This window comes from Phalangium opilio, unplaced genomic scaffold, assembly GCF_054372755.1.
Source record: "Phalangium opilio isolate 3A_F unplaced genomic scaffold, DU_Popi_V2 ptg000246l_1, whole genome shotgun sequence".
In the NCBI taxonomy this organism is placed as follows: Eukaryota; Metazoa; Arthropoda; class Arachnida; order Opiliones; family Phalangiidae; genus Phalangium; species Phalangium opilio.
The window spans coordinates 4,602,981-4,666,875 of record NW_028324225.1 but is presented as its reverse complement, the minus strand read 5'-3'; the positions used below and the strand labels follow the sequence as shown (position 1 = coordinate 4,666,875).

The 63,895-nt window shown below is 38.2% G+C and overlaps 5 protein-coding genes across 6 annotated transcripts; 4 read left to right on the top strand and 1 right to left on the bottom strand.

Moving 5' to 3' along the window:
• Window positions 1-14,704: 14,704 nt before the first annotated feature.
• LOC149611576 (uncharacterized) lies at window positions 14,705-16,663 on the bottom strand. Of its 2 annotated transcripts, none has more exons than XM_089858480.1 (2): window positions 15,249-16,663; window positions 14,705-15,155 (listed from the first exon to the last, which is right to left on the bottom strand). In XM_089858480.1, the coding sequence occupies exons 1-2, from the start codon at window positions 16,644-16,646 to the stop codon at window positions 14,874-14,876; spliced, it is 1,680 nt and encodes a 559-aa protein (XP_089714606.1). In that variant the 5' UTR covers window positions 16,647-16,663; the 3' UTR covers window positions 14,705-14,873. The 2 variants fall into 2 exon arrangements, with proteins under 2 accessions (XP_089714606.1, XP_089714605.1); XM_089858479.1 differs by having other exon boundaries at window positions 14,705-15,919; window positions 15,983-16,663.
• Window positions 16,664-34,121: 17,458 nt separating this feature from the next.
• Window positions 34,122-34,793, top strand: LOC149611575 (uncharacterized). Its single transcript, XM_089858544.1, has 2 exons — window positions 34,122-34,445; window positions 34,545-34,793. Exons 1-2 carry the CDS (start codon window positions 34,122-34,124, stop codon window positions 34,791-34,793), a joined length of 573 nt encoding a protein of 190 aa, XP_089714670.1.
• A 933-nt stretch (window positions 34,794-35,726) lies between these two features.
• Window positions 35,727-37,394, top strand: LOC149611574 (zinc finger MYM-type protein 1-like). The gene has a single exon (XM_089858541.1). The coding sequence runs from the start codon at window positions 35,727-35,729 to the stop codon at window positions 37,392-37,394; it is 1,668 nt and encodes a 555-aa protein (XP_089714667.1).
• A 119-nt stretch (window positions 37,395-37,513) lies between these two features.
• LOC149611573 (zinc finger MYM-type protein 1-like) lies at window positions 37,514-38,269 on the top strand. Its single transcript, XM_089858540.1, has one exon. The coding sequence runs from the start codon at window positions 37,514-37,516 to the stop codon at window positions 38,267-38,269; it is 756 nt and encodes a 251-aa protein (XP_089714666.1).
• A 24,292-nt stretch (window positions 38,270-62,561) lies between these two features.
• On the top strand, window positions 62,562-63,536 carry LOC149611572 (uncharacterized). Its single transcript, XM_089858539.1, has one exon. It carries the CDS (start codon window positions 62,562-62,564, stop codon window positions 63,534-63,536), a length of 975 nt encoding a protein of 324 aa, XP_089714665.1.
• The last annotated feature ends 359 nt before the right edge of the window (window positions 63,537-63,895 follow it).

Below are 63,895 nucleotides of genomic sequence, written 5' to 3'. Positions count from 1 at the left end.
TTTTATTTATACAAAATTATAGAAAAATTTACAACATGTTGTTTCAAGTTAAGGGTTACCCCGAGGAACCCAGAAAAATCTTTTGCAGGGGTTTCAAGTATTATCACAAAATTTTAAAAAAATTTTTCTTTGGCTCTTCCGTTTGATGACGGCATTTTAGTTCTACTTCGGCCACCGAACATTACACGATTTAGTAATTCTTTTAGGGGCTTGGGTGATAAACTCCCACGGGAACACTGAGATTGGTTCTCGAGCAAACGAGAAATGTTCCCTGTTTAGGTTCGGGATCTTATTATTTTCGAGGTAAACTTGGACCTCATAAGGTGACCTTAATCGTTTATTGTCTGGAGGTCGGTAATAGATATCGACCTCATTTCCTCCCGGCCTAACCGTTGCCCGCTTACACACTTCTCTACGCCATCCCAATCGAAAAGGCTCTATATAGGCATCGGGTAAGGTAGCCCTGTTTAATCGTGGGGTCCTCATCGACTCAGATAATGTGGCCGATGAACTTTCGGACTCACGTAGCGATTGGGAATGCGACTGAGAAATCTGTTCAGGTGTCAAAATCTCCTCCGAAAAGCCGGAAGAAGGTGATTGGTGTGGCTCCGGTTCCGCGACTGAGTTTTCAGGAGTTTGCTCAGGCGTTGGAATCTCTTCTGTAAAACTAGAAGTTGAGTTGGGTAGCTCAGGTTCTTCGACTGATTTTTCATGCTCAGGTATTAAAATTTCTTCCATGAAACTAGAAGTTGATGTATATAGCTTCGTTTCCACGATTGATTTTTCATGATCAGACGGGGAAGCCTCCCCTGCCGCAGAAGGCGGACTCTCATTAGTGGGGTGAATGAGCTGGAAAGCTCTCATATCGTGGTTAGTACGGAGTAGGAGAGGAGGGTCTTCAAATAGGGCCATGCCCGGTTCACTGTCAGATTCAGTTGGGCGATGAGAATCATCTGGTATTGCAGGAGGGATCTGTTGATCTGAGTCCTGATCGTCCTGAGGAGGTGACTTTGAAGTAGAAGAGGATGATGATGAGGAAGTCTCCGTGGGTTGGGGTGCATGACCATCTTCCGTAGGAGAGCTTGGCTCAGGATCATCGGCGACTTCTGACTGTGAAGCGGGTGCATCGTCGAAGACAGCTACATTTGTCCAATAGAGTTTCAAATGTTCAACGTTAACTTTCCATACGTTTTGTCCTGAGATAGCATTCAACAACTCATAGACAACGGGGGAATGTTTAGCAACTATTTTGAAGGGACCTGCCCATTTAGGACTAAGTTTTCTCATAACTTGGCCTGTCGTACTTGACAAAGGATGGGTTTCCATCCATACTAAAGTTCCTACCTCAAATTCTAGAGGGTCATGGCGGAGGTCATAGTATTTCTTTTGATGCGCCTTAGCTAGTTTAGATAATTCGTTACTGAATTCTATTTGTTCCCTAATAACTTTTAAAGCTTTAGTACGACCGGGGTCTTCAGGGTCCTGAATGGGTTCTTAAATTTCTAAATCCCAAGGGAGTCGTGGCTCCCGCCCTAAATTTAAAAAGAAAGGGGATCTACCCGTGGTTTCGTGGGGTGCAGAATTGATAGCAAATTGAAGAAGGTCAAGGGATTCATCCCATCTATCATGGTGATTCCCTACATAAAATGATATAAGTTTGCCTATTACACGATTAACTCGTTCGGTGGGATTTTCCTTAGGTGTATAGGGGGTAGTAAACTTGGGATTTATTCTTAAAGATCTGTAAGTTTGCAGCCAAAGTTTCGAAGTAAATTGTACCCCTCTATCACTAAGAATAGCTTTAGGAGCTCCACACCTAGTAATAATAGACATAAAGGCTTGAACACAAGTTTTAGCTGTAATAGTCTTAAGTGGAATCATCTCCACGAACTTTGTCATATAATCGACGAAGACTATTAAATACTTGTAATGGTGTCTACTTTGAGGGAAAGGCCCCATTATGTCGACGCTTATTTGGTCCCAAGGACTTCTCAATTCGGAGGGTTGCATTAGCCCTGGCTTCTTTCTATTCCTAGCCTTAAACTGTTGGCATAATGTACAACCTCTAACGTAATCCTGGACATTTTTTACTATAGTAGGCCACCAATATCTATAAATTACTTTGCTCAGGGTTTTATCTTTGCCCCTATGAGCAGATAAAGGGTGATCATGCAATAATCGCATGGCTTCTAACCTTAACCGAGGTGGTAAATATATTTTCTCAGGTTGATTTCTATAAGGTCTTCGATAAAGAAGATTATTTTTCAGTTCAAATAATTCATGTCTAATCGGGTTTGGTTCTTGTAAGGAATTTAGTATAGGGGAAGCAAAAGGGTCTTCCCTTTCGGATTTTCGCACATCTTCCAATGTAAACACTGAATATATAACGATCTAGGTCCTGGGGGACGTATCTGACCTTCAACAGAGTCGCTAGAAGAGGTTGAAGAACTATTACTGGTAGAATTTGAACTTGTATTACTACTAGTTGGATTCTGTAGACTAGTAGATGAGGAAGGGGAAGAGCTAAAATTAATGCTTAAGACGTTTATCAGTGCTCTCGATAAAGCGTCAGCTACCACATTCTCTACTCCTTTCTTGTGTTTAATGTTAAAGTCAAACGTTTGAAGGTACATGGCCCATTTAACTAGACGAGAATTTGGTTCCCTAATATTGAACAGCCATTGCAAAGCTTGATGGTCAGTGAGAACTGTGAACTTACGACCTTCTAAAAAGGGTCTAAATTTTTTAACTGCCCAACAAATAGCTAAACATTCTTTTCTCGCTAGTCGAGTATCTAGTTTCAGCATCCTTAAGTCCAGTACTAGCATAAGCTATAGGGACTTCAATATCATCCTGAATTTGGGATAGAAGGGCACCTAACCCTGCGTCACTAGCATCTGTAGTCAGGAAGCACGGGGAATCTTTTCTAAAGGGAGCCAAAGGCGGCGCCTTGCATATTTCTTCCTTTACTTTATCGAATGCCGCTTGCTGTTCGGCACCCCTAATAAATTTCTGATCTTTTCTTTTTAGTTTATTAATATGAGCTACTATTTGGGAGTAATGATCAATAAATCGGTTATGCCAACCTGCCATTCCTAAAAATCTTTGTACTTCCTTAATATTTCTAGGAGGAGGGAACTTCTTAATGGCTTCTATCCTTTTTCATTAACTATATGACCGAAAATAACTGCTTCTTTTTGAGCAAACCGACATTTCCTCAACTGAAGGGTGAGACCCGCTTCCTTTAATCTATTTAGGACGTACTCGAAACATGTTAAATGCTGATTCCAATCCTCACTAAAAGAGATTAAATCGTCTAAATAGTCAATTAACTGAAAGTAATCGGCGTCTCTAAAAATCTCGTCTATTAAACGTTGGAAAGAGCAAGGGGCGTTACAAAGCACAAAGTACGTTAAACTCGAATTTTCCCATATGAGTCACGAAAGCAGTTTTAGGTCTACTCTTAGGGTGCATTTCTACTTGCCAATACCCGGATTTTAAGTCAAGGGTAGTGAAAAGTTTAGGTCTTCCCACTCTAGCTAGCCTATCCTCTAAATTATGCAGGGGTCTTTTATTGTAACACTATTTAGTTTTCTATAATCAATAAAAAACCGATAGGGTTTTCCCCGTTTTGTTTCATAAACTAAAACAACGGGCTAAGCCCAAGGATATTATGAGGGTCTGATGATCCCGTCACCTAACATTTCGATAAGTTTTTTCTTCTGATCATTTACACGATAAGGTTGGGATTTTACGGGCGGACTATTTCCCGTATGAATCTCATGGAAGACTAGTCCCGTTCTTCCTACTTTACCCGAAAACAATTCAGGGAATTTTAACAAAAGGGATTCTAGTTGTAGACGTTGGTCATTAGAAATAGGAGCTGCGGAAACCACTTCCCTGATGTTATCTAATATCTCCTGGTTTACTGGATCCTTTTCTGATGGAATTGAAAAAGGGATCGTCAAATTACCAACAAAACAATGTGAATATTCAAAATCTAATTTGACCCTATATTCTTCAAGGAAATCTTGTCCCAATATAAAGTCACTCGTAAGGAAAGGAAAATATAGAATTGAAATTTAAAATTTTTTTCATTCCCATTATCTTTAAGAGAGAAGTCAAGTTCGTGGGAACCTTTTGTAAACGTATAACGGCCGTCGCCCCAAACTACACAGTCTAAATGTTCATCTTCAGGTAGCTCTGAAGAATTTCTAAATTTACAAATTCTTTGCCATTGATCTAAGCTAATAAAAGAGGTATCTGCCCCGCTATCTAATTTTGCCTGTACTGTCTCGTGTTCAAATATAACGGGAATAGTAACCCTTTTATGAATGGAACCTTTCTTCACGGATTCAATCCTCAAAGGGAACGCGACACGCTTCTTGATAGGGGTTTTTATTGGGCATCGGGAGGGGACCCTGAGGGATCTCTCCCGCTTTGGCTTCCCCCGACTTGCTGGGTTGTTTATCAGGGCAGTCGGTAGCGTAATGTCCAGTGTTCTGACACATGTAACAAGTAGGCAGATTAAATTGTCTAGCTGGGGATTTGGCTCTATACCTAGACCTTGAGTTAGGTCGAGAGTTATTTCCTTGTACATTTGGGATCATTGACCCATTTTGGTTTCCCATATTTTGATTAGGATATTCCCAAGGTAGGGTATTCTGATTATAATACATAGGTTGAGCGATCCAATTCAAGGCATAAGGCTGTGGAGCAAAGGCCCCATTATTTCGGGAATCCCTAGCCCTATTAGACTGCTTAGGAGGAGATTTTTTTCTTCTCAGTAGGCTTATCTTCTTTGTGCAGGTTTCTTTCTACTGTTTTTAAAGCAGTTCTTAACTGCTCAAGAGTTGCAAATAGCATAAAAGGAGAGGAGCTTCCAACTCTTTTTTAAGGTTACTTTTTATAATGTTAACTAATTCTTTTTCCGTTAACGGGATATTCATTCCCAGATTTAATTTTGTTACTTCCCCAATAAATTCTTCAACAGATTCTTTATCTTTCTGCCTCCTTTGGGAAATTTCTAATCTGAGTTTTGAATCTGCTTCAGAGTCCCTAAATTGAGCTTTAAAATGTTTCTTGAAACTTTTCCATGTTAGCTTAGGATGGTTCGGGTTAGTTTGGCGTACCGAATCATATCTCAGGGTTAGATTTCTAAACCAGTAAAGGGCATGCCCTCTAAGCAAGAGAGGCAAAGCAGATAGACTCTCTTTATCTGTAAGTTTATGGAACTTTAAAAATTCCTCATAGGAAATGAGAAACTCTGCGGCACTTTCATTTGGTGAACCCGAAAATGCTAACCTTTCTGGAGGGATAACAGGAGTTCTAACAGCTGAAGGAGCTGGAGAAATGGCCTTAACTAAATTTGCATTAGCTTGTACTAGTTGAGGTAGGGCATTTGCTATTACCATGAAACTATTCACCATGGCATGAAATAGGGGGAGTAAATGATTTCTTACATCCTCAGCGGATGTATTTGGACCAAATTGGAAATTACTAGGAGGAATTGGAGGGATATACCCTGTAGTTCCCGTTGCAGAAGGTTGGTGAGGATCAGTCCCTGTAGGCCTAAGAGGGAAAGTATTCTCCTCCACATTAGGATTACGTAGTGATTCAGTCTTAGACTGTAAAGTACTGAAAAACGCGAACTTTTGGCCTAACACTAGGTACTTCTGTATCGGAACCTGATGGATTATTCTCAGCAGAGGAAGGGATAGTTAAAGGGGTAGAAGACCCCGCAGGAGGAGGAATGCCTCTCATCGGAAAGAGTTGATAGGGAGTTTCTCCCGAGGCTAAAGGGTTTAAGAAGGAAACAATATTCTTCTCTTCCTTTTTCTTTCTTGTTAAGTCCTCCATGTAAAGCAAGTTGTTGAAAGAAGCTGTAAGATCTTCCTCTCGTTCTACCGGTAGTAAGGAATCAAACTCCTCCTCTTCCGAATCTTCTTCATTATTGTAAGACGGTTGATCGCCGTCGTCTTCTTCCTTCTGGGTCGATCTCCATTTTTGGTTATCCATAGGGTTTTGAGCGTGGGCCATTATTATAGGGTTTATTAATTAATACAACAATAGATCTTATGTTAAACAATCAATAACAATACTAGTTTTAATTAATTACAGTCAATGATTAAGTTGGATTAAGTGAATGATAATTAAATTGGGTAAAACTGCGTTATTAATCAACGAGAGAGCCGAGGCTTAATATCCCGCGTGGTGGGCGTTGAATTCTCACCGGTAACAACAATAATGTTTAGGGAGAAAACCGAGGCTTAAGGCCTAACATGTTTCGAGTCTTTCGACCCCCATGTTGGGCGCCATCTATGTAACCCTCAATAGAATATCTTCCCGAGGGCCATAAAATAAAATAAGGACAACTTACAGTTTAATCCAAATTCAACAACAATTTTATTTCAGTTAACTGATATAGGGATAAACCCGTAACCGAACTGGTATACAAGAGTCGATCCGTCTTAGGAGAAATCATAAACAGAACTGATTAGCAAAACTAAAATTATCCTAGATCACATGTGAGGAAGGGGGAGTGGCTTGTGACATGTTGGCTAGATATGCCCTGCCAGAACCAAGGAGTGGATGCTCCAAGAATTCTGGCAGCCTTGTTACATCATGAAAAAAATATCCTCCAGGTATCTTTTACCAGTAACAACTGCCTGACCCTTAAAAGACGTACAGAATATTTTGACTGAAAAGCCTCTCGATGCGCGATTTTTAATTTTTTTAAATGATTACCCACGATCTTTACTTCAATTAATTAATTACTGTTATAATTATAATAGTGCGACACAGAAACAGAAAAGATGAGAGAGTAGCCCCTCGAATCGAAGCCTTTAACAAAACTATAATGATTACTCATAATCCTTACTAAATTAATTGTAATAGTATGACGCAAACAGGAAACTTGAGTGATTAGCCCCACGATGCTTAGCCTTTAATTGTGGTAAAACGGTTAACCGTAACGCATGCCCTATAGTTAGAGTGCTAAAATTATTTTTCATTAAAAAAATCTGGGTAGATAGCCCCCTTGATGTCCCACCCTCAAAATGATTACCCGTACTAACCATAATAAATTTACGTAAGAAAATATTATATAACTCGCTATAGGGAGCTATATATTATTTTCTTATGGATATAATTGTAATATCGCGGGGCCAAAAGCTAGTATATAGAACACGACAGACCGTGGATCGAACACTGGAAGGGAAAGTAAGGGAAAAATATGCACCTCTATGAAATAAAGACCCAAGTATTTCAAACCTTTTGACTAAATATTTTTAAATTTGGGCTATTATTTTTCTAGGGATAATGTTAAAGTTTCGAGCTAGGTTAAGGTTAGGTAATATTATGAGTATATTACTTTAGGTTAGATAGGTAGCTCGTCGAGGGCTATGCACTAATGAAAATTTTACCTCATTGAAATTTTTCATTGGTGTTTTTAAAAGGAATCTAGACTAAAGGGCACTTTGGTGAGGTAACGCGTCGAGGAACTACTCAATTAAAATTTTAGACAGGATTGGAAATAAGGGCTATTCAGAGGTTCCGGATAATAATTTTAGCACTGTTTTTAAAGGCATCATGTTGAGGGGCTGTTCACACAAATTTTCGTCACTCCTGTTAAGTAAGGTATGATGTGGCCACTATCACGAGCCTAATAGTTTCGAGGGTACTTGTTTGATTAAATATAGTGAATTCCTTATATAACCCGAAGATTAAACAAATTAGTTGTTTAAAATTATGATCAGTACTTAAAACATTTGAGTGGTATATTCCGATTGCGCAGAATTCCATTATACCGAGTCCTGCGATTGTTTTAAATGGATTTAGCCCAGCCCTGGGTTTGGTCTATACAATTCAAACAACGCTATTTGTCGAATTAAGCGACCCCAAAAATAATGAGTAGTTTAGTTTCTATTAATTTCGTTTTTTAATGAAAGCGTTTTAAATGCATTTTATTGCCTTGGAAACGCCACTTTTGATGACTATGCAACAAGATGATAATAAAAAACGACCTCGGGAAGTTTTCATTACCGTATGTTCTAAATATATAATATAATAGTACACAGAAAAAGTGAAAATTGGACTTGATTATTTGCGCATGGTTTGTTGTTCTAAAGCAGGTTCATCAACATTATCTTTAGCTTCAACTGAATTTTTACGCTTTTTTGAAGTCGTTTTCGATGTACTGGCTCTTGTCACTGGCGATGCTTCTCTTATTACCGGTGAACTGGTTCTTGCCACCGGTGAACTGGCTCTTTCCACTAGAACAAGATCTTGTCGGTGAGGGCTGGGGATCTTGCTCGGTCAGGGCTGGGGAAGTATCCTCATTTTGGGTTTCTGGAGAGGCAATCTCCTGAGGACAGTGCCCATTTGCCATAGAAGATAATATCTACCAATTAGAATCCGGTTTATGATGGTATTTATTTAAGGTTACGTAGTATTTCATATTTATATGTTTACTTGTTCTGCAGCCTTGCCATCCTCTTCGTTGAAGTCAAGATTGCAAAAGGTCCTGATACCAGAAAATAATATGTGAACCTTTTGTAATTTTAAAAACAATGCTCACTCCCGGCGACTGACAACGTCTTTCAAAAACATTAGCAACAAAGCATTTGTAATTTTTTAAAAACAATAAATATTTCTATTAGTTTTGAATAATAATTCAGGGGTGTGGGCCACAGTAAATACCTATGATGTCTTATGCGTTTTGGCCCCAAGCACATTTTCAATAAATACTATTTCCCAACAAGATATTGTAAACGAATCTTCTGATATAGGCCTAGAATTAATGGCAATTTTATTTTATAAGATCGACTTTACATGTAGATGAGAGTGACCTAAGTGTCTATGATGATCCTTCTCCTTGTAAGTAACAATAAAATATGTAACGACTCTACCGCGGGCGCTTCAGTTACGAAATAAAGGACTATTGCTTAAAAGCACAAATTAAACCTAATATACCGCGATTGAACAAAAACATTTTCGACGTACAAATTATATTGATTCTGACTAATTTGAGGGTGCTGAAAGTGAATATCGACTTTATTTTCAATTTAAATAAGGGCTTGTTAAAGTAAAATTATATCTAAAAGGATTGCTACAGTTGCATCCATTTATTTATGAGAAAATCTTTCATGTATTGATTTTCTTTTATATAGACGAAAACGAATTTAATGATGTAAATTTTAGCGAATTGGAGGATGAAGATTTGTTATGTGATGAGGAACTGGACAGAGCTATTATGAACTTAAGTGATAATGTCCTTTCTGGGCGTATTGAGACCGTGTCCAAACCGCAAAGCTCAAAAGCACAGTACTATTGACAAAATATATTTTCAGAAAGAACGAATTTAAGTTTTGCCAAAATTCGCGTTATTATTTCAGCGTTGAAAAACTTGAAAAACACGATAAACCTAAGTGGAAGCAAAAGTTTTTACGGCCTCATATGATTCCAAGTTCTGTTACTTATATAAATTTAAATATATATAAACTATTTAATTCAGAAAACATTTCTTTTTTAGTACAAGACTTTAATACGGCCTTTAATGGGATCCTAAAAGAAGTTAAAGATGAAATAACAAATTTCGAACTTCGAGTTATGAACCATACAGATGTTGCCAAAAAATGTTTGCGTGAATAGCGAGAATTCATGAAAGAGATTTACATGAACTTAAAAAACTGATTCGGCCCATTTTGACTCAGACGAAAGAAGATAAAGTTGCCAAGGAGATGATGAATTTAATTCATTGCTAACAAAAAACCACCAGAGTTTTAAAATCGTAAAAACACACAACTGTGAGCTGTTCTTAACCAATTTATTATTTCTTCCGCGTCTTTGCAAACTTTAAACTGTTTCTACCTATTTTGATTAACATCCATATAGGCTTAATTTGGTATTTTTTGAGTGACAGCCCTTGAAGAAATGTTCCAGGTTTGTTCCATTCACAAGCTAGTTCTATACATTGAAATTTTGTACCTCACTGTTCAATAGGGCTATAAAGACCTCAAAGAAAATCTGAGATTCTGTGGCATCAATTCCCTTATAAAATTCATCGTTGAAGCTGGGAAAAAGAAATCTAAATTATTAAAAATTGCTATTGATGCATCTGCGGATGAATGCCCTGGCGTGCTGATCTATGTCATTGGAGCGATTTTGCGACAATTAATGAGAAATCAACAGAAGGAAGATTGATTGTGAAGCAATTGTACACGATCGAAGAAAATGTACCTGCGAAGTTAAAATCTTGGTTTGAAGCCCAAGACAAGGGAGGCCTGTTATACCCTACTGAAGAAGTTTATTATTTTTTCGTTTTAATTTACCGACACGTTGCCATTTTCTATGGGAAAAACTTTACGGAAAATCGTGTATGTATAGGCTAAAAGAAGCGATCAAAGCAGACTCTGAAATTATGGATAGTTGGGACAATTTCTGCGTTAAAGGATCTGTTTTTGATGAAAACAAACTACTTTTTGACCACGTCCACAAATATGTCATTAATACAGTAAATAACGGGTACCTGAAGAAACTAAAAGATTAATTTAAAGCTAAATTGAGAATAAAGAATATTAAGTCAAAACGCAATTCTGAAGCCATAAAGAAAAAAAAGAATTCTTCAAGAAACAAATGGCAGGTGTACCAAATAAGTGCCTATGCTTATTCATTTACTTACCAAATGAAATAGAAATTTAAAGATGTTTTAACGTATGCATTACCAAGAGTATACTATTTATTATATTTTGCCGTAACTGCTTCTAAAATATTTATTAAAGTGGTTATATTTAAGAGTCATCTTTTCCAATAGTCATATTTCCAGTAGTGTTGTGGGTTTGAAAACGATAGTTTTTCAACATGTGCAAGGTTTCCCTGTTATTACTCAACGCATCAACTGTGGGGTTATCATTTCTCCCACAGGCTGCGCGATGGCGAGAAAACTCCAGTGGGTCTTGATTGAAGTTAGCTGTTAGTAGAAAACTAGCTTCCTTGCCCAACAGAAACCTAATTATGTCAATGATAGCTTTCGCTAAAATAATTATTTTTTATTTCATCGCAACTTCTGAAATCGTTAGATTTCTTACTGCTTTGCCTCAAGCCTGATAATGTTTCAGATGAAAGCAACATTTTCTTTCTCTCTTCTGGTTTGAATATTCCCAGCCTATTTTGTACGTCTCCCTCCCATTCTTCTAAATAACCAAAATATCTTCCTCCAACCACTACGGGAGAAAGTATAATATTAGTATACTGATTGGCAAGCGCAAGAAGCTTTATGCAAGTAGTACCTGAAACCGTTGGTCATTGACAGATTTAAATGGTCTTTTGTTTGGTTTTCTTTTAAAGTACGCTTCTTGGAAATTAGATGTGTTGAAAATATCAAAGCATTTATCAAAGGTTCTTATGAATTTCACTGTTTCGCTATATCCATTTCCAAATTTTTCGCTGATTGCGTTGGCAACTGTTTCACTCAAAACTTGACTCGCACCTTCATTTTACTATAAGAGTTCAAATAAATGTGATCGCCAGTGAGTTTATGAGCCTTTCTCAATTTACCCGGTTTTAGTCTCTCATTTTCAAAAAGTCTCTCTCTGGTTTCCAAACTATATCTTACCCGTTTTTATACATCAGTCAAACTTTGCAGAACTGCTCACTAGTAAATAAACAGTTTCTAGTGGTTTTTAACAAATGGGGTGGATCAAACAAGAAGTAGATCTTGCGTTTTTCATCAATGTAGAATGGATTTTAACATCCTTGAGGAAAATCCTCACTGGTATTCATTGAGAAGAACTTTCGATTTATCGCTGCCACCAATGATGGATAGAATTTTGAATCCTAATGATTCTAGCTTTAAAATAGCTTCCCAAAAATTGAATTAAGGTCTTCAGCTGTAAGTCCATTCGTTCGAAATGTGTAAAAGGGTATTTTATTCTAGTTGCGGTACCTCTCAACATAAGCATTAATACATGTGAAGCGACCTACTTATCTTGATAGTTTTCTGAAACTATTTCCTTAATTCTATATCTGGCATTGTTTAGGTGGGTGTAACCGACAATATCTCCAGATTCTTTTTTGTTCACTTATTCTTCTTTAATTTTCATTTCATGTATAAGAATGCTGAAGTACTGTTGGTATGGCTTCAATGTTTCAGGTTGAACTTCATGTTTCATACGGTTTAAAACGTCGCCATTGAATCCAAGGTTTCGCTTCTCGTGAACTGAATGTCTAAACAGCGTACTGTATGAAGGCAACTGGAGAATTTTGGCTCTCAAACTTTTAAAAGCTGCCGGTGATTTATGGTACTGATATAGGCACCACTGAATTACTGAAGGGTACCATCTTCGTCCATGCTTGCTTTCTTTTCTCACAATCTTCAGTTGCTCTCTTAAAATTACTGCAACGTGAGACTTGTCTTTGTTCTTTGGAATACTTTCTTCCAAAATCTTTTCAATGGTAGTTTCGTCATTATCATCCAAACGTTTTTCACCGTTAGTTGAGGGTTCCTTTTTAAATTTCTTCTGTAGGCGCTTAACTTGCCATCTTCTATTATTTTTCTCATTTTCAGTTTTCTTGAGCAAGTCTAATAATTCTTCTCAATTGAGAGACTTGTACTTTTTACCTTTAGACTTTTTGCTTTGCGACATGGATTTCAGGGAATTAATCTTTAGCTTTGAGCAAAAGACGCAAGTCTCCTTAGTAAAAATACCCAAGCACTGGCTATCTCTAAATGCAGGGCTCCCAGCGCTTAGTGCACAAAAAAAAATAGGTATTATAGGTCTAAAAGGCTAAAATTATAGGATATTTATAGGTCTAAAAGGATAAAATTATAGGATATTTATAGGTCTAAAAGGCTAAAATTATAGGATATTTATAGGTCTAAAAGGCTAAAATTATAGGATATTTATAGGTCTAAAAGGCTAAAATTATAGGATATTTATAGGTCTAAAAGGCTAAAATTATAGGATATTTATAGGTCTAAAAGGCTAAAATTATAGGATATTTATAGGTCCAAAAATCATCAATTTATAGGTTCAAACTTATGTTATGTAAATTTTATACGTTTAAAATTACGAATTATTGGAGTTTTACAGGAATAATATTATATATTCGAGAGTAGACTACTTTTAAACATATTTATAAAAATATGATCATTATTTAATTTACTTGGGACTTGTAGTTAATAGTGTAGCGACTAAACTATTTACCATGCATGAAATGTTTTATAGATAACTACCTTAAAATTTTTTAATTATTTTAAATGTCAGGTACTTTTTTTTACTTTGGACTAATTCAGGGTTTCCACGAAATTTTCAGATTCAAATTCCCTGACTTTTTCAGGTTTTGTCGGACTTTTATTACGATTTTCCCTGACATGTTTAGGCCCAACTGTCAATTTTAAATAACTAAACTAGAGCGTTTAAATCGCCTTCTTGAATATATAACTTAAAACCTTGCGGAGCGAGCGAGGGGCTAGCCACTTGGCGAAAAAGTGTACAAGTGATTTCAGATTTCAAGTGATTTCAAATGACTTCAAGCGATTTCAACTGACTTCATGCGATTTCAATTGACTTCATGCGATTTCAAATGACTTCATGCGATTTCAAATGACTTCAAGCGATTTCAAATGACTTCAAGCGAGTTCAAAGATTTCCAATGATTTCAATCTGATTTCCAATGATTTCAATCTGATTTCCAATGATTTCAATCTGATTTCCAATGAATTCAATTTGATTTCAAATTAATTCAATTTGATTTCCAAAGAATTCATGTGATTTCAAAGAATTCATGTAATTTCATATGAATTCAAACTGATTTCCAATGAATTCAAACTGATTTCCAATGAATTCAAACTGATTTCCAATGAATTCAAACTGATTTCCAATGAATTCAAACTGATTTCCAATGAATTCAAACTGATTTCCAATGAATTCAAACTGATTTCTAATGATTTCATATGAATTAATATGAATTCAATCTGATTTCCAAGGATTTCATATGAATTCAATCTAAATTTTTATGAAATGACAAGAATAGGTGAATATATAAAGTATTTGGTCTTGCTGAGCTTGTTAAAAAATAAGAAATCGTCATCACAGTTGCGCGCGATTTTGCACGTGACGTAAGTCTGGATGTAGAATGCTCGTGAGGATTTTATTTTTTCAAACTAAAACAAATTTCCTCACGTGCATTCTTTCCATGATCTTACGAATTTGAGCGCGAGCATCATTTTTCCACACTAGAAACGTCACTCGTGACGATTTGTTATATTTTTCAATTAGCTACTCCTACTTTATATATTTACCTATTCTAAGGAAATCACAAGAATTCTAAGGAAATCACAAGAATTACAAGGAAATCACAAGAATTACAAGGAAATCACAAGAATTACAAGGAAATCACAAGTATTACAAGGCAATCACAAGTATTACAAGGAAATCACAAGTATTACAAGGAAATCACAAGAATCACAAGGAAATCACAAGAATCACAAGGAAATCACAAGAATTACAAGGAAATCACAAGAATTACAAGGAAATCACAAGAATTACAAGGAAATCACAAGAATTACAAGGAAATCACAAGAATTCTGAGGAAATCCCAAGAATTCTGAGGAAATCCCAAGAATTCTGAGGAAATCCCAAGAATTCTGAGGAAATCACAAGAATTACGAGGAAATCACAAGAATTACAAGGAAATCACATAGGCCTATTCCAAATTAAATTAAAATTGCAAATATATAAATAATTTCGCTCGTTTAGTTGTAATCACAGCAATTTCTCTTTTATTTAATGTGCGACAGACATAGTTCAAGTATAATTATCAGCTTCTCATACATTAACTAAGCGTATTCGTTGTTTCGGTCTGGGAACTGGTTATTTTTTCGCTCGCCTTCCGAAAGATTTAGATTTTTGCGAACGGATTTTTGCTAAAATATTTAAAACCTCCTTGTTTAGAACCATGTGATTGTTGACGATATCAGGTCTGGGGATGGTGTACACATAATACTTTATATTATAAAATCCATGAACCATCATATCAACTGGATTTAGCTGCCCGTTATCATCGAAACAAAACCAATTGCACAATATCCCTACTCCTCTGGCGTTTTTTCTCGGAGGTTTTGTTGGAGCGGTACAACTGGAGTACTCCCTTTCCTTTCCTTTTCCGGTTAAATATGTAAATCCAAGAGCTAACCCAATAAGAAAACCTTGTTTTTCTTCTTGTTCGAAACATAACCATTCGCCTACTTCTATATTTTCTTTTCGCGAAATTTTGATGGTATTGGTTTCTGTTGTCTGTCTTTTTGACTCGGTAATCTTCTGAGCCACACGTTGAAGACGATCACAGCTTAATTGATTATCAGTTACTGATAACAGCCAGCAAAGGGATGTTTTGCGAACGATAACCTTTTTACCGGCTTGCGTTGTAAGGAATACGAAGCGACTGTCCTTTGGTAAGCACTCCAGATCTTCAGCACACCACTCTTTGGTATAGTCTTTTAATTGTTCACCTCCCGTTGTGAGAATAAGAGAGAGGTCCTCCCTCAAATCAACTGCGTCCCCAAGATGCGTTTCCATGTCGCTGTCGTCCTCACCCACTTCATCTTCGGAGACATCATCAAAAATGTCAATGCCTTCATTAAATTGGTTTTCAGTCTCGTTTGCATTCAGATTAATTGTTACTTTCGGCAAATGACAATTTACTTGCATTTCATTTGGTGTTGCGATAGGAATTCCTAGTTCTATAGCATCTTTTAACGCTTCGGTTTTGGCCTTAAGTACCACTACATCAATTTCCTCCCTGCTGGGCAAACGTTCAATGCTGGCCATGACTAAATCATTTTGTTTGTTTCTTGGAAACCGAACATGGTAGTTAGTTTTCATATCACTGCACTGACTCATGATGTCAGATTGGAACTCTATACGTTTTAAGCGATGTAAAATGTCTAACATACTGAAGTTTACAACTGTTGAGAACGTACTTGTCATTGAGCGAGTAGCTCTAAAGAATTTCTCGCAGGTTTGGCTGCTGAAAAGCCAAGGCAGGAAAAGTGGCTCGTTTTCCGTATCTCTTAATTTTTCAATTATTAGAATCATACCATGAGCATTTAATTCTAAGCAACTGTAAGTGTTATACGTAATAAAGTTGTCTTTTAAAGTGTATTCGGGATGCTCCATAATCCAAGAACGCCAAACTCGAAGGAAAAAAACCACATACCATATATCAAAGATGCGTTCCACAGCGGTAATTTCTTTGTCCAGGAATGCATTAAGCGACTTTCTCATAAGGACTAGATATTGGACGGTACCTTGACTCTCTGGAACATCTTTCAATAAGGTTATCACTTTGGGGGCACATGTTTTCTCGACGGCTCGAAAATTCATTTTGTCTTTGGGCTCGAGATCTGAATTCGAAAATCCGTGTTGATCCTTGGAGCATGTTTTTAGGAGAATTTTTAGGTGTGTCATAGAAACTAAATGCTTCCCGCAAGGCAAAACCGAAGAGGATTTGAGAAATCTAGTGCGCAGCTTAGTTCCTACATGCACTGTATCTTGGATGCTTATCAAGTCTGGGTTACAATTTACTTGAAACCAACCTCTTGTGCCACAATTTTCTTTTGATGGTAATTCGCTCAAAAACCGCATACTCTTAAGAAGGCGACTATCACCATCAGAAGAGACTCCTAAAATCTCTACACCCATTTCTTTGGCATTACTCATTAGGGTTTTCCATCTGGAGACCACTTGATCTGCGTAAAATTTGTTGTCTGTCCCATATATTGCAAGGCAAAAAGAAGGAGCTCCATCACTTAGTGGTTGTGCCATGATCACATACGCTAATGATGATGCTGAATTATTGAATATGTGACTTTCTATTTGCTTTGCGGATTCAGCTGGAAACGTCATTAAATTGGGAAAACCAGTTTCGCGATTTGTTGATGGTACTAGGCCAATTATTTGATTTGTCTTTGCATCATACTCCACGCGGCCGGTGATTCTAGTAGCATCTTCACTCACCCAAATCTTCAAAGGCAGTTTCTTTTCGACCAAAAACGCCTTTAGTTCTACCATTCTTAATTTACCCTCTACAATTTCTGGGCCTTTATCTCGAAGACATCTATGAATTGTGGTTAGAGAAGGTAAAGGTAAATTCGCTTGTATAGTTTCATAAAGAAGTCGACCACCTATCAGAAATAGATAAGTTGAGAAAAGCTTTAAGGGGTCATCGTAACGATAGCCAGGGATTCCTTTTCTGCTATTTTCCTTAGCAGTGGTCATTAGTCCTGAGAGCCAAGTGCTTGAATTAATGTTCGGGTCTTTCAATGTTGAAACGTTGCCCGAGGTGTTACCACGAATTTTTCTGTTCAAGCAGTCATTAAGATACTGGTTTTTCTTTAACAACTGTTGAACATCATTTAACACTGAGAAGTGATGCAGAATTGAAGGCTGATTCGGTATTGTTTCATTCAGATGACGTTTCCTCCTCTCAGAACGACTGTTCACTGCTTGTCTGAAGAAAGGGTTAAGGACCTCATCTTCTACTTCAATGGCATGGTCGGTCCCTATTCCATGACATTGTTCCCTTCCCCCGAAGGCCTTGAGGTCGTTACTTTGGGTCGTTTAGCGCTTGACTCACCATTTTCATTGTCACCACAGCAGTTAGTAACTGTATCTTGACGGTCTTCCTTTCCGTCTTTGATTTCTGTGCAACTAGGCTCAGTGTCTTTCGAGGAAGCCAGTGAAAAGTGATTTTTGATAGAATTTTTATCCACATCGTTGTTTTTTGGCTTACGGGCATGAACATCTCTAATATGTCTTGAGTAATTCGATGTAATCCAGCGCCTTGATCCAGTTTTTGAAGTTGCAGTAATAATTCTTGTGGTTTTGTCGCAAACAGGACATATAACTTTTCCACTAAACTCATTAGGTCCCATTTCAACGACCGACACCGTAAAGTTAGAGAATCTTTCTTTATTCTCATTGTCATTTCTAAATCCCGTTTCCACCGATGACAAAAGTAGTTTTGTCACTTTCTTTTGTTCTTCTTCAATATTATCCGTGGTTTTTTCATGGCCTTCCGGGACTTTCATGACTCTTTTGCCCGAGCTTCTTTCTTTCATTAAGTTCTTTCGTTGAGCAGGTTCGCAAAAATCACCAAACCTTGTAAAATAATCATATGGTTTGGATATCAGGTATTCTTTTATTCCTTCTACCAGTCTTTTATGTCCTGGTAAAATCCGAAACATGTCCGGCTTTTTCGAATAAATCCCATAGTAATGTTCAAGATTAGCATTTGTGTCAAGCACATGCTTCATTTCTTCTTGGGCGAACCTTTCCATCTCTACTAAATCTTCTGTTGTTAAACTGCGAAGAGAGATGGGATTATCAAACCCCATCATCTTGAGTAAGTTCTTTAGATACAAAGGTATTTCAATCCCCAAATCCTTCCGGATAATATACCAGAAATTATCGTGCGAAACCTGAAATCGCGTAAATCGATTTTGAAATGATTTTTATCGATATTAACGTAACAGGGATGTAAAATAATGATTAGTGAATTATCTTAACTGAAACTACATTTTGTATTTAAAGGGAAGTACGATCCGTCATGTAGGGGCGGAGCCTATATAAGCTTCCCTTCTATTAAATTGATGAAAGCCCCTACATAACGGATTGTACTTTTATTTAGAATACGTCGCTATTAAAGCGATAGTAGCGCCTTAAGGGAATGTCTATCGGTTATGTAGAGGTAGCTTCTCTTCCTTTATCAACTCAATGGACGGAAAGCTACTATAGCCTAGACAAAAGGCCAAATATTTGAATCGCTGCTTAAAGGTTTTTTCAGATGTTTACTCGGTTTACTTTGGTATACCGGGCTAAAACTATTTCACGGGAGACACCGTTGAAATTGCCAAACGACTTGCTAAAGCCCAAAATATACGCTGGCAAAATCATTGGCAATTTAATCAAAATCAAATCTGTACTTACGTCAGTTGTCGTTTGGTTTTCCTCAGAAGAGTTATTAGAGGCACTCATTTTCAAACGCGATGCATTCAATTGTATAAATTATAAAAGTTTAAATATAAAACCAATAATTTCCTATTAAAGTCAGGCGAAATCAATGTTAAAACCGAGGTTAAAACTGATGTATTGTTGGCTCGTTCACTTTCACCCACGCGTGGAAATTTGGCTCTGAGCTAGCTAGCCTGGTAAATCACGGAAAATCACCACTAGGCCGCACTAGGCGCGGAACCGAGCGCGGAATTTTCCCACGGCCTGAGTCAGAGCGCGGAATTTTCCCACGACCTGAGTAATGCAAACATCTTGAATATACTTCGGAATAGACCAATTTGAATATTATTGTGTATAGAGAAACATGGACGTTGGGGTAATATTTGAATTTACCTATAGGATTAACACTAATTCACAATGATTTAACCAATATAGACCAAGATTTCAAGAATTCACAATGATTTCACTAAGAATTCACAATGATTTCACTATGAATTCACTATGATTTCAAGTATTCAATTTGAATTCAAAATAATTTCCAGGCTTCATATTAATTTCGAAATGATTTCAAGACTGCGTTTTGATTTCGAAATGATTTCAAGATTGCGTTTTGATTTCGAAATGATTTCAAGACGATTTCTAGAATTCATTATGATTTCACTACGATTTCAATATGATTATACTACGATTTCAATATGATTTCACTACGAATTCAAGAATTCACTTTGATTTCAAAATGATTTCAAGAATTCAGTTTGATTTCAAAATGATTTCAAGAATTCACTTTTATTTCAAAATGATTTCAAGATTTTATTTTGATTTCAAAATGATTTCATGTCGAGTGTACACTTGATTTCACGAGTGGCTAGCCCCTCGGGAGCGAGCGAAGCGAGCTCCGCGATTTTTGTGTCTGGTCAAAGGTAATCTCGCTAAAATTTTGGATTGTTTTTGAAGTTTCTCAGTGTTTTTAAACCAACATATCCAAAATATAGGTATTATAGGATAAATTTACGAATTATAGGTTTTTATAGGACCATCTCAGAATTATAGGTATTTATAGGTATTATAGGTACTCTGGGAGCCCTGCTAAATGCCAAAGAATTAGAACAGAAATCTCCGTGAGGTCGTTCTTTTTAAAAATTAACAATTTTTTCCTCCTTGATACCGCCACATGACTTAAATTTGTTTATGTCAGTCAAAAAATTCTGTAAAGCATCAATCGTGTTGATATGACTTGGCATAGATATTAAATGACTGCTTGACAGGTTTTTGCTGAAAGCGTGAGCTTGCATCTTTAAATCAGACTCTATGGTCAAGGTTATCAAAGGGCAGTTGGTTTCTTTACACAACTTTAGCAATTGCAATCTTGCGTCACTTAAACTGCTAAACCAGTTATCCTCTTGTAACTTCAACCATGATTTATGAGAACAAATGAATGTGCTAAAAGATTCTTTAAGGATGGTTTCATCGGGGGGCAGTTTGAACTCTCCACGTCTAAACCAGATCCAAAGGAAGTTTCTGTTCTATTGTAGAGAGGGGCCGCAGGAAAATCATTGAAAGAGGAAACAATCTCGACTTCTTCACAAATTTCGAGATTTGAAGCAATATTATCATATTTTTCGCACTCATGGCGTTTTCCATTGATTCACTTTTTCCAAAGTCGTCACTTGTTACTGTAGCTTGCGAAGATTGCAATTCACTTGTGTCCACAATGGAAATAAGAGATGAAGTGGAAATTTCTTTGCTACTGTAGCTATGAACAATAGACGGATAATAATTGAAGGGGCTAAGGATCTCATCTGAACATTTTTCCAAAAAGATTCAGTGTTATCATTTGCTCTATCCACTTCCATACTGTATGTTTTTGTTGATAATGTGCACTCCCCTGATCCATGAGATACTTAAAAAATATAAGTGAACTTCTTAGAACATTGATTATTAATGAGAAATATACTCCAGACTATAAACTATGCGAATTGTCGACCCACCCGTCTTGATTTAGGGAAGGGGGAGAAAAAAGGAAGGGAAGTGACTCAAAAGGAACTACATTTAAGTGAGAAAAAAAAACATGTTTTTGAGGCATAAATTGGCCAGCAATAGCGTCATCTGCTAGAGTTTTAGGGTTTTCGTCACGTGGGCTGTCTTTTTTGTTTGTTTGAATTCAAGTTAGAGACTAGTAGGCGCATTTCGGACTTGGAGTGTTTTTAAAAACTATTGAAAATGCCTTGTAATTGTAAAAGTAATTGCTTGAGCAATAGAAATAGGAACGTTTAAGATTGTAGAAGGGAGAATTTGAAATGCACCAGTACTTGCAAATGTGGAGAATATCTTGAATGCATTGGTGTTATGCATTGAAATTTTAAAGGATTTACAGGCGCTATTGGGATCAGTTCACTTCAGTTCCACTTAATATCAAAGGTTTCAGTTTTGATGTAGAGAAATGAAATGCATAAGTGTAATCAATGACAGATTTTAATTAGGAATGTAAAGATGTCACTTGCGGAAACCAAATAGCCCAAATTGAAGTTAATCAAACATTTCCAAATTTAAACATTAAACTATTCAAATTCATTTTTATTAACAAAGCATTAAAATAACTGTTCAAAATGTCTTCCGTCGACATTGACACATTGCCGACAACGGAATTCCCAGTTTTCTCTTTCGCGAGTTAACATCTCGGGAGAAACGAGAGCAGCCGCTTGCTGAATTCGGTCTCGAAGGCTATCAAGTGTTGGTGACTCAGTGGCGTACACAAGGCTTTATACATACCCCCAAAAGAAAAAACCCACCGGCGTTAAATCTGGCGAACGAGGTGGCCAAGCGACTGGACCACCACGACCTATCCATTGGGGACCGAATGCCGCGTCTAGCCAATCCCGAGAAACATGTGCAAAATGCGGTGGTGCACCACCGTGCTGGTACCAGACTCGTATTCGTTCTGCTAAGGGAAGATTGTCTAGGGCATCGGGCACTACGGTGTTTGAGAGATCAACGTAAAGATCTCCGTTTAGATGTTCTTCGAGAAAAACCGGTCCAATTACCCGATCAACTAACAATCCACACCAAACGTTTATCGTCCAGTTTTCTTGGTGATGATTCGCCCTTAGCCAATGGGGATTTTCCCTCAGTGTTGGTGGCTCAGTGGCGTACACAAGGCTTTATACATACCCCCAAAAGAAAAAATCCACCGGCGTTAAATCTGGCGAACGAGGTGGCCAAGTGACTGGACCACCACGACCTATCCAATGGGGACCGAATTCCGCGTCCTAGCAGCTAACCTTGCGTTTTTCTGACACTCTCCGTAAATGAAAAACATTTCAAGGTAATCCTCAAAACGGTACAAATCAATTTAAGCCATGTTTTACCAGATGTAGGCTAAAAAACGGATTGCTTTCTTCATTTAGAAACATGTAGCCTTTGTTTCGCATTTACTGTCTTGGTTTTTTATTGTTTCAGAAATAAGAATTTTGATGTGCATGACGTAGACTGCGAAACAAAGGCTAAATGTTTCTATTTGAAGAAAGCAGTCTGTTTTCTAGCTTACATATGGTAAAACATGGCTGAAATTGATTTGTACAGTTTTGAGGATTACCTTGTAATATTTTTCATTCACGGAGAGTGTCAGAGAAACGCAAGGTTAGCTGCTAGGACGTTTGCAGAAAGGTTTCCGAACCGACCACATCCGGGGCATCAAGTAATTTTAAACGCAATAACCCGATTTCTTGAAAGAGGCACGGTGATTCGACGTAATGCACCAGTGCGACGTCAACATCATCCGCCAAATGTACAAGGAGGTGAACACGGGGCGGGCAGACGAAACGAAGTAGTAAGGCGTATCGTAGACAATCCCCACACCAGTTCACGGGCAATCGGAGCGGAATTAAATTGTTCTCATACAACCGTCTTAAACATTCTTCATGGTGAAGGATTTCACCCCTACAAAACTCATCTTCACCAACATCTTAAACCACAAGACTTTGGACCACGCGTAGAGTTTTGCCGGTGGGTATTGGACCAAATTGAAGTTGATGGAAGTTTCCTAAACCACGTACTTACGAGTGATGAGTGTTCGTTTTACCGGGACTGTACAGTTAACCGCCACAACATGCACTACTGGGCAAGGGAAAATCCCCATTGGCTAAGGGCGAATCATCATCACGAAAACTGGAGGATAAAAGTTTGGTGTGGATTGTTAGGTGATCGGGTAATTGGACCGGTTTTTCTCGAAGAACATCTAAACGGAGATCGTTACGTTGATCTCTTAAACACCGTAGTGTCCGATGCCCTAGACGATCTTCCCTTAGCAGAATAAAGACGAGTCTGGTGCACCACCGCATTTTGCACGTGTTTCTCGGGATTGGCTAGACGCGGAATTCGGTCCCCAGTGGATAGGTCGTGGTGGTCCAGTCGCTGGGCCACCTCGTTCGCCAAATTTAACGCCGGTGGATTTTTTCTTTTGGGGGTATGTACAAAGCCTTGTGTACGCCACTGAGCCACCGACACTTGATAGCCTTGGAGACCGAATTCAGTAAGCGGCTGCTCTCGTTTCTCCCGAGATGTTAACTCGCGAAAGAGAAAACTGTGAATTTCGTTGTCGGCAATGTGTCAATGTCGACGGAAGACATTTTGAACTCTTAATTTAATGCTTTGTTATTAAAAATGAATTTGAAGAGTTTAATGTTTTAATTTGGAAATGTTTGATTAACTTCAATTTGACATCTTTCTTTCCTAATTAAATTAAAATCCGTCATTGAATACACTTATGCAATTCACTTCTTTACATCAAAACTGAAACCTTTGATATTAAGTGAAACTGAAGTGAACTGATCCCAATAGCCCTTGTAAATCCCTTAAAATTTCACTGCATAACACCAATGCGTAATGGGAAGTATCTCGACTGGATACTACTACTAAAGGCTAATGAGTACTGCCACTCGAACTGCAAGGCAAACCGGATTTCATTTATCCCACTGACAGGCCTAGCTCGGTATAGGGGTCGCTCAGGTAGTGCAAAGGAGCGCCACTTATCCGGCTGTTGACAAACTAAGAGGAAATAGGCTTAATGAAAGATATTATATGAGCCTGAACGGTAAGCCACTAAAATGGTTTCTCTTAACTATTTAATATGCGAGTTTTATGTTGTAGTGAAAGCTCATGTAGCTGATCCGCTACATCGTGTAACTAGCGTTTAGAGAGTTTCTGCAACTTTTTGTAAATGTTGATAATTATGTCATCTACGTTTTCAGGAACCATTTCTACATCCTCCTCTTTTATTTTGGAAAACGTCAAACATTCTACAACTTTTTTTCATTTCTTTAATATTTTGTGGTTTTCTTGAAAGCTTACTAGTTTTCAGTTGTTGCCGTGCGTTAGGGTTATCCATGGATGAATACGAAGGAGTGATTTAGACGCCCTTATTTGTTTCTTTACAGTTTTTCATTACGTCCAAGTTTTGACAGCTTCCGACACCATCAGCTAGTGCTAGTATTTCCGATATGAGTGATTCTCGAGGAATCCGACATTTACAAAAATGTCCTAACGCATCTCGCAAAATCACGAAATTAAAGATGAAATTCCGAAATCTTTGGCGAAATCTTGAAATCAAGAAGAACTCAAGACATCTTCCGTAACATCGCGAATACAACGAAGAAATCTGGAAATCATTGGGAAAATCGCGAAATGAACGAAGAATTTACGAAATCATTGGCAAAATCGTGAAATCAGAGAAGAAATTCCGAAACCTTTGGCGAAATCACGAAATCCCGCACGCTTTTTTGGGAATGTCGGATTCCTCGGTGATTCCTTTTCTTTTTCAATTGATTCTTCCATTGAGGTTTCTGGTAAAATTTTAAATAGAAATTGTTTGTCAGTTTCAATGGGGTGATTTTGTTCTATGACATTGTTTGTTGAGCCGCATTCTTTTACGGTCTCGTCTGTATCCGTGTTTGTCATTGTACAGTTTTTCCTTCGATTCATCTTAACCAGATGAATGTGATTGCACAAAACTTCTGTATCATTCTATCTGAACAACTGCATGTATAATAATGAATGCATAATTTGCATATCGGACATGAGGAATAGCAATTTTTGCAAATTTTGCACTGTTTTTCAACAATATAATTTAAACCACCAAAAGCGTCTGTGCCATCTTCTTTTAAACTAGATTCGCTAGTGACAGACCAAGAGTTTGTGTTTAATTCTTTCACTGGAATGTTTGTGTCTTTTAAAATTCACTGATGATTTTGAGGTCACTTTCTCTTTTTCAATTTTAATATGGCGTTGAACGGATTGGTTACGGTAAAAGTGAAAAGCGTTTCTAGTCATTTATCTTAGCTTTTGTTTTGTTTTCCTTCAAGATACGTCTATTTCAGGACGTTATAAAATGTTTCAAGAAACATGTTTATGTTTATTTCACAGTTTAAAGTGTAGCATGCGGCCCATTCTATTTTGCACGATGCCCATTCTTTTTCGAAATACTGACCAAATTCCTTTGTTTTTCATTCTCTTACATTTGTTAAAGAAATGTCATCATCATTGTTTCAAACAAGTCAGGTTGAATTTCATACATCATTACGGTAATATTTTAAAATAGTTAATTGTCATAAATCGCCATTAATTTTTTGCGTATAACAAGATACACATGCCACTTGCACAATAACTTCTTTGAAAAAGCTCAAGAGACCTTCACCCAAATAGAAAAGTATTCAGGCTTCCAGGCTTTGTCTGACATAATCATATTGGGTATTATGGTTCCAGCTGACGTTTTCATTCTCTCAAAGAATATAGATAACATTTCTTCATCTTCACAGTTAGATGTGAGCCATGCCACTGGTATTCCCTCGTGATATACTTGAAACTATAAGCGTCTAAGCACATAGTTTTTGGTCCAAAGTTTTGCAACATATGTCTTTGAAAATCAGTCAAGATTCCAAGATCAAAATCCTGCCTTGAAGGACTGACATATTGTGTATCAGAAGGTATGATATTGTTATCTTCGTGCTGTTTTTTATAAAAGAGTACTGATTCTTTATTGTTATCAAGCTGTTCTTTAACATATGCATCGACGCTAAGATGATCTTCAGTGTGTCTTTCAGTGGTGGTTATATGACACGATGGACTGATGTTGTTCAAATCTTTTCTTAATGTAATGTGATGCCTTTGAACGCTTCACATATCGCTTTTTATTTCTTCATCAGAGATTTTTCTTTGTTACGCCAGCAGCAAGCTTTCCTGCGAACATGTTCCCAACTGATTTATAAGGTCAGAGATGGCTGAGTTGTTCCTCATGTCCATAATTTGTATTGAAATTATGAATGTGAACTTTTCCATTCTCGAATTGGTTGTAAGTTTCAAGTGTAACAGTGCAGTGGCCGTTAATGTTTAAAGTACCCATAAATTTAGGTTGGCGTAACCCTCTGACTTTCATTGGTAGTTCCTAGTTCGGTTACAATACCAATATTGTTACACCAGTAAAGAGACGGTATTTAATTAAATGAAATTCTTTATTATGTTCGATTCTATGTAACGTGAAAGGACGGACTTAAAACGGGGCGGCGATTAACTATTTACCCCAAGGAAGCAGCTTTCGCGACGGGCTAGGTTTTCACAACCTTAGTTCCGTCTCTACGGCCTAGATAACGAGGGCTAGCTTTCTCAGCCGGCGACCTTGTCATCTCTAGTCAAAATGCTCGGTTTATACAACCTTAGTCCCTTCTCGTTGAACGCGGGAGAGGAAAGAGACCCTTAGATATGAGCGCGAGCTCCTTTTATAGCGGGGATGAGAGGTACAGGGGGACTTATCGGTTTTTGAGTTTCTGTCTGTCTTTCGACCTCGGGTCGTGGCCTGCCCGAGCAATATAGCGGGACAAAATTTTATATAGGACTTTTTACGCTGTTTTGTGTTTCGTTTCAGGAATTGAATATAAAACCAGTCTTGGAAATAAGGTTTTTTAAAAACTAGTCCTCAGGACTGCTCGGCCACTCAAGCTGAAAACAACAGTTATCTCAAACTAGTATACAAAAGCTTACTGATACTAATCTTAGCATACACATCCGGGTGATGAAGGTGGGATTCGAGCCCACTAATCCGAAGAACCTTGTGCTTAAAACCAGTGCCTTAGAACACTCGGCCACTCTACCCCACACTAAAGTTACCTCAAACTATTCATATTTAAACAATGTTAAACTGGTTTTTGGGACCAGTGACCCTATCCCTAATTTTTTTACTCATCCTATTACAAAATTATTTATATGCTGGATACCTATTAAACAAACAATTTAAGCATAGTTTTGTAACGGTTCCCCCTCGGAAAAAGAATTATCGGCCCGTCGTTGGAGGGGTTCGCGCTACAAGTCCCTTGTGTACAATAGCGAGGGGAGTTGTGTAGGCCTAACTCAAAACCATCACTATCGTCCCATATAGGTAATTGATTTAAAGGAAAATAAACATACCTTGGGGTTGATCTTTGAATATTCTTTATTAAGTCGAAGTAATTTAACTGTCAAAAATTAATCAAGATCCAAAATTGGAATCGCGATACACGCGGAATACAATTTATTTCGTTCAAAAATACTTTAACCGAAATGGTCCCGTGGCTGGTCCCGTGAGAATCACTAAACGAACTAACTGTTCGGGAACAAAACGAACTGATCCGCAGAAACAAAAAAGGCGAACTAAACTATATGAAACAAACCGGCGTTCCTTTTCGCCTCGGTAGGGGTTTTTTTAAGGATAGGATAAGAAAGGAGGAGGGGCTTAGATGGCGGCGGGCTGAACATAGTCCCAAAGTGGACTAGGGTGCTCAGCCCTCCGTCATCGTCTGCAACGGCTTCAGGGATGAGGCCGCTGCATGCACTCCCTCGAAAAAAAAGGAGAAGATGGAGAAGAAAGCAAGGAAAGATAAATAGAAAGGAGAGAAGGGTAGCGGGGAAACAACAAAAAAAGGCACGTCATAATATTAATCCTAAAGTTCAATCGGGATGAATCATCGTTTTCATATTGCCATGACGCCGGTCCCGTAGAATGAATTTTCTTGGGCAAAGCGAGGAGAAGTGGCGCCCGACTGCGTTGCAGGCTTGACACTCGTATATCGCTCTGGGACGGCGCAGGATGGGGTATCCGTCCGGATGTATGGGATATAGTCTGATTGCGATGCCGTTGGGTATCCCATACCAAGCAACGGGAAAAAGGTCCCTGTCGCGCGGTGGTTCAGGGAGGTAAGGGAGATCCTCAAGGAATAACTTGTCGTAGTCATCGAAGCGGTAAAGCCTGTCCTGGGGGATTGGAAGGGGGCCATAATCCTCGAAGTCTCGGTATGCTTGTGACCTGGGCGGAAAAGGGTTCGGTGGTCTTGGTACAGCTGCCTCGACGGGGTTCGGCAATGGAACTTGTTCAGGTTCTGGTGTTGGGGTACGTAGGACGTCAGCGATTGGCGGGTCCGGCTGTGGGGTGATGAGATCTTGGGCGGCACCCTGGGGGATCTCTTCGGCGAGACCCTGTCGGACGTTGTCGGTATCCTGAGGGATCGTGAGATCCACGGGTGGAGCCGTTGGCCATGGGGCCGGATGGAGAAGTGCGACCTTCAGCATGATTTCGTCCAAGGTTCGCCTTGGAATTTCTTCGGCAGCGGCCGCGTGAGCTTGTCCTGGTCCGTCTGAGACTGGGAGTGCGTCCGGCCTTACAGCCCTATGAAGTCGCATGTGGGGCCCGTCGTAGCCCGCTGCCCCTGGGCGAACGGGGTCGTTTGGATGGTCATTTTCCAGATCTTCGTTTTCTTCGGTGAGAATCAGTATATCCGGTTCCGGAGCCGCTGTCGCGATCCGAGGAGGACGAAAGGGCTCATCGGATGTAGGCTCTTCGTCTCGGGAGAGTGGTCCAAAGGAGTAGACGACAGGAAATGATACGATAGGACTTTCTCGGGGGACCGGTCTCAAAAGGTAGTCCTCAGGAGCAACTGTGGCCATCCGCCCGCGTCGTTGACGGGGAGCCAGTCTCCAATATAGAGGAGGAGGAGTAGCCATCTAAAGGGAAGAGAATTAGAAAAGAGTCCCGTAGGGATGTAGGAAGGGTTCCCATTGGGATCGAGCGTGACGAATCGCAATGGTGGGAACACGTTGTCTCTGGTTAAACGGCTGTTGGCGCCAACCGTCTCGGGTGAGCTAGTCTAACTCTTTCCTAAGGTGGTTTGGCAATGGGTTTTCGCTTGAAACAAAAGTCTATAGGGTCTAGGCCCCTTATGTTGTTAGTGCGTAGGTATTGCGAAACCTCATTTGTTGAGCGTAGCATGCGACTCTTTTTTCCCGGTGGATAATAGTATACATCTAGGTCAACTTTGCCTGGTTGTACTGTGTGTCTGTAACACAGTTCTCGAACCCATCCTTTCTTGAAAGGTTTCTCATAGTTTGTCGGAAACTGTTCTGCAATAGCCGGAGTTTCGGGAGAGTGAGTATCTTCTCCAGTACTCGCGGATTCGGACAGTTCATCCATGGGAACTAAAGGATTTTGGCTCGCGGCTGATGGCGACGACGAAATTGCTTCGTTTGTCGGTCGAGGGGTTCGCCTTCGGGACTAGTTGATATAGTATGAACTTTTGGCGTCTTTTTCACGGGTTTTGTGGACGAGCTTGTCGTCGTCGTAGCTCTCATTCGCTTTCGTCTTCGTTGTCTGTCTTCCGTCCTGTCTATCTCGTCCGACGAGCAACTTAGTTGGTCTTGACGCTGATCTGGTGGACGATCTTTTCTTCGGGGTTTAGTTTGCGGATGAGGAACGGATGTTTCTTTCATCAATGTATTTTTTCTACTCGATACCTTACATATGGGTTTCTTTTGTCTTCCAACAATAGAAGAGGAAGTGGTAGGGTGATGTCTTTTGCGGAGATCGTGGATCCCTGGCTCATCACTCGAAAGACGTCTACTTGCTACGTTCCTTACGGGTGTTTGTGTTGGTTCCGGAACGGCGGACAAGGTGGTTGTAGGACCTCTCTTCTCCTGTTCCGGTTCAGATATTCTCTCTACATCCGTCGACGTGCTCAATTTTCGAAGAGCTTTCTTTCGGGGTTGAACGCTTTCGGTTGTCGTCGTCGGATTGTCTCTCTTTTCTCTTTCCGGTCTTGAAGATTCCACTGGAACTTGGGGTTCAGGGGTCAGTGGTGCGGCTTCCAGATGTGTCACTTCCGGACTGACTATATTCTTCTGAACTTCTTCCGTTGCTCGGACTTCTTCCGTTGTCGTTTTGGGTTCTTTCGATCTCGTTTTCGGTATCTTGTCCACAAATCGGAAAGGTCCGATCATCTCAACAACATCCTCGAAGGATTCAGAGGAAGGTTGAGGGCGTTCCTGGGGTACTTCTTGGGGAGGTGTTCCCTCAGGAGGTGGTAGGATTGGTACTCTTGCTGGGGAGAAAGGTTCCTTTGGGATGGTGTTTTCCCTTTCTTGTACGCATTCCGTAGGTTGGTCTTCTTCTGGTAACTGTTGAGGCGGTACTCTCTCTCGAGTTGACACTCTTGGTCTCCGTGGAGAGATAACTGCTTCGGGTTGATTGTTTTCATCTCTCTGGATATGTACGTCAGCGTTCGTGTCAATTTCGTCTGATTCTCCTGGAGGAGGCGTCTCTTCGTTGTCCTCTAACGGAACTTCAGGAGTTTGGTATAACTTGAGTTGTGACATGTTAATTGGGCTGGTCTTCTGTCCCGAGATCATATCTTCCAGGACGTAAACTAACGGACTTCTCTTCTCTATGATCTTGTAGGGACCCGTCCACTTCGGACATAGTTTGGCCATTCGTCCCAAGTTAGCGTTAGATAGGGGGTGAGTCAGTTTCCAAACGATCATGCCAATGTCGAATTCTAGATCTTCTCTTCTGAGATCATAGTATTTTTTCTGCTTGGCTTGAGCCAATTTGGAGAAAGTCTTAGTTAATTTCCACTGATCCTTTAAGGTCTTCAGGGTCTCCGAACGATCTTCAAATTCCTCAAGGGGCATTCTCTGATTATTTTCGACGTATATGGAGATGGTTTCTCCGAGGCCTCGGTTTAGCCGCTCAGTGATGTTCGACTGAGGGTGATACGGCGAAGTGTGAATCGGTCCAATGTTGAATAATTTGCACGTATTATGCCATAGGGATGACACGAATTGAGTTCCTCTGTCGCTAAGGATTTGCTTTGGAGCTCCCCATCGACATACGAAGTTCTTCAATGCTAGGGCGCATGCGTCGGCTGTTATTCTTTTTAAAGGAACTAGTTCCACGAATTTCGTCATGTAATCCGTAAAGACGAGAAGAACTCGGTATCCTCTTCTACTGATTGGAAAGGGTCCCATGATATCGACTCCTATTTTGTCGAAGGGTCCAGTCGGAACTGTAGATATCATAAGGCCAGGAGTCCTACGGTTACTGATTTTGTACTGTTGGCCTAGGATGCACTCCTTGACATATTGCCTGACGTCCTTGTCGAGATCGGGCCACCAGTATCTATGTCCTACTTTTTCCCGCGTCTTGTATTTTCCTCTATGGGCAGACAGAGGATGATCATGCAATAGTCTCATTGCTTCTCTTCTGAGGGATTGGGGCAGATAGATCCGTGCTGGACGAACTCCGGACGCTTTTCGGTACACGAGGTTGTTTACCATCTCGTACTCTGTATTGTCTGGAGGGTTATCTTGACTCAATTGTTCCATGGTTTCGCGAATAACAGGATCTTCCCCTTGAGCGGTAATGATATCATCGCGATCAAAGATATGAAAATTCGCGTGGGGATATGGTGGTAAAATATACGCGACGTGTGAATGATCCGATGGGGTGTTCGACTCTTCAGATGATGTGTCTAGATTTTCCTCTTCCATGGTGAAGGCTACTGACATGGCGAAGAAGGCTACTGACATGGCGAATAGTCCTATTGGAGCTCGCGAAAGGGCGTCAGCCACGACGTTTTCGACTCCTTTCTTATGTTGAATCTTAAAATCGAACGTTTGTAAATTCATTGCCCATCTGACTAGTTTGGAGTTTGGTTCTTTGAGTCCAAATAGCCATTGCAAAGCCTTGTGGTCGATTACGACTGTAAAAGGTTTACTTTCCAGGTAAGGGCGGAAATGTCCAAGGGCCCAATAGATCGCTAGACATTCCTGTTCGGAAGTGCTGTACTTTGCTTCCGCATTTCGGAGATTTCGGCTAGCGTATGCAATTGGGACTTCGATTCCCTCTTGAACTTGAGAGAGCATCGCTCCTAAGCCGGCATCTGACGCATCTGTTGTTAATATGCTCGGCACATCTGGTTTATACGCAGCCAATGGAGGTGAACTGCAGATGGCCTCTTTGATTTTCTGAAAAGTGTCCTCTTGATCAGGACCCCATATGAACTTGACGCCTTTCTTCTTCAATTTATTGAGTGGAGTGGCTATTTTTAAATAGTGAGGTATGAATCTATGATGCCATCCGGCCATTCCAAGGAATCTTTGGAGTCGTCTCAGTGCCTTTGGCTGAGGGTATTTCTTGATGGCATCAACCTTGGAAGGATCTATGTAAATTCCGGTTTCGTTAATTACGTGTCCGAGGACGACTGCTTCCGATTGGGCGAAGCGGCATTTCTTCAACTGAAGAGTTAAGCCAGCATTCTTTAGCCTATTCATTACATACTCCAGAGCGTTCTTCTGCTCTTTACATGTCTCGGAGGCAATAAGAACGTCGTCGAGATACACGACGATAGCAAATTTTTCTCCATCTCTGAAGACTTCGTCCATTAACCGTTGAAAGGTACTTGGTGCATTGCAGAGTGCGAAAGGTAATACGTTGAATTCGTATTTGCCCGCATGTGTTATGAAAGCTGTCTTTGGCGCGCTTCGTGGTTCCATTTCAACTTGCCAATATTCTGATTTCAAATCCAATGCGGTGATGTATTTCGGTTTTCCCAATTTACTGAGGGTTTCATCGATTCTTGGAATCGGATAGGGATCCTTTGCGGTGATGGAATTTAATTCTCTGACATCTATGCAGAAACGGTATTTTTTCTTGCCTGTACCTGACCCGTCGTCTTGCTCTAGGATGACCACTGGTGAAGCCCATGGAGACGTAGATGGCTTGATGATCCCATCCTTAAGCATGTCGTAGATGCTTTGTTCCATGATTTTTTTCTTGGCATCACTAACTCGATATGGTCTCTTGTGTATCGGCTTAGCATTTCCGGTGTGTATTTCGTGAACCACTAAGCTGGTTCTTCCTAGCTTATCTCTAAAGAGTTCCGGAAATCGGAGGAGTTCTTTCAACTCTCTCTTCTGCTTATATGAGAGAGGGGTTGATTCAACTGCTTCGTTGACATTAGAAACCATTTGGGGTGAGGGAGGAAGTTTATCCTCTGTTAATTCTACGCGTTTCAATACTAGTCCATCAATGTTACAGGTTAAGTTTCCAAAATCAATAATAGTTTTCCAGTCTTCTAGAAAATCTTGACCTAAGATAGCAGTAGTATAGACCCACACTTCGTACCTCCGTTGGTGTAGAATGTAGGTGTAGAATGTCAAGGTCACTGTGTCAACAACCTATGACGTAATTATGCCACGCCCACCTGGGAAAACCCGCGCGCCCCCTCGCGGGAAAACTTGAGCGACCCCTGGCGGGGAACCCGCGCGCCCCCTGGCGGCAGCGCACCCCCTCGCGGGAAAACTTGCGCGCCCCCTGGCGGGGAAACCCGCGCGCCGCCTCGCGGGAAACTCGCGAAACACTGCGCGGGAAAACACCTGTCAGTCTCTTCTACAACTGTATCTGTGACGTCATTGATAAGAGACGAGAATGGATAGCTTAAAACGTACATTGCCAAGGGTTAATGATAGGTCTCTGCTGGAAGTTGCGCAATCCATTGTAATTTTTAGTTTAACTCAGAATTTCAACCTTTTGTCAAGGAGTTTATTTTGATTTTGGTACTGTTTTAATGGAAATTAAAAGGTACACGTAAAAACGTAATTAATATATAAGAAATTCATCTTAGACGTAATAGTAGAAAGCATAATTAGCCTCTAAAAATCAAAGTGTTACTGGTGTGTTAGCGTCTATTTGTAAACCTTGGCTAAATTCTGCCTATAAAAAAGAGTTATAAAAGATAGTCAACAATCATCAAGATCAGGATGCCATATTATATGCAAGACTTGCACCCGGACTGTTCAGCGGCCATAGAACTAATTCAACACTTGACGGAGGATGAGTTGAAAGACTTGCTTAACAATGATGAAAGATTGGACGGAATGGCCAAAGACTTGAGACAAGTCAAGAATGTGCTCTTTGCAAGTAACAAGAGTTTGGCGACAATCAATTTATCCCATCAACCCAGAACTGTCGAGTCACGTCAGCAACTATTAAACCTTTATGAACAAGCTGTTGAATTGAAAAAAAAGTATAAGAAATCCAGGATTGATGAACAAATGAGACAAGTTTCTCTGGATACTACCTTGGTATTATTTCAAACTTCCGCTGCCCAAGTTGAATGAGAGACTGAAAGCATTGCCCAAAATTTTTTGGAGACCCTACTTTGTGTGGAGCTTTTTCTGAAGATGTTTTTGTTGCATTTGAGGAGAGGCAAAACTGAGAAAATGTCTGATATTTTAGATCAAAGTTCGAGACAAAACTCCGCTAGCTCTTCTTATTTTGGAAATTCAGCTAGGGCTAGCCCATGGCCTGCAAGACCCGCTCCTTCACCACCGTTACCAAATGAGGGTTTCCCCAGGCCTTACCCTTGCAATACTCCACTCCCACAACCTCCTCTTGGTTATAGAGTACCCAATAATTATCCTAATCGATAAATTTTAATTGTATAATTGTTTTTCACTTTTAAAATAAGACATTAGTTTGTTAAATTGTGAATAGTGCTCTTTTGTAGATGTTTGATTAAACCATCAAAATTTTAATTGTATAATTGTTTTTCACTTTTAAAATAAGACATTAGTTTGTTAAATTGTGAATAGTGCTCTTTTGTAGATGTTTGATTAAACCATCAAAATGTCAAAAATATTTGTAGAAAAGATGCTTGCAGGGCCGTATCTAGGCAGGGGCGAACGGGGCGGCCGCCCCGGGCGCCATAGATATGGGGGCGCCGAAATGTGTTCATTTGGCTTAGACGCGATGAATAAAAACTTATCCCGTTGCTGAAAAGCCTTTCATTTTTCTCGTCGAGACCCAACACAAAGCTTTCTTGGGTTTTAGAAACTTTCCATGGAAAGTTTATTTTCTCTCCTGAACGAAAACACGCCTTACCAGAGAGGGAGAGAGAATCAGTATAGGCAGCCGTGATCCATGCGTGGTGAAAACGGGGTTAAGTCTAGGGACACCGCGGTGCCTATGCGCTGCTTTCTCGCGCACAGTTGACGTAGGGGATGACAGAGATAAGGCGAGGAGGTCAATGCCCCACGCGCAAAGAACTAAAACTAAACGACGAAACGTACCGAAAATTATTTTTACTACCCCCCTATTTTCCAGATTTTATAAAGCGCGTTTCTATCTCCCTCTTTCTCTCCTCTTTGGCCTTACCTCCTGGAGAGCCAGGGAAATTACGGGCGTTTTACATGTTTACAAAGTAAATAGAGAGGGAATAGAAGCGTTAACCTTTTAACTTGCATTCATACGCTACGTGACATTCGATAAGGATACTACTAATGTCGTTTCAATAGTTTATATTCGAGTTTGGACTATTAATTCAACTCTTCACTTAATTTTAAAAGTTAAATCGACAATAAATTATGGCACCAAAGAAATCTGGGGCTTATTATAAAGCAAAAGCGAAGCAAAAACAGGCCGAAGATAAAAATCTTGCCAAGACATGGGCCAAATGGCTTCAATCTGAACCACTGCTCCCACTAGAAGATAAAGAATCTTCAACAAGTTCGACCCCAACGAATGAGCAAGTTAATTTGGAAGATGTAGTTGCAGACTCTTTACCAAAGCAAACGAGTACCGACAGAGACATTGCTACAGAAAATGTTTGTTCAAGTTCAATATTGAATGATTTCAAGCAAGACAGTGATACTGCATCTAACATTCAAAATGGAATTGATTTTAGCGATCCAGGTACGTGGAAACTCCCCTATCAAGAAAATTTTATAACAAGATTGGTAGAACATGGTCCTAAGCAAGATCTAGACGCCAATTATTTACTATCAGCTTCCAATAACGGAAGGCATTTTAGCAAAGAATGGTTCATGAAAATTCTTCCTAACGGCGAAGCAATAGAGAGACAGTGGCTTATGTATAGCAAGACGAAAGGTGCTGTATTTTGTTTTCCTTGCGTTCTATTTCGTAGCCAAACGCAACAATCTCCACAAAACATTGCCAACCCATTGAAGGGATTTTGTGACTGGAAAAAATTAAATCCCCGAGTTCGCGAGCATGAAAACTCTACTGAACATCGTAAAGCGTATATGACCTGGAAAGAGTTCGAGATGAGACTTAATACAAAAAGTGCAATTAACAACGAACTGGAAAACGCGATTGATTTAGAAGCACAAAAATGGAGACATGTATTGAAAGTTGTAGTTGACGTCATTCTTTTTTGCTCGACTAATAATATAGCTTTAAGAGGTTCATCGTCGAAAATTGAAACTCCGAACTGCGGAGTATTTCTTAATCTTATTAGCTTAATAAGCAAGTATGACAGTAAAATTGCAGAACACGTGAAAAAAGTAAAAGAAGGTCAAACGAATGTTACCTACTTTTCACCAGGTATTCAGAATGAAATTATAGCTTTACTTGGTTCGAAGGTGAGATCTCAAATTATTTCTCGAATAAAACATGCCAAGTACTACTCACTAATGTTTGACTGTACACCCGACGCATCACATAAAGAACAAATGACACAAATTATACGATATGTAACCATAGATGACGAAGGATGTTCTATTCAAGAAAGTTTCATAGGTTTTATTGAGTCGAAAAATAAAACAGGATTAGGATTAGCCAACGAGATTGAAGAAAAAATATCAGCGGATGGTTTGGAACTAAGAGATTGTAGAGGACAATGCTACGATAATGGATCAAATATGGCCGGTATATACAAAGGTGTACAAGCACGGATTTTGACTAAAAACGAATTAGCAACCTTTGTCCCTTGTGCCGCTCACTCTCTCAATCTTGTCGGTGTCCACGCAGCTAGCGTTACGCCTAAAATGATAACACTTTTTGGAACTGTACAAAGACTGTTTGTATTCTTCTCCAGTTCAACTGATAGGTGGGGATTGTTGACATCGGTGCTAAAAATCAGTTTGAAAGCAAGTAGCGACACAAGATGGTCAGCTAAAATGCAAGCCGTAGAATCACTTCATCAACAACTTCCTGGTGTCTTGTCTGTATTGAAAGAGATGGTTGATTCAAAAAAAATTCCGAAACTGTTTCAACAGCTCAAAGCTTTATAAAACTTATTAACTATGACTTCATCTGTAGTTTGGGTTTGTGGGTTAAATTATTATGTTTAATAGACAGAGTTAATATTTCACTTCAGAGCCCAAATATTTCGATAAATATTGCTTCAAGAATGGTCAGAGGGCTTAGAGATTCTATTCTTCACGTTAGAGAAAATGATTCGGAGATTGAAAAACTATTAGTACTTGCTAAGGAAGCTTGCAAGGAAATGAATTTGGTACCTGAATTTAAAGAAATGAGAAAACGGAAGGTTAAAAGGATGAATTCAGAAAAAGCTGCTGATGAAGGGCATTTAATAAGTGAAGAACAAAAATTCAGACGAGAATCAAACTGTGTAATGGACAAAATTCTTTCAGAGCTTGAATGGCGTTTCATCAAGCTGCACCTTATTTCGAAAGAGTTCGAGTTCTTAAGTGGACAGTCGCTTTTGGAAATGGATTTAAGCGATCTAAAAAAATGTGCCAATAATTGTGCATTAAAATATAAAGAAGACATAGACCCCTTAGAAATTGCCTCTGAGATAGAAAGTTTAAAATTTCAAGCACCTTTATTAATTGAAAACCTAATTAGCACTACCCATTTGGACTTGCTCAATGAACTACACAAAAAAGGAATTGTAAGTGCATACCCGAACGTGGAAATTGCCATAAGAATTTTTTTAACTATTCCTGTGACAGTAGCGTCAGGTGAACGTTCATTCAGTAAATTGAAAATTATAAAAAATTACTTAAGATCCGTAATAGGCCAAGAAAGGCTCTCAAACATGGCTATTTTAAGTATAGAACATAAAATTTCCAACAGCTTGGATTATGATGATATTATCAACGATTTTGCAGCTGTTAAGGCTAGAAAATTTTTTTATAAATAAAGTTTTCATAAATGAGTGCTAAAAAGTTTAATTGTAAGGTTTTCTGATTTTGGCAGTTTTTGCTATGCGTAAGGGGCGCCAAATATTCTCTCGCCCCGGGCGCAATTTGCTCTCGGTGCGGCCCTGGATGCTTGTCAATTAGTTGTTAAGAAAAACAGAAAATATTGTGTTTTGGTGTGTTTTATTACAGTTTAAGTGAATTTTAGAGTGATTTATTGCAGTTTTAGTGTGTTTTGGTGTAATTTAAGTTTTTTATTATAATTAAAGTGTGTTTTATCGTACCTTAGTGTATTTTATTATGGTTTAGTGTAGTTTTGTTACATTTTTACCTCTCCGAGTGACGTATGTCACGGAGAGGTATTACACCGGCCGTGTCTGTCTGTCTGTGTGTCTGTCACGCCCCACGTGACCGCGTTCGCAGTTTGCGTATCGGAGCAAACGTGTTCCCAATTTCCGGACTGCATTGACAGTTCACGGAAATTTGGGTTTGTCTCCTCTGGCTATTCTACTTGAGTTCCAACACCACCATCTTTGGTTTTCGTCCACTCGACATGGACACTAGTCTGTACTTGCTAGCTTCCAAGCACAACCATCTTCTGTTCTTCGTCAATTTCACCTTGACACCAGCTTCTATGCACCACCATATTCCGTTCTTCGTCAATTCCACATTGACACCAGCTTCTATGCACCACCATCTTCTGTTCTTCGTCAATTCCACATTGACACCAGCTTCTATGCACCACCATCTTCTGTTCTTCGTCAATTCCACATTGACACCAGCTTCTATGCACCACCATCTTCTGTTCTTCGTCAATTCCACATTGACACCAGCTTCTATACACCACCATCTTCAGGTCTTTGTCCATTCCACATGGACGCCAGTCAGTCCATTCTGGCTTCTTTTCCTTCGTCATCGTTTGGTTTCAAGATATACGCGGCGATCGGCTAGGGTTACGAGAAACGTCTAGCCTCCCAATGGCAGGGCTTCCACCATCGGTTCACGCGAATGCGTTTTTATCTATTATTGGTTTCAAGATATACGCGGCGATCGGCTAGGGTTACGAGAAACGTCTAGCCTCCCAATGGCAGGGCTTCCACCATCGGTTCACGCGAATGCGTTTTTATCTATTATTATAATGGAAACGAATCGTATATATACCCCAAAATTTGAAAAAAGCGGGCAAGAGGGGTACCCTTCACTTTAAACGTCAATATTAGCAAAGTTTCGAAAGATAATAGGAACAACTTTATTTTAAACGATTTAACTATTTTTAAAGTTATTTACTGGCGATTAAAATAAATAATATCATTTATATTTAATTAATTATTTAAGATAAACTTATTTCTATGTAATGACACAAGTGAGAGCTTATATAGAACGAGTAATGAAAATTGCATCCGAATCGAAACACTACACGCACATCAAAGTTAATATAAAGCGAGTATGATGATAAGATCTCTTACAAAACGATAACATTTCCTTTTTGCAGAATATTAATTGGAAATATTTTAAATATTACGATTCTTTAACTAGTTGTGTAGCTATAAAGCTCTGTTTCATCTTAATATTCCAAGAACATCTTTCGATATTAACATTTCAAATTTGGTGTTTACTTTTTAATTCAGCTTTACTTCATTTATATATAGTGTAATCGCATTTTTTATATTCATTATATAATATGGGTGTTAATTCTTCATCTATCCACAAGTGTTGAAACGATTGGGTCTGTGAAATAAGATACCCTAGATTTAAACTAGAAATGACCTTGTTTCGCCTCCTCTTATAGGAGGTGTTAACGGTTCATTGTGAGCCGAAAGTTAAATACACCCTTCAGTGATACATTTAGGTCCTCATTAGAATTATTGAGGATACAAAGGAAATTTTTAAAGACCTTGGCAATATTTCGCCAATTTGAACTATGTATTTCCGGTTTTTCTCATTGGCTGGTGGACCTGTGTTTAGAAAGTAAATTCGTCTCGGCTCGGAGAGGTTTATTTTGGTTTCCCAACTTGTAGTGTATTGTGGTGAAATGTTGTATTATGAATTTTAATTTTTTTTAGCCGATCAAATCTTTTTATAATTTTTTTTTCGTATGGTGCTAAAGAAGGATAATATGTTTTGTTCTGATGTTTGAATTTAAAATAAAAAAAGACTAAGAGTTAGGGTTAGAGTTTGAGGTTCGACTACAGGAGTCGTGTCCGTTGTGGATGTAGAAGGGTTAGGGGTTTGAGGTTCGACTACAGTATTAGAGTTAGGAGTCGTGTCCGTTGTGGATGTAGAGGCCGCTTCAGGTGGTAAGGGCAACCCCTGACTTTGGTGCTGTAGTATTAACCATTCAATATGTTGCTCTTCCAATACGAAGGGTATTTCCTCAATCGGGTCAGGTGCTGCTTCACGAATTCTTGGTCTGACCCGCCCTATTGGTAAATTTCTCCATGACGGGTGTTTTTCGTACAATTCATCATCTTCCTCTTTCATTTTCATATTATATAATTTTTTTAAAATTTCCTAAAGTAATATTTAATTATTAAATTCTAAGACACAATTAAATCAAAATTTCTTTATTTCGTGCACTTTAGGAAACTATCGAAAATTGGTTTTAAAAGTTTTTCAGTTTCTTTAATACGCTGTTTAAACCTCATGTTATTATAACGTTCGCTGTTATATCGATCTTCCAACGGTATTATATGTACAGTTATTATATGTGAAAAACTAACCAACAATTTTTGTTTTATTATTTTTTTTTTGTTTTTTACACAAAGATTATTTTCTCTCATCAGGTAAAGTTGTTGCGAATAGCTCTTTGTTGGTGTTTAGGTTATTGGGAGAACTAATATTATCTAGAAGAACTAATTAACCGACTGAAAAATTAACTAGTCTTAATATACTTTTGTTGGTAATTTTGTAAATGAATAAACTTTGAGACTTTATTTTCAGGAAATAGTTTATTTTAGCAAGGTTAAAATTAAATGAACTTCTCGCGTTGGAGGTAATTTCAAGAGTGATTCTAAAAAAGCCCACAGTAGTAGTATAGGGCCCCACTTCGTACCACGGTAGAGGTATAAATTAGGAGCGTGGGAAATAAAATTAGCATATTTCAATGGTTTGAATTGTTCGCCGCCGCCGCCGCGGTGAATCTTCGCGAGATCCCCGCCCGCGAGTTCCTTCCCCTTGAGCCTCACCCCCGCGGGGTTCCCCGCGCGCGCCGCGAGTTCCTTCCCCCATTTTAACTCCGCGCGCGGCGCTAGTTTCGTACTATTCAATTCCAGGAAAAATTCTATTGTTAAATTCTTACTATCTACGAAGGTGATTAATGCTTTTGGCATATATTCTATAGACCCATACTTATAGAGAGTATCATAGACTTATGGTGATAACTTATAGTGTTTTTTATACAGTTGTATTGTTATAGTGAAATCAATTCTAAATAAAAGGAATAGGGTAATAGAATTTAAGCTTAGCAATAACAATGGAATCAAAATTAAGCCGAGTATATTACGATTCTGAAAACCCTCTTAGTTACGGAAGCGCAAATAAATTGAAACAAGGAGTAAAAAGTATTTCAAAGAAAAAAATTGAGACTTGGCTTCAGTCTCAACCCACATACACTATTCATAAACCAAGGAGAATAAACTTCCCTCGAAATCAAACTTATGCTACAACAGCTGATGAAGTATTTCAATGCGATCTAATTGATCTACGACGTATCAAAAAGCATAACAAAGGGTTTCAATACATTTTGACTATAATAGACGTATTTTCAAAATATGCCTGGAGTTTTCCTTTAAAGAATAAAACTAGTAGAGAAGTTTTAAGCGCATTTCAGAAAGCTATCAAAGAGAGAAAGCCTTTGCGTATTAATGTTGACCAAGGCAGTGAATTTCTATCAAAATTATTTAAAGAATATTTGAAGAAAGAGGGTATTCAACTCTATACAAGTGTTGGAAGGATAAAGTGCGGTGTTATTGAAAGATTTAACAGAACGTTAAAGGATAAAATATTCAAACTATTTACAAGAACCAAAAAATATAATTATATTGGTAGTTTGCCAAAAATCATGAAGGCCTATAACTCTAGTACGCATTCAAGTATTGGTTTCGCTCCAAAAGATGTCAATATCGAAAATGAACATTTAGTATGGCAACGTTTGTATGGCAATCAAAAAACTGCTAAGCCCCCAAAGTTAAAGATTGGTGATTTTGTCAGACTGTCAAAGAGTAAACCTCTTTTCGAAAAGGGATATAAAGGCTATTGGACGAGGGAAATATTTACCGTATCAAAAGTTCTTTACAGAAATCCAGTTTGTTACGTAGTTAAAGATTACAACGACGAAGAAATAAGAGGTGCCTTTTACGAATGCGAACTTCAAAAAGTGGTCTACTGATATATGTCTATTGGCAAATAAATAAATGTTCATTTTAATCTAGTTAACCATGTCGAACGATTCATTTTATGTTACACTCGTAAGTTCGGCTTCTATGAATGTCTTTCCGGATAACACGCAATCTCATCTTAAAGTTCAGTTACCAGCTCCTTTAAACTTAATTGGTAATTGGCATGTGTGGCTTGCCGAAGCATTTTTACCCCAGGCTTGGGATAATGTATCCGGCGAGTATTTATATTTCAATGCTGGAGTACATGACTATACTGAAAACAGCTGGGACCAGTATAAGATACAACTTGTCGCGGGAAACTTGCGTGGAGACGAATACGATGTTTATAAGAGTTTAATTAAATCTATTAATAATGCCATACCCCCCGAAATACGACGGTCGGTTTATATGTTTATCACCTACAGTGATGACAATGAGAAGGCTTTTTGCGCTCTGAGAGCTAAAAATGGATATGAAGTTCAAATACCGGAAGAAATGGGGAAAATCTTGGGCTTACCCTTCATGGATTGGATCAAAGAGAGATACACTTTTCCCGAAGAACTGATTAAAAGAAAGAAAGACGATCCTTTAGAACTAAATAGTTCCAATAATTTTTTCCATATAAGAAAAAGAAAAGGCCCAACGAATCCAAGGGAAATTACTCTGCAAATTCAACCCGGCCAGTATAACCATATTGAAAATGTTATTGAAGCCATGCGCCACGCAATTCCTCGAGAACACAGTAGTAATTTTGTAATTAAGCTTAATCCTGACGGAAAAGTAAACGTAATATGTGAAAATAACTATTATTTGTGTTTTAACAAAAATCAGTCTGGTCTAGGTAGACTATTAGGGTTTCATATGGACCAAATGGATAGACCCCTTATGGATGAAACTGGAAAAAGTGTAGCCGATATAGACAAGGGTACGGCTAGTTTGTATATTTATACAAATTTAATACTACCACAAGTGGTTGGTGACGTTTATGCCCCTCTTCTGAGGGTTATACCAATAATAAATGATAAATCTTCTAGCTTAGCTGTACATAGGTTTCAAAACATTGATTATTACCCTTTAAGATGTCCATCATTTGAAATGATCGAAATTGATATGAGGACAGATTTCGGAGAAAATATTATGTTTAAATTAAACAAGTCCGTCATAAAACTTCATTTCATTCTCAAGCATGTCATGAAGTAACATATATCTAAACTACTACTTAAGCCAACCCGGAAATGGTCTTAATCACTTCCGGGGTCTGTATTTCAAAGAGGAAACGGACTCGGAAGCGTCTTCAAAAGTTTAATTAGATATATTACACCGATATTTCGACCAGCAGGTAAAGTGTTAGGTAGGGAAGCTCTCAGAACGGGGTCGAGAATAGCAGGGGATCTCGTAGCAGGAAGAAACCTAAGAGAATCATTAAAATCAAATTTGAGCGAAGCAGGATCAAATTTACTACAAAAGGCTAGCCAACACTTGGCTCAACATTAAACGGGCCAAGGCCTTCGCAGAAAGCTGAAGCCTAAAAAGCGATCAAAAAAGAGAAAAAGAACGAAAACCGATTTTCTCGATTAAAAATAACAATGGTTGAAGGAATGATGTCTGAACTGGATTTGTTTGCGCAGCCACCAACAAATTACAACATAGAAAATAGTGATTATGCTATGTGTAAATCTTTGGCTTCGCTTTCTGATGATGGACCAATTGAATTTTTTACCCCTGGATCTAATGACGTCTTTATGGATTTGTGTAAAACCTTATTGCAAGTTCGAGTCAAACTAGTTAAAGAGGATGGATCTTCTTTAACTACCCAAGACAAGGACGTTGGTCCTACAAATTTATTACACGCATCTTTATTTAGTCAAGTTGACGTATTTTTTGGAGATACGCAAGTTAATACACCAACGAATGCCTACCCATATTTGGCATTTTTTGAAACACATTTAAACTATGGTACAAGTGCCAAAAAGTCCTATCTTTCTTCAAAAATGTATTACAAAGATGACCCTGTGGACGCTTGTAAAATGTTTTTACCCGCGTCAAACAACGACAAGAATGGAATGCTGAAACGAAGAGATCGGGCTGCCCTATCGAAGCGAATTGATATGTTGGGTGATTTACATTTGGATGTATGTCGAATGAGTCGATTTCTCATTAATAATATTGATGTACGGTTTCGCTTCATAAAGTCAGTTAATGAATTTGCAATTATATCTACAGCAGCACTTAATCCTAAATTTAAAATTAAAATTGACGATGTTACATTATTTATAAAAAAGATTAAAATAAATAATGAGATTATGTTAGCTCAGGCGATGGTACACGAAAAGCACAATGTAATTTATCCAATTAACAGAACAGTGTTAAAATACTTTTCCACTGACATTATACGAGAAAATGTCTTTATGGAAAGACAACCATCACGCGTAGTTATCGGCTTAGTTAGAACAACAGCCTTTAATGGAGCCCTTGATTTGAATAGCTTTGAGTTCAATCATTTTAATTTAAGCTACTTGGCACTAACAATTGGAAATCAAACATATCCCAATCCTCCGTTTACACCCCACTATGCCGTTAACGAGTATTCCAGAGAGTATCTCTCAAACTATACGGCCTTTGATTTGTTCAAAAGTAATAAAGGAAACTGTATTACCTTAGAAGAATTTAAAGAGGGTAACGCTCTGTACGCGTTCGATCTTACACCGGAAGAACAAGCGGGCGCTGAACATTTGTCAAGAAACAAACAGGGAAGCCTAAGAATATCTATGAAGTTCAAATCTCCGCTAGTCCATAACGTAACTGTAATAGTGTACGCCGAGTTCGAATCTGAAATTATCATTTCTAAAGATCGTACCGTGATTTATATCCCATCGGGATAATGAATACGGTGGAAATAATCGAAATTTTAACGTGTGAACCTGTATCAAGACCTTTTTTCCTCGGTGTATTTGCTTTCGACCAAAAACCATTGCCGCCAAAGCAAGATAAATATTGCTTTTGTCTAAATACGGAACCTTCATCGAGTCCAGAACTTCATTGGTTAGCTATATATGTAAATAATAATGTAGGGAACTTTTTTGATTCTTATGGAAATGATCCCTCTTATTATAATCTTAACGATCTTTATGTCTACGCTAAAGAATTGTTTATAAACCCTGTACCTGTTCAATATCCATTATCTTTAACATGCGGTTTACATTGTATTTTTATCTGTTACGGTTATAATCTAAACGTTATTATTCAAGATTTATATAAACCAAATGATTTAATGTATAATGAAGCTTTGGTTCTATTGTTTTTATGTAATCATTTGTTGAAACATCAAAATAAATATTGCAATCAATAAAAAAACGTTTATTTAAATTTTTCTTTCTATAGTGTAGTGGGTACAACAGTTTTTTATCTTTTCTGGTTTTACGTTTAGAATGAAGAGACGAATATAGTTCTTGAAATTTTTTAAATTCATCTAATGATTGAGCCACGCTGTTTTTACGTGGAGTTTTTTTCTTTTGGGTGTTGGAGACTTAGCCGCTACAGCCGTAGCCGTAAATGGCTGCCATGTCAAGGTGGACCCGCTAGGTGGTGCTTGAAAAATGGTGGAACCCTGTGCAGAAGCGGTAGGCATAATGGGGGTAGTTGCGTGTATTCCTGTTAGGCTCGGAATAATGGGTAAAGTAGCGGTAGAAGTAGAAACCACCGGGGTAGAAGGTAACGCTGGATAAGTTGTAGGAGGTGCCGATACAGTTTTTACGTTAATGGGTTGTACTAGTTTCTTCATATTTAAATATTTTTGCAGGGTTTCCAAGTATTCTCTAAGTTTAGTTTCTGTAGACCCGGACTTTCGAAGAATGTTATGCATTTCTTGATCTAGCTCAGAAAATTCTTTATCCACCGGATCCAAACCATTTTCTTCATGTTAAACGTTTTATAGCTGAGATAGCACTAGGGATAATACTAGCCAGTAACATTGGCCAAAAGGCTCCGCCTGATTGATTAATCATCAACTGACGCTGCTTACTTAATGGCAAAGACTTTTGAGCCAATAGCCTTATAACTCTCCTGTGACGTTTTAAATGATTTTTTAGATTGGAGGTCAAAGGTATCCCGCCGTGTGTAATGTTAAAACAAATATTACAAAGCGTCTTTAATTGATCTTTGGTACTGTTTTTTAGAATGTGTTTTCTTTGAATTTTATTGCTTCGTTTAAGCAAAGTTAGGTAGGGGTATTTCTTACGAAGTGAGACCGGCAGCATCATTGTATTAAATAGATTTAAAATGCGCCGTCACTCTTTCTTATTCGTCGATAAATACGTACATATTTCCATCTGGAGGGAGGACATTTGTTCTAACTCGTAGACATTCATCCGTGGTTTGATGACAGTCAATCAAAATGTACGAGTGCGGCTTCTCAGTAGCAATGGCGTAGGCCTTTACTAGAAACTGACTTTTTCTAGGAAAAACTTGCCTACTTAAAAATTGTATTGGCGATGAATCCCTGGGACATTTGAATATTAAAATATAAACGCAATTTAGGCTAATCAATCTGAACTCTTTATTTTTACTAAATAAGCTCTGTGTAATTAAAATTATGCTGGTATTATAGTGGTGACTGCCCTTAATAAACATATCAGCTATTTCTTTACTATTACCACATTCTGAAGCTAAATCATCCAACACCAGGAGGTTATTTTGATTTCTATTCCAAAATTCTTCGTTATTCGGAGGTAATCCTTCCATAAATTCTATTTCAGGGATTTCCCTTTTCAGATCATCAAATTTATTTTGGTAAATTGAATAGCAATAAACTATCCGATCTGGTTTTGGACTAATCATGCATGTTCTATATCTTAATAAATTAAAAACCCACGATGATTTACCACACATGCTAGAGCCTGCGCATAACATCTGAAAGGGCGCTACAAATTTTATTCGACACGCCATGGTTAATAAATGTAATTAAAATGACACAAAAAATTTAACACTTGAATATTTTATTGCTCAGTTCGAATTGCATATATTTTGAGTAACATTTTTTCCACTTTTCGAATACGATCTTTAAACCTTAGCGCATTGTAAAGGGCGTAATTTCGTCTATCTTCGATAGGTATTTCAAACACAGTTACATTTGGTGAAAAATGTACATTCTTTTTAGATCTACTCATCCTGAGTTGTCTCTGTTAAGTAACCATATGCAAATGTATTAAAACCCTTAACTTCGCACTTGTTAAATGTATATCCAAATGTCTTTTCCATTTTTCTTTTTATTATTGTTGCCGTATATTTATCTCTACGTACATTAAAAGGAACGGCTACTTTAATTCTTTTTGATTGATTATGAATACTTTCAAATATGGAGTCAAAATTTACAATATTTTCATTTATTCGATTTTGAAGACTTATGCCCTTTACTTTCACGATAGTTTTGTTGTCTGTAGTTTTCAGGGCGTAACTTTTTGGAGCATTGCAAACAAATTCTAAAATTGATTCCTCTCCCAGTTCGTTTACCCAACACTCCAAGTTAATACCGGTGGGGGGTATGTAGTCCCCCTCTTTTGCAACAAAGATTACGCTATCAGTATCCATATAAAGTACACGCTCATTCAACTTTGCAAGTGTTTCATAAAGAGTTAATCAACCATAACATGAAACAAAGCTGGCAACATATGGGTTCCCCTTATAATATGTGGGTTGAAACTCGTCCTTAAAACTATACGTTAACAAACAGCTCTTCGTTTAGGGGCCTTAAATCTATAAGTTCTTTTGTGTCGTCTACTAAAATGCCAATTAGATCTTTATAATCGTCTATTATGATAGACTTTGGTTTGTTAGTATTTAATCCAAATTTTCCCCATAGTGAGTTCAAACAAATTTTTGACATTGCTCTCATAGCAGGGTTTTTAGTTACCTCATCCATTTCGATTTTGATTCCTTCAGTCTCATAAATTGAATCTAAATATTCCCTCTTTTCTTCGAAGGTTTTAACTGAGGAGGGGAACCCCGAGTTGGCCTGCTTAATCTTTAAAAATTTATTTACGTAACCACCGAAAAGTCCGTCGCTTACACCTTTTTCATATTTGAAAGTTTCTTTATAATGATGCACTTCTGATATTTTTAAAAGTTTGTAACCCATTTCCATACCTTTATAAATTTCTGGGGTACACCACACGCCCGAAATTGACCTTTCACCATCGCTATGACTACAAAGTTCAGTATTTTCTTCGATTACACAAGATTTACATAAAGGAAAATAAAATCGCCCATTATGTCTGTAGGGTAATATAGGAATGTACAGACCATATGGGGGTAACAATGTCGCCGACATGATTCCAAAATAAGCGTCTTTCTGATAATCAAAATTGAATTGAATCACCTCAGGGAAATGCTTCGGGTAAATACCATATTTATTTTGACTAGGGTATAAAGACATAATATCAAAATATAAAATACGTTCATTTTTACTTGAATCTGCTTTATAGTATAACTTTAGGGGTTCGCATCGTCCTCCGTAAAGCGCTGACCTTGATAAGATAGGGTCACACACTTCGACTGAATTACAAAATTCCCTAAAATCTGAATTTTCAGCCATCAGTTTATCGTAATCACATTCCCACATAGTAATGATCTCAGCCCTAGGATGAAGCTCTTTAATGTGTTGTATTCTATCAAGTCCTTTTTCGTAAATAACTTTATTGGTTTCCTTAACTACGCTATTCCACTCACTTCCTTTGTAACACTTTTTACACGCGTGATATAAACAGCCCATGAATTCTAAAATTATTTCCGGGTCTCTACAATAACCATCAACTGCGTATGGTCCAATTTTCTTTTCTCCTGATGCTGACATTACAGTTTGAATCTCGACCTTTCTTTCCTTACTTACCCATGCCATCCATTTTATGGCTTTCTTGCTCTGGTTACCTGAACCACGGAATCCAGGGTTTGGAACGACACCAAGGGTATTCTTCTGTAAGCATGTGTGAAGATACACCGAAGTACAAGCTCCCGCTATGGTTATCGCACCGCAATTCATTGGGTCTAAACCCGTTACTGTTTTGAAATGGTTACGAAAACAGTCTACACCCTTCTGAAGGACTTGGACATCAGCCACGCAATATTCTTGTAACTCTAACATGGCATTATAAACGGGTTGTTTTGACTTTTCACTATACCACTTTTCAAAAGCTATGTTATCATCTTTTTTCATAAACTCTGGCTGAAAATAAGATTTATCGGGAATTTTTCCACAATAATCTAAATTGTTTTTGTTTAAAAAGATATACGGGAAAAACTGCTTGCACGTTGAACCCAACTGAAATGTCTCCGAAAAAGCCCTTAATGGTATAGCCAGAAAGGAAAAACTACATATAAATTTTAAATTTTGGTTTTTAACAAACATTGCTAGCAGTTTTGCTTCATCGAATATAATTTCTACTAGGTTTGGTTACTCTACGTCTTTTGTTGTCTCTAGTAAAAACAATTTTTTTCATCTACTTGGGTTAGGTATTGCATAAATTTGTCTACGCAATCAAGTCCTCTAAAAATGTTATAATCGTAAACATTTTCCTCTATTTGCATAGCAGAAACTAGAAGTATTGGGGTATGAAGGGAATTATCTACTATACATTCGGTATCGAAATAACAATAAGTTGTTTCCTTATACTTTTTAGTAAGGGGTTGGACATAACAAAGCCTAGGCGGGTGTTCAATTTTACATTTTGGGCATACTTTACTACATTTGTGATTTTTTTCTATTTCCTCGCAGCAAATTTTGCATCTTTTTACTTTTTCACAAATTTTATTATGTATTTGGAAGCATTCGGGACCTTTAAAATACCTGTTACAATCTGGACATTTCACGACGTCCAAGGATGGGCTCTCGTGGAATGTCTCAGAGTAACATCGCCAATATTTTGTGGGTTCATTATAACATTTATGATTTGAGGCCCTAAATACATTACTAAATGTTACTAAGCATTTGTTACAATAAGATTTACATCCGAACATGGCTGCTAAACTTTTAATAACATGCATATGTGTATCTACAAGCAGAAGGAAAATTTTTTTTCAGCGTAAATTTCACCTTAATAAATTTTCTTAAAATTATTTTCAGCGCTAAACACTATAATTTGGTATTCAGGTTCTAAGATTTTTTGAAAAGCCGAATTCTGTTCTATACTAACGGGTCCTACCGGTAAGTTAGCTTCATGGTGAAGTTTTAGGGCCTCTTCCCTCTGTAGTGGTCTGTTAGGTGCCTGTATTCTACGGTATCGGTTATAGTCGAAACCAGATCTATCTTGTTTTTGTTGTTTTAAATAGGTTAAGTCCGCAACCATTTTTCCGCACACTATGCTTCGAGCTACGCAAAGATCGTCATCGTTTAAATTGGTAAAAAAGTCCTCCCGTTTTTCATGTAATGTTCTAGTGATAACATCGATCTATTTCTGACTGATTTTCTACCCGATATTGGAATATCAGTTTTTAGAAAAATTGTATCAATTCTAATATCACCGTCTAAAATGAAATTACGATTTGATTGACTAACTTGGCTTATAGCAGCAAAAAGCCTATCAACTGTCAGTTCGTTCAACGCCATAAATCTTAAATTTATGGCATTTTCCAGCTGGTCACTTCTAACACAAAACCTAACTCTGTTGTAGTCTCTACCCGCGTTGATAATAGTCTCAATTATTGATTGAAATATGAGTTTCAATTTTTCATATAGTTCCGTCACACATATTTTATCAAGGTTTTTAAAGATAATTTTGTATTCGTAGGATGAACAGTTAAATTTCCTAGATCTGGCTACATTTACTTTAACTAATTCATAAAAGTTTTCTGCTCTAAAAATAGAAAGGTCTAGTGGTTCATCATCAGACATTTTACTACTTCAACGTAACCTTCTTCAAAATGCTCGATATTAGTTCCACCACTTCCGGTATATCGACGGCCTTCAAATCCAGTTGCTTCTCGCGCGCTTGGCCCCTATATTTCGTTATTAGACAACCCTTTTCTTTTATTTTCTTGATTTCCAACATCCCAGGCAAACAGGAACTTTGCGGTAACTTATTCAGAGATGCTAACTTCAAAACCTTAACTAAGTCGTCTACTATTTCAATGGGTATGCATACCCCCGATTTAAGGGGTATTCTGGGTAGTGCGTACTTTCTTATGTCTACGTATAATTTATTATTAAACTTGCATAGTTTAACTCCTATTTGTTCGGATTGACTAAACTGTAGTTGAAGAGTCTCCCAAGGGTTGCTGCTTTGAGCCTAGATAACATAAAACTATGGGGTAATAAGAAAAAGTACCAAAAATATATATTTATATATATAACTTACCATTTTGAAGAAATTATTAATTTTAGCAGGGAGATTAAGCGAAAGCAATGATAATATTTTGTAGTTTGCGGGGCGGTGGCTGCGGTATTTATATTGTTCAGACTTCTTAAAGGGAGTGTAAAAGGTAATTTATGTAGTTTATCATGACTACCGCTTTTGCACGTGACAGCAGGGGAAAATTGGCGCAACATACTTAAACGAATAGAGAAATAAAGCTTAACAACCATACCTTTAAATAAAATTAAAATTTCTTGGAACTCAAGCCTTAGAAACAATGACGTTTTAGTTAATTCGAAGTTCTGGCATAGAAGGATTTTTCTTGGAATTATGACTCAACGCAACAATTAACTTTGAAGTCTAATGAGCCTTATACAGTGTGGAAAAGATCAGAGTGCCCACATTTTTCGGACATTTTATAACAAAAAAAAACTCATGTTCAATGACGAAATTAATTGTAGTACATTTTCCAGACTCATGGAAATTTAATTAAAGAATTCTCTGGCATCCACTAAACAAATCGTCCATGTAGTTTCAAATTATCACAAAAATGAGAATTTGTATGAAATCAATACAATAATGTTAATGAAAAATTAGTTTTTGTAAGATATCATAAATTTTGCAAGATTAATCCTGTAACAAACAGGAAATTAATGCCCTTTAGCGCAAATGTTTGATGTCTCTACCATCTTGATGTAGACATTCTTCAAGCCTACTGGCCATTGATTCGCGGGCGTGGCGAAGCATTCCTGGGGTGATGTTGGCAATGGCGATTCTTATTCTGGCTATAAGGTCGTCGGGTGAATCTGGTTCAGTTGCGTATACCTTTCCCTTGAGGAAGAAATCTAACGGAGTTAGGTCAGGAGACCTTGGAGGCCAGGGCGTTGGTCCACCCCTACCAATCCATCGGTTAGGGAACTCGTTATTCAGCCACTCTCTTACGGGTACGGCGAAGTGCGGTGGCGTCATCCTGTTGAAACCACATCCCTCACTACTGCCAAGGGTAAATTATTAATGGCATCAGTAAATTCTTGACGCAAAAACTTCAATTAACGTTGCCCGGTGATGTTCTCGTCAAAAATGAATGGCCCAATGATTCTGTCGACAATGATGCCAACCCACACATTGGTTTTCAAACGCACCTGATAATAATGCTCCCGATACCAGTGAGGATTTTGCTGCGACCAATAGTGAAAGTTATGTCTGTTGACTGTTGCATCTTGATGGAATGTAGCTTCGTCAGAGAACATAACCTCGCTAAGTAAACCTGGCATTTCTTCATCGAGGAACCGCATTGGCATACAAAAGTCCTGACGCCTAAGATAGTTCCTCGATGAACAAATGCCAGGTTTCCTTAGCAAGGTTATGTTCTCTGACGAAGCTACATTCCATCAAGATGGAACAGTCAACCGACATAACCTTCACTATTGGTCGCAGCAAAATCCTCACTGGCTTCGGGAGCATTATTATTAGGTGCGTTTGAAAACCAATGTGTGGGTTGGCATCATTGGCGACAGAATCAATGGGCCATTCTTTTTTGACGAGAACATCACCGGGCAACGTTAATTGAAGTTTTGGCGTCAAGACTTTACTGATGCCATTAATAATTTACCCTTGGCAGTAGTGAGGGATATGTGGTTTCAACAGGATGGCGCCACCGCACTTCGCCGTACCCGTAAGAGAGTGGCTGAATAAGGAGTTTCCTAACCGATGGATTGATAGGGGTGGACCAACGCCCTGGCCTCCAAGGTCTCCTGACCTAACTCCGTTAGATTTCTTCCTCAACGGAAAGGTATACGCAACTGAAACAGATTCACCCGACGACCTTAGAGCCAGAATAAGAATCGCCATTGCCAACATGACCCCAGGAATGCTTCGCCACGCCCGCGAATCAATGGCCAGTAGGCTTGAAGAATGTCTACATCAAGATGGTAGAGACATCGAACATTTGCGCTAAAGGGCATTAATTTTCTGTTTGTCACTGGATTTATCTTGCAAAATTTATGATATCATACAAAATCTAATTTGTCATTAACATTATTGTATTGATTTCTTACAAATTCTCATTTTTGTGATAATTTGAAACTACATGAACGATTTGTTTAGTGGATGCCAGAGAATTCTTTAATTAAATTTCCAAGAGTCTGGAAAATGTACTACAATTAATTTCCTCATTGATCTCGCGTTTTTTCTCATAAAATGTCCGAAAAATTTGGGCACTCTGATCTTTTCCACACTGTATATGCTTTACTATACTTAAACTACCTTTGCAAAAAAATCTAATATCACCTACGTCATACATTGTATAGATAGTAGTTATTGGAAAAATAGACCTATAGTTTCACACGGAAAGATCACAGGTAACATTAGGTCGATTGGTAGCGTATTGGCTGCTAAATATGGAATTCGAAAGATCCTGTTTCGATTCCAGTTATCGGTAAGTAACTTTTCAATCGACCTAATGTTACTTTTGGCAAATATTTTTATCTAATTAACAGTAGGTATTTAAGGGGAAATTTAAAACTTAAGGGCACATACAACATTCAGTTATTAACTTTTAAGCATCTCTTCATATATTTAAAATCAATATGGAATCTCGGTCACCCATGTCTTTGAGATCCATGGCCGTTAAAGCCATGGTAGTAACAATGGAATTCGTTTTAGCTAATACGGAGCAAACCTTTAATGATATTAAGAAAACAGTTCCACGCCAACTTTGGGGAGTATCTGAACGGGTATTTTGGAAAGCGGCTATAGGTGAGCGAGGGAACCTGGGCGAAGAGGATCTATATCCCGAAGAAATACCAAATTGGCTTTGGATCACAGAATCAGAAATTGAATTCGAAGTGGATAATCGCTTGACTTTTGCTCAATTTCAAGTTACGCAAAGGAATAGAGTTACCATCCCTTTCTTTTTATTGGATGGTTACCACCACATAGAATATGACTATTTTTTAAAAACATGGAGAAAATGTGAAAAGAAAATGCCAACGTAGAGTTTGCAGAGACTGTTTTGTCTTTTTTAGCGATATGGACGAACCAAATACGAAATATCTAGCGGTAAAAACTCATACAGTAGTGCACCGAGACGACATGATGGTAGAAGTACTTTGGGACGTTCAGAAAAGTTTCTGTAGTAATTGCATAAAAACCTTTATTTAATATGTATAGTGAGGAATTTTGTTCGCATAATACCGGCTGGCATACTATTAGCAATCGTAGATCATTACATTTAGAGACCAAGAAGAGGTAACTCATACTAAAGTGGCTCGTGTGTCTTTTTTACATTAATTTTTTTTACGGAAATGAATAATAAGTATTGTAAATTGTAATATAATAAACTTAAATTCTCAGTCAGATACATTGTTTTCATTTCTAGAGAAAAGGGTTTTACATCTCGCATTCCTAGCGAAAGGGTTTTACAGCTACCATTTCCAGTTAACAGGATGGTATGACTTTTGTTTCATAAGAAAAGGGTTGGAATTTCTGCCGTTTGAGACAACTAAATAGATGAAGTTCTATACGCATTGCTAATTTAACTGAAGAGGAGGAGGAGTTCGTTTATTTTTCGTTCATTACCCATTTTTGTCATGTATATATATATATCTTATTTTAGTGGCTAACACCCTGTCACGTTTATAACTCATAACGATAGTTCACTTTTAGAATATTTTTCTTGAAATTTATTAAAGTGCACATTTCAAAAACTAGGCACCCCAAAACTAATTTAAATATAGCAAAAAATGTTACCTTTATATGTAAATATATGTATTCCTTATTTAAGTTGATGATCACAAAAACAAACGTGGTTTTTACTCGAAAATTACACGCTTGAAACCACTATATCCACACAAATTATATTTTTCACTTGTATTTAAAATCATTTTCATCAAAAACTTTAAACCAAGTTGAAAACTAAAAGCCTTTTTTTTTTAAAAAAATTTGACCATTTTTCTATTGAAATTTTAGATAACTTGTTAGACCTCTAAATGACCGTCTTTAACTGATTTCTAAGAATCTCCCGATTCCAAGAAGTGCTTGTAACAGTAAAATCACGTGCTATAAACGTTCTAGTACACAATTTGTAATTGGTTAGTTTTTTAAACCTTCTACCCAGATGGTTAAGTCAGCCAATAAGCTTAGCACTTCTTAATACAAACATAGGTCTTTCGATTTATATTTTATATAGCTGACTTGTAATATTCCATAAGAACAGGACGTGACTTTGTAAATATCGCCTTCGTTCTATGCCATTAGAAAATGCTTACAACGTAGACCCTCAAAAAAATAATCTAACTTTAACAATAGAAGTTTGTAACAAATAGTCCCAATATAACAATAAAAACGTTTGTATCATTAGAGTAAAACTTAAGGCAAATATGACGTCATTCGTCGAACTGTTATAATAGACGTCTTTCGTCGAACAGTTATAATATAGGCGCATTGATTGGTTGAATTAGATATGACGTCATTCGTATTACTCTTTTTTTGGAGATCACCTAAACTTTGAGGAAAAACTATATTAGGTAGGAACTCAAAGTCGAAATCGTCATTTCTTAACCGCTTTAAAATGAACCAAGTTCACAATATTTCGGAGAAAGTAGAAGTTTGGGTCGGTAATGTCACGACCCCAAAGGTATATTTTAGACGTACCGACACTCGTGTACAAATATCATTAAAGAAACACGTTTGGTCTAATATTTGGGAGTTTTCCAACGAAATCGACGCTTTCTTCAAAGGAAATTCGCCGAGGTTTTCCGTCTGGCTACATCCAACTACTACCAATTTAAAGCTAGAATGCTTCGTAAACCGAAAAGGTCATATATTTGACATTAGAAAATACACGAGAGGATGTCGAGAAAAATACAACATTTTGTACGCTACAAGCGGGGGCAATTCCTTTAACCAATCTAGTTGGGATTATTTGAAGAAAATTAAAGCCCTCATAGACTTAGAGCTACACGAAAAAACAAGAGCCGTTGAAACTATGAGAGAAGCGATTCTGAAAAACGTAACGGAAATCTTATTGGAGATGACCCAATGCTGCGACAATACCTCTTGCCAAAACAAAATAGCCCACGATATTATGTGCGAGTCCGAAGAAACTGACTGGAACGAAAGGGTCGAAAAAAACCTAGTGAAAGCTTTAAAAGTAATTAACTACGATAATGTCATTGAAAAGTTTCGCAAAGATTTTGGTACTAATTTACCTATTGATGAACCATTTCTTTACAACTACATTGTAAACGATGTAAATGATTTAAAAACTAAACTGATATATATTTGAAGGCATTGAATAAAACGTATTATAGCCAGTTCGTGTTGTTGAATAAATAATCCCTATTACTGATTAGTCACACGCAAGGTATGAAAACAGAAAGGTTAAGGTTTGATGTTACCGAGGGAAAACACCTCTTAATTCTTTAAAGGACAGTCTCAGGATAAAAAACTAAAGGGATAGTCTCAGTATAAAATACGAAAGGGATAGTCTCAGTATAAAATACGAAAGGGATAGTCTCAGTATAAATAAAATCTCAGTAAATAGTAAGAATTTAACAATAGAATTTTTCCTGGAATTGAATAGTACGAAACTAGCGCCGCGCGCGGAGTTAAAATGGGGGAAGGAACTCGCGGCGCGCGGGAAACCCCGCGGGGGTGAGGCTCAGGGGGGAAGGAACTCGCGCGCGGGGATCTCGCGAAGATTCACCGCGGCGGCGAACAATTCAAACCATTGAAATATGCTAATTTTAGTTCCCACGCTCCTAATTTATACCTCTACCGTGGTACGAAGTGGGGCCCTATACTACTGGCAGGCGAGTGGTATCGTAATTTACCATTGGTAGGCGGATGGTAGCTTAGTTTACCATTGGTAGGCGTGTAGCAAATTCACGATCGGTTGGCGCATAGTAACTTAATTCACCCTCGAGAATAGGATTTTTTCCTTTATGATTTATAAAATACCTTTAAAAATAAGTACCGAGCTTGCTAGGACTTGAACCTAGAACCTCCTACTCCGTTGCGACAAAAACCCGTCTCCTTGTGAGCAAAATTTAACATTCGGAATATCATAAATTGGAGCTACCAGTCAACCGCTATGTTAAGGCTTATGAGTTCGAACTTCCTAGAAATATTGTCGAGATGTTAAATGATTATATTGGAAAACATCCGTATTTAAAAAATACAAATTATTTTTTAAATTAGTTAATATATATAAAGACGGTGCGCGTGTAGATAATCAGTTATAACCCGTGTTGCCTTTCCCACCATCACCAAGAAAGCCTACTCCATCAAAAAAAAGTCCTACCTCCGGCCAAGCCCGACCCAATACCACCATAAAAACCGGTCCATTAGGCTGAAATACTTCTCAGAGTTCAAAAAATCAAACAAACAATCTCGTAGTTTTATTTCGGGGAATATTAACCACTAAATTCATACAACAAAACACAAACACGAGCAGCGCAAACAACGTGTTTGGGACGACTAAAGATAATTTCAATATGGTCAGGAGATCAAGATATTGTCAAGGAGGGGCAACAAAAAAGTGGTGAAAACCAGTATAACACTTGCTTCGAAAATAGCTACATTGTATAGGTGTTTCTCCAATTTGTCTGGGCACATACCAGCTTGTTTCGGGACGGGTTTTCTGTTTTTGTTGACGTCACAATAAATACGTTCAGTGAAAGGTACCAACGATTTCGATTCAGTATAATACACAAGATTGGTTTATCTCACTGAACGCAGGCAAAACGTCACTCTAAAAATTTGTTTATTTGTTATGTCTTCGCAAGAAATTTAAAATTACTGCTTAGGGCACGCTAAGGCCCGGAGATATTTTTATTATAAGAAATTTATCTACCCAAACAGTTCAAGTGTTCTTAAAAACTCTTCTTGGCGAGCTAAATTAATATTTAAACCGTTGAAAGACAAGAACTTCCCTTTCCCGGAGGGACCTAACTACGATGGGAAACCCAGACAAACCAACCCGAACTGAACTGAACTAAGATAAAAACAGTAAAATTTGACCTTCTAGGATTTCAAGAAACACCTAATCCTGGAAGAACTTTCAGAGTATAGGTACAATATTTTCTATCCTCACTTTGCCTACACAGAATAGGTAGAGGTAGGGAAAATTCTTTAAGAGTTCCTTTCAAAGCGCTTATAAACCTTAAGTTTAAGTTTGCCTTATGTGACGTCGAATGCGTTCTGTCAGCCGTTGTAAATATTTGAAGTCCGCTAACTGGCTTCTCAAACTAATCATTTATTGTTCAGAAGTTCTGACAAGTGCTGTCTCTAATGTGCATCTAGTGAGTTCCGGTGGCATGGTGTTGTTATTTTTTATAAAGTTTAATGCGCTTTTATTAAGGTCATACGTGCCAATTTAAAAGTTCACCTGTCATGGAAGTTGAATAAATTGCGGAAGCTTTCTGAGTATAGTTTATATTGGCGGTCATGAAAGTAAGTTAAGGTTACAAATAGAACTTGTGTTAGTTGTGTCAAAAAAGATACGCCAGTACGATGCTAAGTAGGGGTCTCCGATCATTAATATGTCGTTAGTTAATGATTTCAGCCTACAAATGTTGCTAAATATCTTGGCTTCTCTAACCTTTAAAACTCTTATGTACTTCAGTTTATCTTTTTCTAATATTAAGCAACTAAAACTATAATTTCCTACACTTTCTAAGTAAAATCCTGTGTGCTTTGGATGGCATAACTACCTGGGAGGTAAATGGTCAAAGTTGAGACTTCGTGTCGGGTGACAACAATGCACCCTCTCCCGCAAAAAGGGTTGTAAAGTGTGTCTGGCGCAACGATGGCGAAAAAGAGCGACGCTATCCTGGTTTTAGTGGTGCCATTCGTGCCCCTTTTGTTACTTCCAGGTAGGGATTAAATCCATAGCATAAAGAAAAATTCACTTTTCTGTAAAAACTCTTGAAATGTAAGGACCTAAAAACTGCGCTCCTGCCCTTCGACAAGAAACCAAGGTCTAATAAAATAAAATTGTTACGGAAGCAAAATTAGTCTTCTTATTTAAAACTTAAAGTTAAAAATAGATGTAAAGGATTTTTCACTCCGTTCTTTGCACTAAAACAAAAACTAGCTCTCCCAAAGCTACGGAAAAGACTACAAACAAATCAAAGTCTTTTCATGGTGATCGAAACCAGGGATCAAACATAGGAAACAATAAAACCCGATAGGTATACAAAAAAGCAAGTGCCTGATCCTCAACTGAATTAGTCAAAATCAGCACTAATCACAAAAAACACTAAAACTGAATCGTGCATGAACAATGGCCGATCCCATGGATTCCACCGGCGTGACTACAAGACGTCAAGCTAAAAGAGCTCCAGACTATCATCTCCAATTAGCAAGTGGATCTCAAAGCGGAGTGAGAAATGCGTGCTCCAGGAGATTCAAGGACATTAAAATGTTGTTAAAAATTAACAAGAGGAGTTATTCAAAGCAGACACAAAAGTTGAATCGCTAATAGAAGACCCGGCAGAAATGGAAGCGGAGACGGAAGGAGCGAGCCAATGGAGGGAAGAACACGTAGAACTCAAAACGAAACTAAACAGGTTCATCAACAAAGTACGGGGACCCTCATCTACATACAGCTTGTCAACTATCATCACCCATCCTGGGGTGCCGACAGGTTCTAACGGTATAGATCATCTCGCCAACTACGCCGAAAATCAACAAAAAGCGGAGGCCCGGCTTCCAGCTATAATAATTGGAAAATACTACGATGATCATCGCCTATGGAAACAATTTCGGAGCCGATTCAAAGCATGACTACTATAGGTTAACAAAGGTAGAAAAACTCATTTTTAGAAGGAGAGGCCTATCAAACAATTGACGGTTTAGTAGACTCAGATGAGTCTTATGATGAAGCTATAGAGCTATCAAGAAATAGATTTGATAAGATGAGTTAGCTGATAACTTCCACATCAGAAACTTACAGGAAATTCAGCCTGTCACAGATTCAAAAAATATTGTAGCCCTTAGAAAATTACTAAATACTTGTGAAACTAATTTGAGAAGCTTAAAAGCCCACAAGTTTAATACAAATTAAAAGGCGTCAGTTCTAAGCCCTGCCCTGTTGAGAAGCCTCCCTAACGACATTAGGACAGAATTTTGTATCCATCACATGCCGAAAGAAGGAAACTGGAACGCGGAGTTTTTAGTTAAATTCATTAAGACTCAAGTAGAGAGCAGGAAAATGTCAGTAATGTTGGGGGGAGGACCTGGTGCTATGGGGAGTAAAAGCGAAAGCGCAAGCTACGAAAAACACAACTTTGATAAACACCAAAGCGAAAGATCAAGGCAAAAGTTTGGAGAAAATAAACACTCTACAGACATGTTAGCGGTGGGTGCAAGATATAGAGACAGCGGAAATATGTATTGTATTTTTTGCGACGGCTCTGATCACAAAAGTATACATTGTAGAAATTTCGATTTGGAAAATAAGAAGAATATTTTGAACAATAGCGAGAGGTGCAGTATCTGTTTACGTGTGTATCATGATGCAAAAAATTGTAAATCGCCTTTCAAAAAGTGTAAAAAATGTCAGAAACGCCATAACTTTGTGATTTGTGTAGAGATGTGAAATTACCGTAATTTTTAAAAACGGTAATTTACCCAGTAATTGAAATTTTTGAAAAACAAAAATTACCGTTCAGTGGGTAATTTTTGGTCATTTATATTATCCCGTGCTTACAATCCATTACTTAAAACAAAGTTTAATTATGAGCACGATCTGACTGCTTTACACGTATATGCGGCTTTTGCTACCAAGACGGCAGCCGTGGCCTTTCTAATCTGATTTCTAATTAAAGTTTTATTAAAGACAAATATCTAGCGCAACGTTGTAAGTACTGACTAGCGAATAGTGCCTGGTTAGTCATTTTGGAAGTAAACACAGAAATAATTGATCATTTAAAAGTAAAATGAACATTTAATGCGTAGTAAAAATGTTTGGTAATTTACCACGGTAATTTACAATGGTAATTTACCGGTAAATTTACCATTTTAACGAGGCTAACATAGATCCAAACTCAAACGTCCACGAAAATACAGTGGTAAAACAGGTGGCAACGCTAACTAATGTTGCTCAAATTAATGACGGGAGAAATGTAGTATTATTGCAAACTGCATTGGCCATAACAAAAAATCCGTCCAACAAAAATGAAGGTTTAGCTAGAATCCTCCTTGATGGGGGGGGAGTCAACAAAGTTTCATAAATGAAAGCTTGTCCAGAAAATTGGAGTTACCCGTGGTGGATGAGTTTTGGAAATCAAAAGCCCGCAGAGAAAAAATGCCGTAGGGTCAAGGTTATTTTAGAAAATGAAAAATGCAACACCAAGAAATCAGAGGTGATATTAACCGAGATCCCCTTTTATGTAATTCGGTTACAACAATTAACAGCGAAGAGCTGATTAGAGCCATGAAAAGCAAAGGTCTCCAGATGATTCTACGGGATGGAAAAATTAAAATTCAGAAATAGACATTTTGATATAGGGGATTTGTATTGGACAATTTGTACCACCAACCTAGAAAGATTAAGTCCCTCTTTGGTCGCTATGGACACCACGTTTGGATGGGCATTGCAGGGACCCACGAAATCAGGAAAAAACGAAGTGACTTCGGGGGTAGTAATGTTCGCTGGGATAAAAGAATTAAACTCGACAGTACAACATTTCTGGGAACTAGAAGGAATAGGCATAAACAGTAAGGATGTCACAGAAAATTTGGATGACGCCACTGTAGAAACCTTTCTGAAACATATAGAGTTCAAAAATGGAAGGTATGAGGTAAAAGTTCCGTGGAAGGTGGATAAAGAACGGCTCCATGACAACAAAAACGTTGCCCGAAAAAGATTAATGGGGCTGATAAGAAAATTTCAGAAAGATCCCGTGTACTATAGGGAATACAAAAACGTCATAAACGACCAATTAGAAAATAATATTGTAGAAATTGTCCCAGAAAAAGAGAAAGAGTTAAAGAAACCTGGAACCTACATACCCCATCAAGGGGTGGTAAGAGAAAACTTCTCTACCACCAAACTAAGAGTGGTACTAGATGGATCCTCCTATGCTACAAACTACCCTTCGTTAAACGATTTTCTAGCGCCCGGGCCAAACCTCAATCCCGATCTTCTTCTCTTACTACTGAGATTTCGAAAAAATGAAACTGCGATTGTCGCGGATATTAAGCATGCATATTTGCAAGTCTCCTTAACCAAAAATGACAAAGACGCTGTAAGATTCTTGTGGGTGAAAGAGAAGAACGGGGTTATAGAGCCAAGCGAACATGTTACACTTAGAGTGACTAGAGTACCCTTTAGGGTGACAAGCTCCTCCTTCCTTTTAGCGTGCACAATAAAGCACCACTTGCAAACTAATAGTCAGGTTAACCAGTTAGTAGCAGAAAAATTGAACAACGACTTGTACGTCGATGATCTCACAACTGGGGACGGTACCGTAAAAGGGGCTTTTGACCTCTCGCTGGGCGCGGCAAACACAATCAAAAGAGCAGGCATGGAGTTCCGTAAATAGAATACAAACTCTGAGAATTTAAGAAAGTTATGGGAGGATTACGCAAAACTAAACGAAGCGGAAAAATTTGAAACCCAATCAAGTGATAGTGAGTCAAAAGTGCTCGGTAAGAAATGGGATCCAAAGTCTGACACTTTTTCTTACGACTTGAAAAACTTAATAAAAGCGGCAGGTGACCTAAAGCAAACAAAACGCCACGCTTTGAGCTTGCTTTCGCAAATTTTTGATCCTATCGGCCTTTTGGCTGCGTTCACTATACGCGCTAAGATGCTCTTGCAAAAAGTTTGGGAGTCCAACGTAGGGTGGGATGAAAATCTTCCCATTGAGCTAGAAAACGAGTTTAAGGCCTGGGTTCTAGA

What these genes read in the sequence shown, in the direction of transcription:
- LOC149611576 (XM_089858479.1), bottom strand. Translation starts at nt 16,646, where the DNA reads ATGCGGTTTTTGAGCGAATTACCATCAAAAGAAAATTGTGGCACAAGA. An exon ending in AGCTACTCGCTCAATGACAA is followed by an intron (nt 15,920 to 15,982) that starts GTACGTTCTCAA and finishes TAAAACGTATAG; the next exon opens with AGTTCCAATCTGACATCATG.
- LOC149611575 (XM_089858544.1), top strand. Translation starts at nt 34,122, where the DNA reads ATGCCATATTATATGCAAGACTTGCACCCGGACTGTTCAGCGGCCATA. An exon ending in TTTCTCTGGATACTACCTTG is followed by an intron (nt 34,446 to 34,544) that starts GTATTATTTCAA and finishes CTTTTTCTGAAG; the next exon opens with ATGTTTTTGTTGCATTTGAG.
- LOC149611574 (XM_089858541.1), top strand. Translation starts at nt 35,727, where the DNA reads ATGGCACCAAAGAAATCTGGGGCTTATTATAAAGCAAAAGCGAAGCAA.
- LOC149611573 (XM_089858540.1), top strand. Translation starts at nt 37,514, where the DNA reads ATGGTCAGAGGGCTTAGAGATTCTATTCTTCACGTTAGAGAAAATGAT.
- LOC149611572 (XM_089858539.1), top strand. Translation starts at nt 62,562, where the DNA reads ATGGACACCACGTTTGGATGGGCATTGCAGGGACCCACGAAATCAGGA.